The sequence below is a fragment of the Nicotiana sylvestris genome, chromosome 2 (assembly GCF_000393655.2).
Source record: "Nicotiana sylvestris chromosome 2, ASM39365v2, whole genome shotgun sequence".
Taxonomy (NCBI): Eukaryota; Viridiplantae; Streptophyta; class Magnoliopsida; order Solanales; family Solanaceae; genus Nicotiana; species Nicotiana sylvestris.
In genome coordinates, this window is record NC_091058.1 from 184,538,245 (window position 1) to 184,610,333 (window position 72,089).

General features: G+C 40.6%; 4 protein-coding genes across 4 annotated transcripts; 3 read left to right on the forward strand and 1 right to left on the reverse strand.

The window, feature by feature from the left end:
* Window positions 1-1,500: 1,500 nt before the first annotated feature.
* On the reverse strand, window positions 1,501-3,662 carry LOC138886049 (uncharacterized). Its single transcript, XM_070167075.1, has 5 exons — window positions 3,373-3,662; window positions 2,818-3,153; window positions 1,886-2,416; window positions 1,671-1,759; window positions 1,501-1,544 (listed from the first exon to the last, which is right to left on the reverse strand). The coding sequence occupies exons 1-5, from the start codon at window positions 3,660-3,662 to the stop codon at window positions 1,501-1,503; spliced, it is 1,290 nt and encodes a 429-aa protein (XP_070023176.1).
* A 703-nt stretch (window positions 3,663-4,365) lies between these two features.
* On the forward strand, window positions 4,366-5,037 carry LOC138886050 (uncharacterized). The gene has a single exon (XM_070167076.1). It carries the CDS (start codon window positions 4,366-4,368, stop codon window positions 5,035-5,037), a length of 672 nt encoding a protein of 223 aa, XP_070023177.1.
* Window positions 5,038-5,376: 339 nt separating this feature from the next.
* LOC138886051 (uncharacterized) lies at window positions 5,377-6,179 on the forward strand. Its single transcript, XM_070167077.1, has 2 exons — window positions 5,377-5,910; window positions 5,973-6,179. Exons 1-2 carry the CDS (start codon window positions 5,377-5,379, stop codon window positions 6,177-6,179), a joined length of 741 nt encoding a protein of 246 aa, XP_070023178.1.
* Window positions 6,180-45,270: 39,091 nt separating this feature from the next.
* LOC138886052 (uncharacterized) lies at window positions 45,271-46,546 on the forward strand. Its single transcript, XM_070167078.1, has 3 exons — window positions 45,271-45,387; window positions 45,471-45,771; window positions 45,855-46,546. Exons 1-3 carry the CDS (start codon window positions 45,271-45,273, stop codon window positions 46,544-46,546), a joined length of 1,110 nt encoding a protein of 369 aa, XP_070023179.1.
* Window positions 46,547-72,089: the final 25,543 nt, after the last annotated feature.

The following is a 72,089-nucleotide window of genomic DNA, read 5'->3' on the forward strand; positions in this document are numbered from 1 at the left end:
CGTCATGCATGTTTACCTACAACGGTATTGATGAGAGTTAGGCTTGGTCAGAAAACATTTTAGCTACCTTTACCTGATGGTGTCTTACACAGCCAACAGATGGAGGAACCGGTTCTTCATTAGTTTCTTGCGACTCCATATTCACCTTGATTTATCCAGAATATTCTCTACTTGAGGCTTTGACACAGATATCTGGAGTTTGGTCTTCTGTTCTACAATGATTTCCATCGATCAATCCCTTCTTCATATTGACCCTCAGAATATGATCTCACCCTTCATTGTGTTTGAAATTTCTCTCCAGTTGTTGATGAGGTCATTCCGTTTTGCTTCCTTGTCTCCCAGAAGATGAGGCATGAATCATGACATGTGCACTTTGGTTTTCCAATTTGAGATTAAAGTTGATTGAATAGAGAGATATGGAAGTTAATTTTATTTCCCCACACTTTGTGTTCTGCTACTTGTGTAGTGCTATGAGCTGCATCTTTATTATTCCATCAGCTTCAGTGGTAGTAGGTGACGTACCAGGTTCTTTGTGAGACGTGGAGAATGATGTTGTGTTGTCTCATGCCAGTCTCCTTTATCTTTTTCACTTTATCATACTCCCTATTTGACGCCTCAGATATTTCCTAGAGACAGGATTGGTTCATCATATTGATCCTCACCGTTTCTTTCTTGGCAAGGGAGAGTGTCCTGTTGAATACCCCATGAGCATCTCCTACCATTTAGTGCTCTATTTGTTGGAGACCTTGTGGCCTTGTTTTGTGGATTATACCCCATAAGGATTCCTTCGCTCGTCTTTTTGCATTGAGCTTCCCAAGCTGATCCTTCCTGTTTTAAAGAACGAGGCATTTTCTTCCAATTTGGGAGCTCCTGGTGAGTTTTGATTTAGGAGGGACTTGGTCCGACACCTGTTCTCAAGGTAGAGAGCAGTATTTATTCCTTTTGCCCAGAATTTCTTGGCGATTTCATAGGCGATGAGTTCGGTCCATGCAACATCTTCCAGTTCCGTTCTTTCTTTCAACTACGCCATTTTGCTGTGGAATCCTTGGTGTTGAGAAATTGTGCGTGATCCCTTCTCCCCCTCCTCTATCATTTTTGTGAACTCATGTCCAGGTGACACTTGAATTTGGCAGACCACGGACCAGGTCTGGCTGAGTTAATTTATTCGAAGGTGAGAAGTTTGCATATACCAATCCTTCATGCCATGGTTGTGACTTCACTCATCTCATACCACCAGCTTGTGGAGATTAATAATTAGAAGGAGTGACTATTCGTGTTTCCTTTGTTCACTGAGACTACTTGGCAAGTTATCAGATTGGTGACTGCACTTTTTTAGGACATTCACATATTGCTCGTTCCCACTCGAGTGCCAAAGGACCTTTCTGCCTTTTCATTCACTGAGAATGTACCCTTTACTTTCTTCTCAAGGATACATTCCCTTCCTACAGGGCTTTCAGTGAGAAGAGATTCATGATGTTTTCAGCTGCATGCTTTAAGCATCTACTGTCCATGGTCCATCACAGTATGCTTCCTCTCACTGTTCCCTACACATGCACATCAAGGGTTAGATTTAGGAACCCAAACTAGTTTGGGTCCCTTGTTATTATAAAAAGGATGAATAATGGATTTCCTAGTCCATGCAGGCAACATTCGTTTTTTGCGAGTGGTACCTGGTCCTTTATTAGTAGTCACTTTATCAGTAAACATTTTGTTCTTCTGAGCAGACTGAACCCTGGCCTGGCAATTTTCTTTAAAATACCTATTGTTCCCACATTGGTTACATAGCTAGTTATCAGGTACAGTGACATACTTGATGTGCGGGTTGTAGGAAGTTTTCTCCCTTTGGAACCCGATGCCCTTCTTGTTCCCACTAATATTGAGTTACATGGCAGTGACAACATTTGAGGACCAGGTCCACTTCAGGGATTTCTCAAGATCATTTCTTACTTTCTCCAACTCAGTTTGGAGTTGCTGATTCCTCTCGAGTTTACTATAGAGACGTGTTTTTACAATAGTTAACTCCTTTTCAAGCATGATGTTCGACTCATTGGCTACTTCCTTCCCTTTCCCAAGACATACATTCCTATGTTCTCTATTGATTCCATCAATAGTTTCCTCTAGATTAGTGCATATCACTAGTAGGTCATCCCTTTCCTCTTCAGTAGATGCAACTTTTTCTTCTAAAGTGTGTTTCTCATTGCTAAGACCTTCTATTGTTTCTTTTAGATCAACAACTACTACCATCAGATCATCTCTCTTATTTTCCACACTAGTTATTCTTTTATTAAGGGCCTCCTTCTCTTGTTCAAGATTAGCTATGGTCTCATTTAAGTCCACTACACAGACCACTAGATCATCTCTAGATTGTTCGGCCTCTCCTAGTTCTACGGTCAGAATCTCCTTATCATTTACAAGGCTGTAATAGGCATCAATTAGGACATTAGATAAAGACCTTAGCTTCTTAGAAGAATAGAATTTCAGATTTCTCTAAACATCCCTGAAGTTTACCTCATTGTCTTCATCTTCTTCATCATCATCATTTGACTATGCCATCAGCACACACAGTGAATCGTACTTTCTTGCTTCAGTTTCCACTAGCATCATGGAATTGTTTTCTGCATCTGATTCCCTTTCGGATTTACTTGTGGAGTCACCCTAAACAGCAAGAGCCTGCTTAACGATATTGTCTGCAACACTTTTTTGATTGAATCTTTTATCTGGAACCAGGTTTTTTTTCATGCTTTGTCAAGATTTTGCTTGTATTGCTCCTATTTTGCGAGTGGGCAGTCCTTGATGAAATGCCCTGACTTTCTACACCTGTGACAGAGATCATTGTTCTTTGTTTTACTTGAACTTCCCCACTTTGGTATGCCACCATTTCTTCGAACCATCTTTTGAAATCTCTTAGTAAGATAGGCCATGTCACTATCTTTATCACTTGAATCACTGCTTTCAGCCTGAAGCACCAGATTCTTTTCCTTCTTAGACTTTGTTCTTTCACTGTCTTTCTTTCTTTTCATCTCGTATGTTTTCAAATTACCAATCAATTCATCCATGGTCAGAGTCTGTAGATCTTTAACTTTAGTAATGGAATTTACCTTACTTTCCCAAGACCCAGGTAGAACACTGAGAATTTTCTTTACAAGCTTGTTTCTGGGAATGACATCTCCAAGTTAGTAAATCTCATTTATGATGGAGGTGAATCTGGTGTGCATATCTTGTATAGACTCCTCGTCCTTCATCCTGAAGAGCTCATATTCAGTGGTGAGCATGTTGATCTTGGATTGTTTGACCTGAGTAGTTCCTTCATGTGCAATTTGTAAAGCTTCCCATATTTCTTTGGCAGTATAATAAGTTGATACTCTGTTTTACTCATTAGGTCCTATGCCACACATTAAGATTTTCTTTGCACGATAGTTCTTTTCTACAACTTTGCTGTCAGTGTCGCTGTACTCTCTTCTCCCTTTGGGAACCAATGGTCCTGTTTCTTCAGGTTTCTTCATGGGAACATGTGGACCATCACAAATGATGTCCCACAACTCTGAATCTTCTACAATCATGAAATCATGCATCCAGGTCTTCAACCAGCCATAGTACTGACCATTGAATCTTGAAGGTTTATAGGTTGATTTTCCTTCTTCAAAGTTTGGTGGGGTAGCCATTGAGGATCCTTCCTAGGTGTTAGCCTATAGGAGAAACCTGCTCTGATACGAATTGTTAGTTTATGTGAGTCCACCAAACGATAGAGTACCTGGTCCTCTATGAGACAGATACGTAGAATGTAGTAAAGACTGAATATAAAGAAGGAAAGAGATTTTCTATCTGGAAAAATCCCACACAAGGAGATCAAAAAACCACGACCTACTCTTGTAGGCTTTTAACTCTACTAACATGTAATCTACCTATTACAAGCCACTTTGCAAACACCTTATTGCAAAGACTTCAAAACTAACTTGTGATGCAACCACCACAAGACACTCTATAACTCTCCTAGTTATAAAGGATTTAACTTATGACTATCCCTAGTCACAACATAAACTCTAAAGTTTACGAATTTGGTTTGTTCCTATGACAACGCTTCTAAGAAAGCAAACTAGGAATTACAATGACGAACAAATAACAAGATTACAACTTAACTATGGATGTACATAAAACTCGTTTAGAAACCGATCCTTAGTGGAGTTGTCTACTTGTTCTTAACACACCAGTGACTTCAATGTCGGATGAATGCCTTTTTTTTGCCTTGAGATAATATCACTGAATATACAAAATAAAGTGTGTCTTGCACCAGGTTGTTTTATCACAATAGATAGTGATGTCAACTCTTGGTATAAAAATGTTGGCTTATACTAATGTGCCTTAGCTATGGGTCCTAATATTTCTGATGGTGACCTTAGGGGAGCCATACAAATGTTGGCTCAGATAGTGGCTTCCCAATCCTATAGGTCGAAGATTGTACCTACTTCTTCTAGCCAGCAAGGGGATTCTACTAGTTCCAGGGTGAACAGGTTTCTTCAGTTAGATCCTCCAGTGTTCAATGGTACTAACCCAGAAGAGGACCCCCTAGACTTTATTGATGAGATGCACAAGACTCTGCAAGTTATGCGTGTTAATGAGATAGAGGCAGTGGAGTTGGCTTCCTACCACCTGAAAGAGGTGGCATATTCTTGGTTTGAACTATGGGACGAGTCCCGTGAAGAGGGAAGCCCTTCGGCGAGGTGGGGTGAATTTGCCGATGCCTTAATTAATCATTTCTTGCCTGCCGAGACTAAGGCAGCCTTTGTTGATGAGTTTAAGAGCCTAAGGCAAGGTAGCCTAAGCATTTTGGAGTACCATATGAGATTCATGCACCTGTCCAAGTATGCTATTTACATGTTGCCCACTATGGAGGCTAGAGTACACCGGTTTATGCAGGGCCTTAGTCCCTTGATTATTTATGAGGCCACTATAACTACATTGAACTCTGATATGAACTATGGAAAGATGGTGGCATTTGCTCAAGCCACAAAGACCTACAAATTGAGGAACATAACGTAGCGAGAAGGTAGTAATAAGGCCTAGTCCGCATGCAACTTTGGTGGTTCTTCTGGTGGTGGTAGATCAGCATTCGGGGGAGGTTCATTAGGGCCATCTTAGTCCTTTGCTTAGTCTTCAGTTAGTGCACTACCATCAGGGACCAGTCAGGGCAACAAAGGATCCTACCAGCTAGGTCGTCCTAGAGGGAGATTCCAGCATCAGTGGAGGCCCCCATGCCCTACGTGCGAAAAGATGCTCTTAGGAATCTGCTATATGCACTTACCCATATGCTACGGGTACTGACTGAGGGGTCACATTCAATGAGAGTGTCATTCGTCCCTCCAAGGTGCGGGCAAGGGCATGCCACAACCAGCCATTTTTGCAGCTACTACATCTGCAGCACCTCGTCTAGCTCGAGGCACTCCAATAATCGTAGGGTGCGGTGCAGCTAGGAGTAGAGCACAGAGTTCAGGAGGACCTAGCCGTTTCTATGCTATGATGGGTCGCCATAATTCAGAGGCTTCTCCAGATGTTGTCACATGTATATTGACTGTTCATTCTCATGATGTATATGCTCTTATTGATCCCTATTCCATTTTGTCATATGTCACTCCTTATGTTTCTATGGAATTTGGGATAGAACCGAAACAACTTCATGAGCCACTCTCTGTATCTACTCTGGTTAATGAGTCTGTTTTGGCCGCATGGGTTTATAGGGATTTTGTTGTCATGGTGCATGGTCGGGATACCATGGTTGATCTCATTGAATTGGGGATGGTTTATTTCGATGTAATAATGGGGATGGACTTTTATTCATGTTCTTCCAATCTTGATTGTGGAACTAGAACTGTGAGGTTTGAATTTCCAAATGAGCCAGTGATTGAATGGAAGGGGGTAACGTGGTGTCGAAGGGTAGGTTTATTTATTATCTTAAGGCCATTAAAATGATTAACAAGGGGTGTATCTACCACTTGGTTCGAGTTATGGACACTAAAGATGAGGAACCTACACTTGAGTCAGTGCCGGTTGTGAATGAATTTCCGGAGGTCTTTCTGGATGAGCTCCTTGGGATCCCACCAGATAGGGAGATTGATTTTGGGATTGATGTGATATTGGGCACACAACCTATATCTATTCCACCTTACAAAATAGCACCTGCTTAATTGAAGGAGCTAAAAGAACAACTGAAAGATTTGTTTGAGAAGAGTTTCATTCGACTGAGTGTGTCGCCTTGGGGCGCACTAGTTCTCTTTGTAAGAAAGAAAGATGGGTCATTAAGGATGTGTATTGACTATCGAAAACTCAATAAGGTCACAATAAAAAATAAGTACCCACTACCAAGGATAGATGACTTGTTTGATCAATTGCAGGGTGCCCAGTACTTCTACAAAATTGATTTAAGATTCGGATATCCTCAGTTGAAGATCAGGGAGCAGGATATTCCACAAAGAGCTTTTAGAACCTGGTATGGGCACTTTGAATTTTTGATGATGTCTTATTGGTTGACAAATTCCTTTCATGGATCTTATGAATTTAGTCTTCAAGATTTTCCTCGACTCTTTTGTGATAGTGTTCATTGACGATATTCTTGTATATTCACTAAGTCAAGAGGACCATGCCAATCATCTCAGGATAGTTCTACAGACTCTATATAAACACAAGTTTATATAAAGTTTTCGAAATGTGAATTTTTGCTAGAATCTGTCGTATTCTTGGGTCATGTAGTCTCCAGAGAGGGAATTATGGTTGATCCTCAGAAGATTACAGCTGTGAGGAATTGGCCTAGGCCCACAAATCCAACAGAGATTCGTAGTTTCCTAGGCTTAACGGGGTATTACAGAAAGTTTGTGGAAGGGTTCTCTACCCTTGCCTCTCCATTGACTAAATTGATGCAGAAGGTGAGTAAGTTTAAATGGTCTGATGCTAGTGAAAGGAGCTGATTGACTACGGAACTGGTGTTGACCCTACCAGAGGGTACATATGGGTTTTTGGTGTATTGTGATGCTTCAAGGATCGGGTTTGGGTGTGTATTAAAGCAACATGGCAAGGTTATATCTTATTCTAGGCAAGTTAAGAATCATGAAAAGAACTATCCAACATATGACTTAGAACTTGCAGCGATAGTATTTGCATTGAAGATCTGGCATCATTACCTGTATAGGGTCCATGTGGATATATTCATGGACCATAAGATCCTTCAATATATTTTCAAACAGAAGGAGATAAATCTGAGGTAGAGAAGATGGCTTGAGTTACTCAAGGATTACGACATCGATATCCTGTATCACCCGGGAAAGGCCAATGTTGTGGTGGATGCTCTTAGTCGGAGATATATGGGTAGTTTGGCTCACTTAGAGGCATATAAAAGGTTGTTGGCAAAGGATATTCATCAGTTTGCTAGTTTGGGAGTTCATCTTGTGGACTCTAGTGAAGGAGGGGTAATCGTGTAGAATAGGGTTGAATCATCGCTTGTTGTAGAAGTCAAAAAGAAGCAATACAACGATCCGTTGTTGGTGCAATTGAAGAAGGGGATTCATAAACATAAGACTATGTCTTTTTCTCTCTTCTTGGATGATGGTACACTAAAGTACAAAGGGCAGTTATGTGTTCCAAATATGGATGGTCTCCTGGAAAGAATCCTGACCGAGGCTCACACTTCTCGGTATTTCATGCACCTGGGCTGTACAAAAATGTATCATGATCTCAAGAAAGTCTATTGGTGGAATGACATGAAGAGGAATGTGGCAGACTTTGTGGCAAGATGTCCGAATTTTCAGGAAGTAAAGGCTGAACACCAATGACATGGTGGTTGGCATAGAATGTAGAAATTCCAATGTGGAAGTGGGAAATGATTAATATGGACTTTGTGGTAGGACTATCGTGCACTCCGCACAAGTTTCACTCAATTTGGGTGATTGTGGATCGACTCACTAAATTAGCACAATTCTTGCCAGTTAAATCTACCGACACAGCAGAATAGTATGATCAGTTATATATCAAGAAAATAGTCAGGTTGCATGGCACTCCAGTTTCTATCATTTCTGATCGAGGGGCTTAGTTCACAGCTAATTTTTGGAAGAAATTTCAGCAAGGTTTGGGCAATCAGGTAAATCTTAGTACAACCTTCCGCCTCCCACAGACTGATGGGTAGGCAAGGCGGACTATTCAGACGCTTGAGGATATGATGCGCGCTTGTGTTCTTGATTTTAAGGGTAGTTGGGATGGCCATTTGCCACTCATAGAATTTTCTCACAACAACAGTTATTATGCTAGTATTCATATGGCACCATTCGAGGATTTATATAGTAGGAGATGTAGATCTCCCATTAGGTGGTTTAAGATTGGGGAAGCTGAATTGATAGGGCCAGACCTCGTGCATCAGGCTATGGAAAAGATTAAAATCATTAAGGAGTGATTGAAAACTTCTCACAGTCGTTAGAAGTCCTATTCGAGTTTTTGTTGTATGGATTTAGAGTTCAAAGAAGATGATTTGGTATTCCTGAAGGTTTCACCCATGAAGGGTATAATGCGGTTTGGTAGGAAAGGAAAGTTGAGTGCGAGGTATGTCGGACCGTACATAATCATTCACAGGATTGGTCAGGTGGCGTAAAAATTTGAGCTACCACCTGAGATGTTATTAGTGCACCCAGTATTTCATGTGTCTATGTTGAAGAAAGTTGTTGGAGACCCGACACTCATTATTCCGGTTGAAACTATTGAGGTTAATGAGGAATTGACTTATGAAGAAGTTCCAGTTTCTATTATTGATAGGAAAGTCCGAAAGCTAAGAAATAAAGCAATCGCCTCTGTGAAAGTGTTATGGCAAAACCAACAGGTTGAAGAGTCCATATAGGAGGCCGATGAAGAAATGAAGAAGAAGTACCCTCATTTGTTTGAATAGCTATGTAATCATTTCTATGAAATTGTTCCCTACGAATTATGTGTCGCTTGTACTGTTTATGCTAAGGGTGTTCCTTTTCGGTAATGTATTACTTATAAGGCCACAATTGGTGTTGTTTCATATTATGTTGCTTCATTGGATTATGTATATGTTGTTAGGATCAGTGTTTTAAAAGGCTTTTTTGGGACTCGCCCCGGGGCATGGCACTATCAAAAAGCCTTAAGACTCATGTGTGGGGCATAGTTCTTTGAGACTTACGCCCCCAAGCGCCCGATGGTGCGCCCCAAACACGTCTAATGCTTAACGCTCGGGACTCGCCTAATAGTTCCTATGCAAATCATGTGTTGAATTCTCTAATTTGCACTGTTAACTCTCAAAATTCTTTAACAAATGAACGATTAAAGTTCTATTAATCTATAGAAATATGAAATTGTGAAAATTGGTTACTGGGGTTCTCTAACATGTGGATATGCCCAATTACAGAGGAGACTATGCCAAAAATTCGGAAAAATTTGGGAGTTAGTAAAATTTGCGAGATTGAGGTGTGTGAGAAATAAATAAGTTATGATAAGCATTTGGGGCGGACTCTACTTCTCATTTGAGGACAATGATCCTAAGCAGGGGAGAATGTAAGGTCCCAGAAAATTTTGATAACTAATTTAAGGTTTCGTGGTGCCAAGGTAGGATAATGTATGGTATTTTTGGTGTTTTTGGGTAGATCAGCGCATTCGGGAGTTGAATTTTTTTAATCTCGCGTCGCCAGCTTGTAGTGTGCTAGACCGTGCTATATCCCTCACGAAGCTATGTCTGTAGCGTGCTAGACCTCGCTATAGAGCTTGCAAAGCCAGGTCTTTAGCGCGCTCGACCTCGTGACAGAGCTCGCAAAGTATGGTCTGTAGCCTGGTTCAGAATTTTGAGGGTCCATTCTTCTATTGTTATAACCCGACCTATTTTGATTAAAACCCTTTGAGGCTCATTTTTTAAGGAGATATCTGATATTTTTAGAGAGAAGTGATAGTGTTTTAGAGAGAGAAAGAAGCTCAAGTGCTTTGTTCCTCAAGATCTTGTCCAATCTTTAAAATACATTAAGAAAATCTCACAAGATCTTCATATAAGAGGTAAGGTTCCATACCCTAGTGTTCGATTTTGGATTTGGGGTAAAAGATGGGTGATTGAGAGTATGATTCTTGGGTGTGAAAGTACTACGTATACATGCATGTACCAATACAGTTTGTGGGTAAAGATTGGGTTGTGAAGTGAAGGAAATCTTATGGAAGAACCTTGTAACCAATTTGCACAACTAGTGTCTGATAAAATGCTCAAATGAGCTACAACCATGATCATCCTCCTAATTTTGGTTCAATTTATTATATTTCTAAAATAGATTGAAGTTGCTAAGAATTTTGGAACATTTTAGAGTTTAAGGAAGCTCATTTGAGGTATGTTGGCTAAACCTTTCTCTTAGAAATGAATTCAACGGTGTTCATGTAATTTGTGTAAGTCTTGAATTGATCATTATAAAATTGGTATTACGAATATTCTTGTGTTGAAAGATATATGTTCAATATATATTCCAATTGCTTTTATCATGTTATCTTATCATTTGAGGATATGTTCAAATTATGGGATGTGTGCTAAAAATGTTAAGACTTCAAGTCAAGCTCGAATGAAGGTTGTTATGCCAATTTGTGTGAAAAGTCTCTATGTGCCTAAGATTATTTGCTCACACATGTATTTAAAGTCTTGAATTGAAAAGACTTGTTGTTTTAAATGATGATGACAATGTTTGAAAGTGGAAAAAGAATTTGAATTATGAAATTGCCAATGTGCCAAGAATGACTTTATAATTTTGGCCACTACTTCCAATGGAATGAAAAGATATGAAAGAAGTATGAAATGAAATGGTTGAAAGAAAAGGATGATGTCTCAAATAAGACGGCCTAGCCGATCAGGTCGTGATCGGACGCTATGCCGCACACATGGTGGTGATTGTGTTGGAAATTGAAATTTAAATTTAAATTTGTGATTCTGGTTGATGTCTTAAATGAGACGGCCTAGCCGATCGGGTTTTGATCGGACTCCGTGATAAAAATATGGTGGTATTGTAAATGATGATATATCGGTACTAAGGATCTCCAACCTAAAAATATAGAAATTTACTTGAAAACTTATTTGGTTCTTAACTTGATGTTTTGGTATTGTTTGAGACTTCCATTGATTTTATGATTGTGCCTCCTTGTATTATTATTCATTCTATTGAGAGGGTGTTTATGTATACATACTAGTGTTATTTGATGATATTAATATCCTTTTTTCCGGGGGTGATGCATCTTTAATTGATGCAGATGGTTCCACAACTGGCGACATTGATCAGTGATAGCGGTTCACCCTCTTCCCAACAGACTTGATGAGCCCCATTTTATTTTGGGGTCATATATCTTTTGTTCCTTATATATTGTATTTTGAGATATAGTCGGGCCTTGTTGTCAGCACTATCATAAAACTATTTTGTATCTGTTAGAGGCTCCGTAGACATAGTATGGGTTGTATATCCGTGCTGGGAAAGTCAACCAAGTTATGTTGTATTTGAATTGCTTATTCCACTTCAGATTATAAAAGTGTGTGTATTTTGAGACTATAAAACAAAGTAACAAATGGAAATGAATTGGTATTGTATGCATGATCTCTTTATTGTCTAATTAATGGAGATATGGATTTTCTTAAAGTATGAGTGAGCTTGGGTAGAAACTACCTTACAGGCTTGCTTGACCGGGTTCACTCAGTTGAGTGTCGGTCGTGCTCCCTGAGTTTGGGGCGTGACAATTAATGCCTTTAGCTGCTAAAGAAGCAGTGTTGGTATCAGGTACAATATTGGGAGTTTGGACCTTGTTTATGGATGAAGCCTCCAACGTAAAAGGGTTCAATCTCGGGATAGTTTTAATCCCTCCTTTAGGGGAAACCCTAAGGCAAGCCATTAGAACTATACCATTAACTAATAATGAAGTTGAGTACGAGGATTTGGTTGCAAGACTTGAAATAGCTCAAGGACTAGGTTCCGAGGTCATCGAGATAAAATGCGACTCCCAGCTGGTGGTTAACCAAATGTATGGAATTTTCAGCACAAAAGAGGAGTGCATGCAACAATAATTTAACAAGGTTCAAGCATTAGTTACACAATTTAGAGAGTGGTCAATCATCCACATTCTGAGGGAGGAAAATGTGGCGGCAGATGCATTGGCTAATTTGGGTTCATCCACAGAGATGGAGGAACTGATTCTAGTGCGGTCGTCCAATTGCTTCATTCGGTGTTGGATGTGTACGACTACTGTGAAGTTAATTCAACTAACTTATTCTGGAACTGGAGGAACAAGTTAATTGAATATCAAAGACATGGTAAATTTCCCGAAGGCCCAAATATATCTCGGGCGCTATGGACCAACGCATCTCATTATGTCTTGATGATGGACAGTTATACAGTAGCTTATTCCAAGAACCATTGGCTCTGTGTCTAGGGTCCTCGGGGGCTGACTACGTAATGAGGGAAGTCCATGAAGGAGTCTATGGAAACTACTCTGGTCCAGATGCGTTGGTTATCAAGTTAGTCAGGTCTGGCTACTATTGGCCCCGAATGAAACATGATGCAAAGACATTCATACAAAGATGCGGTAAATGTCAATGCCATGCACAGTAAGTGCATCAACCAGCAGAACTTTTGCATTCCGTGGTGTCACCGTGGCCATTCATGAAACGGGGGATGGACATAATCGTTCCCTTACCATAAGGACCCGGTAATGTAAGATTTATTTTGGTTTTAATTGATTATTTTACAAAAAAGGGTTGAAGAAGGTGCCTACCAAAAGATCACAGGATGAGAAGCGGTTGATTTCATATGGGACCACATCGTTTGCCGATTTGGGATACCAAAAGAGATTGCTTTGATAATGGGCAACAATTAAGAGGTTCCAAAATCACAATGTTTTTGCAAGGACTGAAGATCAAATGAATTATATCTTCACCATACCACCCGATTGCTAATGGACAGGTAGAGTCAACCAATAAGGTAATTGATCAAAACCTTAAAGAGAAGTTAGAAGATGCTAAGATCAAGTGGCAAGATGAGCAAGGTGTTTTGTGGGCATATCAGACCACAACGAAGTCATGCACGAGAGAAACCCCCTTTTCTCTCATGTACAGTTCTGAGGCTTTGATACGGGTAGAATTGGAGGAACCGACCTTAAGGTTTTCCTGAGCAAACAAACAAACAAACAATGAAGCGATGTTGGTCAAGCTACATTTGCTTGAAGATTACCGAGACTTGGCATATGTGAGGATGAAGGAACAAAAGCAGAAGATGGAAAGGTATTACAATCGTAGGGCTAATCTTCAATTTTTCAAAGTTGGGGATTTGGTTCTGAGGAAGGTCACTCAAAGTACTCAGGAAGTCAATGCCGAGAAGCTGGGATCGACATGGGAAGGACCTTACTGGGTTTTAGCTATAACCGGTAAAGGTTCATACAAATTGGAATATCAAGATGGAGTTAAATTGCCAAGCAATTGGAACGTGACTCACTTCAAAAGGTATTACTGCTGAAGATCCTTGCCATTGCTGGAAGTATGTGCTTCACTCTTTATTCCTTCAACCAGTTTTGGTCCCAATTGGATTTTTCTAGCAAGGTTTTTAACGAGGTACCAATGTAAAGCATACTACGAAGGAAGGATCATGGGCGAGCTGGTGAATCAACACTCAAAAGCTCTATGTGCATCAAATCGTATGGCAATCAACATGTGGATGGTTAAATAATATTTGGCCCGATAGCATAACTCACCTCCCCTATTATCTCCAATGGCCATTGGAAATAGATTATTTACCCATCCACAAGTTGTTTCCATTAATGAGACAACAATAACAAGCTTACTATGAAATAAGTGTTATCGGCATGCAAGACTTCCAATGTACGAATTCTCAGGCATAGCATCCGAACACTGGGTGGGGGGGATAATACATGACAAGACACTAAAAGTGTTTCGAAAATCGGGGACTGTTAGAACTGTGATAAATATCTTATCAAGATCGGGAACTGCAGTATCAGCCCCGTAGAAATAAATTGTACAAGTTAGCCACATGTATTGCAGCTTTATTTACTTAAACAAATCAAATGTTTATATAATTATACTTTTAAAGATAATGAGAATAAATCAAAGTCCTTTTTATTTTATTCTTTACCAAATGGTAAGTTAATTTATTTTATCGTTTGAAAATTAACAACAACTTCAAATGCTTGCGCCAGAATGAACATGAAATGTTCTCATCAAGAACACTGTAAACATAAGGGCCCTTTCTTATGAAACCCTCATGGTAAAGGGTAAATTCTGAAAGTGTTTATGCCTGGAATCAAAAGCTATCGGATGAGAAAATAATCCCAAAGCTTTTTCTATTAAAAGAAACGGAATATTATTTGCACTAAGCAAAAGTTTCTTTTATTAACCAAAATGCCAAACATAGAAAATAGTTTATGCATAATTAAAAAAAGTAAAGAAAATACATCAGTTCTTGCTATCAAAACCCTAAGGGAGAGACGAGTCTTCTTTTTTTATAGCAGGAGAATTTTGTTCAGTTGCCGGTTCAAGGCTTTCATCTTTTTTGTTTTCCCCTTTGGTTCCTGAATACCCTAAGTTAGTGTTCAAAGAATCAGATGCTATGGTCCGAACAAGAATTTTCTCACGAGCGGTTGTCTCCAATTCCCGGGCCTTAGCAATGCAGTCATCAATGTTGATAATACCTTCCTTGGCCTCCTCCAGAGTCTTCCTCTTTGTATGATACATAGCATAGGTTTTCTCGAAGACGAGGGAGTCTTCTTGGTGTTGGAATTTTGCTCAGAGCTTATCAATCTTGCATTGGAGCTTTTCATTTTCAGCGTTCATTGTGCTAATTTTGAATCAAGCTCAACGTTGATGGTTGAGTGAAGTCGATTCTGATCCATAACCCTTTAGAGCGTAAGCTAGCCTCTGGGTTATTAACTTGTTCCATGAATAAGGACTCAGCTCGGCAACAGTAGTCATAGTATTATGAAGCTTAACCTATTTAGCCTTTGCTTCCTGAGGTTTTCATGTAGCTGGGCGGCTTCTTGGCTTTGAGCTATCCTACCTTGTTTTTATTGTTGCAACCGGGCTTTGATGTCATTTATTTGAGTGATTTTTTTCTCCAGCACTGGGAGGCGCTCGACAAGCTGATTCATTTCAGCCAAAAGTTGATCTCGTTCTGAAGCAAGCTCTTTCTTGTCCAGAATCAACCTTTGTAGGCCCTCGGAGGTTGACCTGTAAAAGGTTAGAACCAAAGTTGTTACTGCAAAGTATAAATTGAAAAAGATAGAAGGAAGATAGATTGGTACCTATGCTGAGCAATACATGCCTTTATATTAGGCACTCCCAAGAAAAGGAGTCCATTTTTTTCTAATCTTTCTCTGAGGCTAGCGACTTTAGGTAATTGGCAGATCCACTGGCTTGTAAAGTATATGGAACCCCTTTTAAACCAAGAGAACGACACTTTGTTTTCCATGAGGGTCTTGATTGGGTGCTGAGTAAGTGCTTCCCGAATTTCCGTGGTTGGGCGACTGTGGAGAAGGGGAATTACCCACTTGTTTAGTAAAGGCCAGTTGAGGAGACACAGTTGGCGTAGATGGAAAAGAAGTTATTATTGGCTCATAAGTTGGTGTTGGAGGAAGTTCAGGGGCCGAGCTCCTTTGACTGGAGGCATCGACAGGGATCAGAAAGTGAGAATCAACATTTTCAACCAAATTCATTTCCTCTAGAGTCCCTCAACCTCTTCTAGTGGTGGAGTTTGAAGCTCTCCCAATTGAGAGTCCAATTGAGCTGATGAAGATCTTTTCCTTCTTTGAAGGGGGCCTCTCCATCATCATCCCCTTATTCATCATCAATGACTACTATGGTCAGCCCGATTGATGTTTCTTTCACTCTCTTCTCCTGAGTCCCAGCCAATGAGGTACGCTTCCTCTTTAGTTTTTTATTTTTGGACTGGGGACTCTAGGAGGAGGTACCCTCACTGGGGTGCAAGTATTCCGCGAGCCCTACTCTAATTAAGGGCATTTTGCAGTATCCGTCTGGCCTCATCTAGGTCATCAGAGCCACGATGTTGGGGCACATGACGGAACCCTTCGGATATCCTATGTGGAGCAAAAAGGTGGTTAACAGATTAGTCCTAAGTTTTTCTGTATGGTTAAGATTGAAAGAAAAAGGATTTTTGCTTGCCGTGATTCTTGGCTTTCCATCCATATCTGGGAGCCATTTCTTTGTACCATCAGGATTCCGAAGTAGCAATATCTAGGATTTTTTGAACCCAGTGGGCCAGACCTTGAACCCGTGGTGGTTCCCAATGAGTTACTAGAATAAAGGAGATAAGAAGTCAGCAAAGAAAAAAAATTTATTTTTTAAGTGGAAGGAAAACAAATACCCGATGACTTATGGAAAAGATTCCATGATTCAGGAAAAGCTGGCTGCAGTTGGTATGATATCCTTAGTAGCAATGATAATAAATCATTCCATCCATCCACGATTCTTGTTGTCATCAATGCTAATAAGGAGGGAATTATGACCGTGCTTGCTAAGGTTTAGCACACCCCCACAGAAAATATTTGGGGAGTTGAGGTTCATCATATACATGAGATTAAGGGTTTCCCCAGTCTTAGAGCGTAATTGGCAGAGGTAGGCCACTGTACGCCATATGGGCCAGGCTTTGAAATTCTCGAGCAGTATTCCAAGGTAAGTCGGAGAAGCAGAGGAAGTTGTAAAAAAAATAGTAGTGGAGAAGTTACAGATGGCAAACTCATTGTCATGATTACTGTCGCACCCCCTTTTTTTCCTCCGCAGAGAAAAGTTTGGGTTTCGACATTCATGGGGGTAATAACTCATTTCCTTTTGACAATTTGGGTACATGAAGAATCGCACCGAACGGATTAAGGTGCGTTAGGGCACCCAGAGTAATTAACTCATGTAACTAGTTTGCATTACCAGAGAATAGGGTAAGAGCTCGAAATAACCTTGAGGGGAAGGTGTTAGGCACCCCTCACGGTCCGCAATAGTGGGTTCCGGCCAAACTTATACTTATGAACTAGTCTATTAACAAATAAATAACTTTAAACACATAATTACAAATAACGGCAGGTTTTGGACATTAGATGACTCAAACAATAAGACAAAGGAAAGGCTTGAACAAATTGTTCTCATATAGAAAAGTAAAGTGTAAGCAAAGGGGATTTGGGAATGAGGGGTCCTAGGTTGGTTAGCTTACAGGATCACCCCATGCAATGTCCGGTAAATACTCCTCAATGAGGGGCTACACGTGACATTAGCGCGTAGTCATCATATCCCTTTCTACCCAAGTCCCTCCCCTTAGTCATAGCCTAAAGCGTTCTAGCAACCTTGACAATGCCATATGCGTGCACTACCCGTCCCTTCTTCGTGGCCCTGGAGGTATTTTAGGACCTCTATTCTTTGGACAGTTTTAGACTTTCCTAAGGTTTTAAAGGATAAAAATCTAGGTATCAATCAAGAATAGTTAGTACTGCATTTAATGAAACAAGTTATAGGCTCACAGTTACCTCCTTAAACATAACAAATAAGTGCACGTCTTCAAGCATCATTCAAATACTTAAGAGAAAATCATAGAACATGATATCTAGGTGAGCAGGGGTTATATAGTGTTGAATTAGGACAATATGTGAAAGATCATATTCAACTTGCCTATTGATTTGAACCTGTTACATCTGAACAACTTTAAGTAGCAAAAATACAGTTTCAGAGTTGTAGAATTTAAAACCGCCTTATAGGCTTGCCTAAACGCAGAACAATAATGTTCTAAGAGCATGATAACTACGTTGATGTAGTATAATAGTGAACAGTTTTTAAAACAAACTCTTGAGTTCCTATAGGCATGTTGTTTACTGATAGTTAGTTAAGGCAGTGCTTGAAAAATTCATTTAAGGAAACAAACAATTGATTTGGCCTATTTCAAAGCCAACTAACATGAATTAGACCGACTTGTTTAAACTAGTTGATTTTAAGTTTTATAAGCGGAATTTCTGATTTTAAATCCTATATGCATGATATCTAATTGTTAAAAGCCAATGTCAGTGAGATAGATGTAAATACATGCAGTAGCAGAAATTGAACTCAATCACTTTACTCTATAGGCATGGTATCTACTTATGAAGTTGATTTTTAAAACTATAGACATGGCTTCTGTTATTGAATCCCTTTAAATCCTATAGGCATGGTTTCTAGTATGGTAAAGCAAACATAACAAGTATATTAATATGATCCTATAGGCATGGTATCTATTCGAGTTACCCCACAGATATAGCTACCCACCCTTTTTCACTAATCACCCCAAAGTGGTTTACAAATAATTATTACAGACTAGTTTAATAAATTACATAAACAATAAAGAAAAGAACAAGTTAACTATAGGGAGCCTGAAGAAAGCCCAAATGACTTCCCAAGCCTCCAATAGCCTCAAATGCCAAATACCATAGAAAATATCATTATCTAGGTGCGTCAGAGTTCCCTAAGGATCTCAAGGATCCCGGACAGTGCTCACACCTAGACTTTATAACCAGAACTGGGTAAGTACAGTATGGAAAAGCTAGCTCCAGCGCATCAGAGTTTAGAGGGATCTCATAGGGATCCCAAGGTAGTCACACACTAGAGGGGTAGAACTTAAGGACCTAAGAGTAGAGTGGGCGTGCTTGACATGATTTTGAAAAGTTTTAATAGGAAAGCAGTATTTGAAAAGACTCACTTAAAGTAGTTTTGTAAATAGGAGAATTGTTCAGTAAAACAGTTTTTGACAAGAGTTATGTAATCAAACAACATAACAAACCTTCATACAAGGGTAATTGGGGGGTTGGGAACACACAATACAAGCAAACAGAAGTCTTTGCAATAAAGGGTGTAGCCAGTAGTGCAAACAGTAAGACATGGATTCAGGGGTGCTAATTAGAACATAGTTATAGAATCAGGGGTGCTTTAGGGAGTTAATGGGATTAGGGATAGCTAATTATACAACAGAGTAAGAATTTCAGAACCAACATAGAATCAAACAACTTAGAGTAACAAAATTACTTTGCAAAGAAAGGCTCATACTAGAGACTCAATAGCAAGTGAACCAACATTCAAAAATAGGGTAGAGTCCAATTTAGATATACTACAAGTTCATAGGACATGCTGATCCTAGAAGTCTTAAGACATAACTAGTTGAAGTAATAGGTCAATTACATGTTGAACAGCAAAACAGTAGGTAGAAACAGTTAGGAATATTATAAACTGAAGCAATAGGAAACACATTGGTTTGAAAGCTTGAATTTAAAATCGGAACATACCAGTAAAGAGAGTAAACGAAAGGCAAAGAACAGGAGATTGTAATAATTAGCCTTGGCTTGCAGCCGACTAATTCAGTAACTATAGTAAGTAACAAAGAAAGCAGGAGAGCTTTTGAGTGTATGAGAGATGTGAACTAATGTCTGCTCTTTCAAAACTATACAAGAGAGCAATATATAGTAGTTTGAAAGCTAGGTAAATAAGGTAAGAATCAAATTGTTCAGTGATTGGAGAATCTCGGAATCAATTAAAGTAAAATCAGTCCAAGTCTTCCCTTAATTAAGGGAATTAGTTCAAACGGTAAAGAGCAGGTGACAAGTAAGGAAAGAAATCATACATAGATGGAGTATAACAAATAAGGAAAGACTTCAAACAGTGCAAGTATAGAACAAGTAATTAGGTCTAGGTTCAGAAAATTCTAGTTAAGGAAATGATCAGTAAGAATCAAGTAACAATGCAGACAAGGTAAGGGAAAATTAACTAAGGCAAGCAAATCAATCAAATTGAATAGAAAGGTAAGAATCGAATATTTAAGGGAAAGTGTTCAAATCAACCCAAGAAATAAGGAATTCAGAATATTACATAGCTCAATCAAAGAGAAAGTCATGAAAAGAGTCAGCATGTTTAGCAAATAAATAATGTAAAACATGGATAGTGAAGAATCGACACATAAAAGTTAAACAATACTGATTCGATGAGAAAGATGCAAGTCTTGATGTGAACAGTCAAGATGAACACAAGCACATAGAATTAGTGAAAGTTTAGACTAAGAAACTCAGTAGAAGCGTATCAAGGTAAGACATTCACGAGAAAGCACAAAAACTCAAAACAAGAATCGGTCAGTCATGCTAATACTCACAAACCAAACGAAGAACCTTGAAAAATTAGGGCTTTCAGCATATGCGAGTTAAGGCTGTAGTAGACTCATAGAATCAGTCAAAATATGTGAGAAATAGAAGTTTAAACATAAAGAATCATTTAAACAAAGTTTTTTTAAAAGAAATACTGAAACCCCTAAAGGTGAAGAAACATTAAAAATCATATGATTTTCATAAAGAATATCAAGGATAATGTAAAGCACTCAAGAAACAAACCCAAATCGTCCTAGATCTGTATAGAAAAGAAATTAGGTGTTTCAAAATAGACCAATACATAGATGAAAAAACCTGTCTAGAAACCCATAGATCATAGCAAATATAGAATGATTTCGCTTGAAATCACACTGGAATAGCCGGGAACACGCAGGAGATGAACCCTAGATGCAAGTTGGCATGGCCCTGGCCCCTTGAGAGTGTTAGAGAAGGCAAGAATGACATAAGAAAATCCATTGGAGGCTTGAGAGATAATGAGAGGTCACCGGAGATGGCCAGAGATGGGAGGTCGGCATTTGAAGATTAGGGTTTACGTTGAGAGTGTTTTGAGAGCAGAAAGGATTTTAGGGCGGCAAGGGAGGTGGTGAAATGAATTAGGTTTGGGGGGGTATAGTCTAGTTTAATTAGGAAAGGGTAAATCCGGGCCGTTGATCTCGGAGATCAACAACCAAAATTAAGGGGGGTCTGGGTCAGGTAAATGTATTTAGGGCCTGGGTCGGGTAATTTAATTAGAAATTGGAATGGGTATTGGGATTGGGTTGGGTTGAATTTAGGCTGAAATTGAAATAAATTTGGCTAAGTTTTAAATAGCCACTTTCATTACTATACAATTTATAAAAATAATAAAATGATTTCTAAAAAATATTTCATGTACTAAAAATTATTAAAATAGTTGTTTAGCAATTTAAAAATATAAAAGACTCTTTTATGCTTTAATAACATAATTATGTCTTAATAGGGCTAGTATTGCAATTATATGCAAATTGACTTTAAAAATGCAAATGCAATTATAAAAATACACTAAAAATATTTTAATAGTATTTTGGCGTAAATATGAAATTTAGATGGCTAAATAACCACAAAATAATTTGAAGGATAATTATTGGAGATTTTATGAGTAAAAAGGGAGGAAATAAATTAATTTGAAGCCTTTAAAAATTATAAAAAAGCTTATGCATGCTTATATATATTCATATATGCTATTTTGAAATAATATTTATGTATTAAAAATATATAGGAAAAAATTGGGTATCAATAACTGCCCCTCTTTACCCGGGAAGGATGAAAGTGTTTTCGGGTAAAGAAATGATGGCCAAATTTGATCGGGCGGGATATTTTTGAAAGATAGAGGCTGGACTTTGGTCTTCGAGTTGCCTACATATCCCTGGTTTTATAGGAATCAGGCCATGTGTAGTTCTGGATTCATCGGCGGAATATGTCGATGAAGTCATTGCAAGAACGGACACAAGGTGTCGAAGCGGCTATGGTGAGCGGTTAAGGTTTGAGATAGTTGAAGGGACTGGAGCGAGATCACTCCTTCTAGGATAGCGGTTGCTTGCTGGTTACTGCAGATAAAAGATGCTACAAACATGTATTTGCGAAAATTTAAACATGATGCAGATTTCCTTTGGACCATGAAGGTTGTCTTTGGACAGTTAAAGATGGCATCCTTGGACCATGACGTCCTGGGCCATGAATTATTTAGTGATGGATTCATGGGCCATGAAATGATGTTCTCGGGCCATGACAAATGGTGCCTCCGAACCATGACACCTTTGAATAATGATACGCAAATTTGAGGGATCCTCAGGCCATGGCATGATGTCTTCCTACTATGAGAATGACGCCTTTTAGACTATGGTTCCTTTAGATAGATTGGCGATATTTCAGCCCATGATATGCAATATTCATGATGTTAACAAGACAAGGCTTAGTCTTTTGAAATGGAGGGCAGAGATTAGCCCGATTGAAAAGAAAATAAATAGTACTAGAAATAGAGCAATATTCGTGTAAAGAGGGATAGTGCTTACTCCCATGCAGATGGGGAGGCAAGGATTAGCCTCATGCAGATATGGAGGCAAGGATTATCCCCATGCAGGTGTAGAGACAGGGATTAGCCTCATGTAGATACGGAGGTAGGGATTAGCCTCATGCAGATATGGAGGCAGGGATTAGCCTTATGCAGATAGGGAGGCAAGGATTATCCCCATGCAAGTACGGAGGCAGGGATTAGCCTCATGCAAATATGAAGGCAAGGATTAGCCTTATGCAAACAGGGAGGCAGGGATTAGCCTCATGCAAATATGGAGGAAAGGATTAGCCTCATGCAGGTGTGGAGGCAAGGATTAGACTCATGGAATTATGGAGGCAAGGATTAGCCTCATGCAAATATGAAGGCAGGGATTAGCCCCATGCAAGTATGGAGGCAGGGATTAGCATCATGCAAATGTGGAGGCAGGGACTAGCCTCATGCAAATATGGAGGCAAGGATTAGCCTCATGGAAATAGGGAGGCAAATATTAGCCTCATGCAAATATGGAGGTAGGGATTAGCCTTATGCAGATATGGAGGCAGGGATTAGCTTCATGCAAATATGGAGGCAAGGATTAGCCTCATGCAAATAGGGAGGCAGGGATTAGCCTCATGCAAATATGGAGGCAAGGATTAGCCTCATGCAGGTGTGGAGGCAAGGATTAGCCTCATGCAAATATGGAGGCAAGGATTAGCCTCATGCAAATATGGAGGCAGGGATTAGCCTCATGCAAATAAGGAGGTAAGGATTAGCCTCATGCAGATATGGAGGCAAGGATTAGCCTCAAGCAAAATAGGAAGGCAGGGATTAGCCTCATGCAAGTTTGGAGGCAAGGATTAGCCTCATTCAAGATAGGGAGGCAGGTATTAGCCTCATGCCAGTATGGAGGCAAGGATTAGCCTCATGCAAGATAGGGAGGCAGGGATTAGCCTCATGCAAGTATGAAGGCAAGGATTAGCCTCATGCAGAGAGCAGGTAGCAAATAAGAGTAGTACATGTCTTAGCTGGAGGTATATTTGGTGTCTGATGTCCTGATTGATAGCGAATTTGTTATGTGTATGTCTTTGTGGATGTTATTGCTACGTAAGATATGCCTGCATTCAAAGAAAAATTGTAAGTTCTGTGAGGGGGACGTTGGTTCGTGCTTCTATCGGCTGTCTTTGCTTTGCTCCGTTTTGAAAGCCCTTTGAGTTCCCCTGGGTGATACCTGACTGTTATGGGAATAGAGTTTCTTGAAAAATATGCAATTATTGATAAAAATAGAGTTATTTCAGAAATATATTGATACCTTTAGATGAACTAGTGACTGTAACACGTTTCAAAGGCATTGAAGCTCTCTTATGTCAAAATTTTGAGGGCCCTCCTCAAAATTCTATCCCAGTTTAGTAGATGATCCTTCAGTTGTTTGCGGATAATGGATCCTGCTGAAAATTTTGAGAATCCTTCTCAAAATTCTGCCCCAGTTTCTTAACTGATTACTGACCATTTGACACATGTAGGCATTGGCTGGACTTGCCCAGTTTCTGACCTTGGGGGAAATAAAAAATTTATTATGATATGACCGAACCCATAAGGTTGCCTACGTATACCCTCTTAAATGGGAATCAGGTCAAGCGTAGTCCAATTACATCAGATGAAAAAATGTAAATAATCTAAGTATAGTATCTCTTAACTGCGTCTGAATTGATTAGTTTTGGCCAGATTTCTCCATCCATTTCTGCAAGTATGAGTGCTCCTCTTGTCAGCACCCTGCGAACCATGTACGGACCTTGCCAGCTGGGAGAGAATTTCCTTTTGGCTTAATCTTGGTGTGGGAAGATCTTCTTTAGCACCAACTGATCTGGTGCAAATTGCCTTAGTTTGACCCTTTTGTTGAAAGCTCTGGACATAGGATTAGTAGCCAACTTGTGAGCCACCATGGGCGTGCTCAAACCGGTCATGTCATCATATGACCATGCAAAAATGTCCTCATATTCCTTCAGTAAATGGATGTACTCTTCCTTCTCTGTTAGTGACAAATGAATGCTGATGCGAGTCTCCTTGACGGTCTCGGCGTCTCCCAAATTTACTGCTTCGGTTTCGTGCAGATTGGACTTAGGCTTATTCTCAAAATTTTCAACCTCCCAGACAATTTCCTTGGGTATCTTATCTTCTTCGTCTGAATCACTATCCTCATGTTGTGTTGCCTCATTACATGTCACAGTCACGGGTTCATCAGGAAAAGTATTAATAATGCTGTAGAAAGAAAAGTGTAAAATAGTAATGAATAATAAAGGGCAAATGCATTTGATTAAAACCAAAAGATCATTTAGACAAGTATGGCTCGGTGAATCGAGCATTTATTTTGAAACAAGTAAATCTTAAAACAAAATTGCTGGAAATCTTAAATGCCTATAATGGCTATAAAATAAAATCTGCCAAGCTACCTAGGGACTCGGCGGGCTCGGGATGGTATGGCAGTTGAGTTCCTAAGAATGGCTCTCTTCTTTATGGTCTGAATGGTGAGGCCTTCTTCTTCCTCCGCCTCAATTATTGCACTACAGTCCATGTCCTCATCATCCAAGAACAAATTCTTCAACCCAGCGAGTGCTTCCTCTTCTGTAATCCCCCATATCGTATCAGCTTGGTGAAAATCTTGTTCTAGACGTGGCACTGGTTTCTCGAGAGGGTAGTACGGTCCATGCCAAGGAGGCGACCAATTTCTATACTCTTGCCATATGTACTGGTATCCGAGCCCAAAGGCGGTACCATGATTTTTTGCTATATTGGTTTAGTGATACCTTGGAGGTTCTTTCCCAACCCTTTGCTGGGTTCATATCCAGACCAGGCCAATATGCTTTCTATTTTACTGCTCCACCATTTATCCTTCTCGACGGCATTGACCCGTTCAATGTGATGATAAGTTTCCCCTCCTAGCCTTCTTCTATGTCGAATAGCCGGGATGGTTTGACTAGTGTAAATGGGGTTACTCCCATCTCCGTGAATGATCACCTCCTGACGATTCCATTCAAATTTCATGACTTGATGTAGTGTGGAAGGCACAGCTCCAGCGGCATTGATCCATGGTCGGCCCAACAGAAGATTATATGAGGATGGTATGTCAAGCACCTGAAACTCGACATCGAACCAAGTTGGCCCCATCTACAAGTAAAGGTTGATTTCCCCGATCGTGGCCCTTTGGGACCCATCAAAAGCTTTCACGTTCACACTTCCTACCCGTATTTCATTAAAACCTTTGTCCAACCTTTTCAGAGTGTCCAACGGACAAATATTGAGGCTTGAATCTCCATCTACCAAGACCCTGGCAATGAATTTGTCTTCAAATTGCACTGTAATATGTAATGCTCGGTTGTGGTTCAACCTCTCAGGCGGTAGCTCATCTTCGTGGAAGATAATCTTATGACTTTCCAATACTTGCCCCACCATATTGGCTATTTCTCTGCCACTAATGTTATTGGGTACATAAGCCTCGCTTAGTACTTTGATTAAAGCGTTCTTATGTGCCTATGAGTTTTGCAACAATGATAGGATAGATATCTGAGCTGGGGTTTTGTTCAGATGGCCAACGACGGAATACGCTTTTGCTTGTACTTTCCTCCACAGGTCATCCGGCCCTGTCTCAATGATAGGCTGCCTGGTAGTAGCATCTTTACTTGAACCTCCCAAATGTTCGGGTGTATAGACTCTTCCAGTCCTGGTCATTCTTTGTGCAGCATCAGATTCTTCTACCTTGGCCTTCCCTTTTCGCCGAGCCTCGGCAACATAATCCCAGGTTATTGCTTTTGAGTTGAATGGAGGTGTGGTTGATACTATCACAGTGAAAGGTGTGACCACTTCTACTTCAAATGGAGCGGTGGTGGCTGCAGGCGGAGCCACCTCCACCTCGAATGGAACTGATACAGTTACCTCAACCTCGATTGGTGACTGAGTCTGTACCACAATAGGAGTAAGTGTTACTACAACTTTAAAGTCATCACCTTCTCGAATAAGACCAATCGACTCCTCAGGGTCCCATTCTTCGTTCGTCTTTATCACATGTACATCATCACCTATATGATCAGGGAGGGGTTGTTGCGGACATTAGGTGCAACTTCCTTCGCCTGTATGACCTTGTTGTCAATCAGCATCTGGATCTTATCCTTCAATGTTCGGCACTCAGGAGTGGTATGCCCCTTCATACCGGAATGGTACGCACAAGTTTTGTTCGGATTGACCCATTGGGATGGGTTTTATAATGCCACAGAGGGAACAAGAGTGACGTAACCCGCGACTTTCAACCTTTCATACAACTGGTCGATAGGCTCAGCAATGGCGGTGTATTGTCTGGGTGGCTTGTGATCAAAATTGGGTCTTGGTCTCGAAAAGTTTTGGCGAGTTAGAAGTGATTGTAAATGGGATGGTTGGAGTTATAGGTATGGTGGACAGTGGCTGATTGAGAATATCTGGGAGATGAGGGTTGATATGTGGGTGGCGGTGCTTGGTACATGGGTAGAGGTGTTTGATATGTGGGTGGAGTTGTTTGATATGTGGGTGGAGGTGTTTGATATGTAAGTGGAGGTGTTAGATATGTAAGTGGAGATTTCGGGCCTTGGGCCACCATTACTGCAGCACCATCTCTCTTCTTTGGTATGCCGCCTGATTGTAATGCCTTATTTGTGCCCTGTAATGCCTCAAAGTTTGTCACCATCTCGCTCTTGATTCCTTCTTCGATTCTTTCTTCGAGTTTGATGATATCTGAGAATTTATGATTTTCGATAACCATCAACCTTTCATAATATTGTGGATCCTGTGCTCTGACGAAAAACTTGTTCATCTGTTCCTCGTCCAAAGATGGCATGACGTTGGCCGTTTTCGACCTCCAATGAGTAGCATACTCACGGAAGGTTTCTGTGGGTTTCTTTTTAAGATTCTGAATGTAGAAAATATCTGGTGCATTCTCTGTGTTGAACCTATTTCGGTCCATGAAATCTGACGCCATACTTACCCAATTGAACCATTTCTTGGGATCTTGGCTAATGTACCAGGACAAAGCATCCACAGTAAGACTCCTCATAATGAGTTTCATTTGGATCTTTTCGTCTTTCCTGACCCCAACAAGTTTGTCGCAATAGGTCCTCAGATGGACTCTGGGATCAGCTGTGCCATCGAACATCTCAAACTTGGGAGGTTTGTATCTTTCTGGCAGTTCTACATCCGGTTGTATGCATAGGTATTCATAATTCAACCCTTATATTTCTTTGCCGCCTTCGACACCTTGAACTTAGCTTGTCAACTTCTTAAGTTCTTTAGACATGTTTTTAATTAGCAGGTCCTTTTTGGAGGATTCCAGTGCATAGGATATGGGTTGGATGGAGTGAGGCACAATTTCTACGTATATAGGGTTGCTTTGATGGGTGCAAGGAACTTGGGCATAGTGATGGTCGTTGGTGGATAGGGAATGGGTTGTGGTGTGTTTTGGGGAGTGTGGTAAATGGTTATTGGTGGGTACTTAGTTGGGTGATGGTGATGTTGTGGCAGAGTCAGTATTGGCAATGGATTGAGATTTTGGGGTGGAGTTGCGTATTGATTTGGTGCAGGAGGATTTTGTGGATGTTGGTTTTGTGTGTTTTTGGGAGGTATTGGATTCTTTGTGTTCTGTTGGTTGATGTCAGGGACATTCAAGGTGAGTGACAAGTTTGCCAAGTTGTGAACCTGCTCAAGTTCTCCTTGCAATTCCAATATCTTTTGTTCCAATCTCAGGACTAGATCATTTGGGGCCAGAGTACTACGACCATCTGAGGTTTCCGCGTTCTCAACATTCTCTTTTCGGATACCACTTATGTCGTCCATTTTTGCTTTTTCTCTACCTTTTGTATTGCTTGGAGGAGGAGGGGGGGACCTCTAGATCTGGTGTGGTATGCTGACGAGGCCAGTATGAGTGAACCAACCTAAGGGGATGGGAATAATAAAAAATAAGCAAAAAAAGGTAACAATTTAGTGAGGATTTTGAAATGTTTGCAGTATTTAAACATATATTGCGGAAATATAAATTCGTGTCCTAATTTGGGAGTCTCGTTGTACCCGAGGTAGGCCTAGCGACAAATAAATTTGGAGAACTTTAAATGCCAATAAATTCTTCATTTCATAATGTAAAAATAGACGAATCCCAAACGATACTAACATAATAGAAAAATTAAGTCACTACTGGCACTTGGCCTTATTACATTTCAAGAAAATAAATAAATCTAGCCTATTTGGTCCCAGAAGGACCTTCCTCAGGTTGAATGCTCTTATCGATCAAATCCTCCAGCCCGTGTAGGTTCATCAGTGAGAATTCCTTTGCCAAATGTTCTCCTTCGTTCCCCTCAGTGTTCTAGCAGTCAGTGACTCTCTTCCTCACTTTTCCTTCCAATTCTATCAGACTGTATTCCAGAAATTCCAGCTTTTCGCTAGACTTGACGGCCCTCTCTTTCCATTCATTGATTTGGTCACTTTATGGAAGATTCTCCACCAGTCTAGTAAGAGTGAGGGTGTGCTAACCATACCAAAGTTGGGGACCTCGTACCTCATTTTCTGCAAAACAAAAGGGTTATACCTTTCTCCCCCACCAGACTCGACTATTTACACATTCATGATTAGCATATTGGTATTTAGTTATCCAAATTAATGCACAGAAAGTGGTTGTGTCAGTTGGGATTATCGAAACCCCGGTGGAATTTGGATAAGGTTTATCTTAAAGGATCATTATGTCGACAACATAATTGATCCGACTAGGTTTGACCATGATGCATGCAGAATTTCGATCAGAGTAAGGTTACTATGGGGTTTTAGACTGGTACCCTCAAGCGGACAACTTGAGGAGGAAAGTCACGGAACCATCGACTGCACCGTTGATCGACTGGTTTTACCGCAAATAAGCCTTTGCGAATTTAAGGGTAATAAATAGGAAGAGCGCAACCACTCATTAAGCGTTGCTATAGGATTTGATACGCATGAGTGGAATATGATGTGGAACATAATTTATGCAGCAATTAATAGCATGTAGTTAGGTATTTTCACATAGGAAAAATAAATACAGTATTAATTGAAATACAGTTACAGAAAAGGTAAACAAAGAGACGAGTCAGTGTCGGGAATAAAAGAATCATAAATGCTTTAAAGAAAATAGACAGTTATATTCAAATAAGGGGGGAAAGAGTACGGGATAGAGCATGCTTGGACTAATTCACAAAATAAGTTCATTATGGTAAGAGACTAAAGGTATTCCCAGTAGAGTCGTCATGCTGTCGCACCCCTTTTTTTTCCTCCGCGGAGAAAAGTCCGGGTTTCGACATTCATGGGGATAATAACTCATTTCCTTTTGAGAGTTTGTGTATTTGAAGAGTTGCCACCTAACGGATTAAGGTGCGTTAGGGCACCCAGAGTAATTAACTCATGTAACTAGTTTGCATTACCATAGATTAGGGTAAGGGCTCGAAATAACCTTGAGGGGGAGGTGTTGGCACCCCTCGCGTTCCACAATGGTGGGTCCCGGCCGAATTATACTTATGAACTAGTCCATTAACAAATAAATAACTTTAAACACATAATTACAAATAAGGGCAGGTTTTGGACATTACATGACTCAAAAAATAAAACAAAGGAAAGACTTGAACAAACTGTGCTCATATAGAAAAGTAAAGTTTAAGCAAAGGGGATTTGGGAAGGAGGGGTCCTAGGTTGGTTAGCCTACAGGATCACCCCATGCAATATCTGGTAAACACTCCTCAATGAGAGGCTACACGTGACATTAGCGCGTAGTCATCATATCCCTTTCTACCCAAGTCCCTCCCCTTGGTCATAGCCTAAAGCGTTCTAGCAACCTTGACAATGCCCTATGCGTGCACTACCCGTCCCTTCTTCGTGGCCCTGGAGGTATTTTAGGCTCTATTCTTTGGACAGTTCTAGACTTTCCTAAGGATTTAAAGGATAAAAATCTAGGTGTCAATCAAAAACAATTAGGACTGTATTTAATGAAACAAGTTATAGGGTCATAGTTACCTCCTCAAACATAACAAATAAGTGCACGTCTTTAAACATCATTCAAATACTTAAGAGAAAATCCTAGAACATGATATCTAGGTGAGCAGGGGTTATATAGTGTTGAAATAAGACAGTATGTGAAAGATCCTATTCAACTTGCCTACTGATCTGAACCTGTTACATCTAAACATCTTTAAGTAGCAAAAATACAGTTTCAGAGTTGCAGAATTTAAAATCGCCTATATGCTTTCCTAAACGCGGAACAGTGATGTTCTAAGAGCATGATAACTATGTTGATGTAGTAAAACAGTGAATAGTTTTTTAAACGGACTCTTGAGTTCCTATAGGCATGTTGTCTAGTGATAGTAAGTTAAGGCAGTACTTGAAAAATTCCTTTAAGGATACAAAAATTGATTAGGCCAATTTCAAAGCCAACTAACATGAATTAAACACAAGTTATCTTTCACATTTTTTCTTGCTCGAGATCTTTAATTTAGATCAAAATGTCTAGCTTGGTAAACAGAGTCGAGAACGACAACCTCGAAAACCATGGGGAAATTGGCGTGGCTATTCTGGCTGTTGGAACGCAACCACAATATCCTGATAACGCGCCAAGACCGATTCTGGCGGACGCAGATTCACAGGATGCACAACAGGTCAACGAAACCTCACACACCGACAGAAGGAAAGAACATGACGACCAACTGGAAGCCCAAAAAACCCCGACTCGGGAAGCACAAGAAGTTAGTCTTCATGAATTTTTGAAATATTGCAGGCACAGCAGTTGGATATCGCTCAGTTACAAAGCCATCCGAAGACTCCAGCATAGTAGCGCCGGAAACTACTCCCCTAGCCGAACGAGTACCAGAGAGGTCAAGCAACGACGGATTGGTAGCCGATCCTGCCATCGCGAAAATGCTGGAGCATCTCACCAAAAGGATCGAGTCAGGTGAGAAAATGATAGCAACTAATGATAAGAAGGTCAAAACTTATAACTTCAGAGTTGACCAAATCTCGAGCGCACCCCCGGTCCTAAAAGGCGTAGATTCGAGGAAGATCATGCAACGGCCGTTCCTAGAGGGAGCGACTCTGAAACCCATTCCAAAGAAGTTCTGAATGCCAGAACTCCAAAAATACAATGGGACCTCGGATCCCAACGAACACATCACTGCCTATACGTGCGCAGTGAAAGTTAACAACATAAAAAATGATGAGATCGAGTCAGCCCTACTGAAGAAATTTGGAGAAATGCTCCCGAAGGGGGACATGATGTGGTACCACAACCTAGCTCCCAACTCCATAGATTCATTTGCCATGCTAGCAGACTCCTTCGTAAGGTCGCACATCAGTGCCATCAAGGTAGAAACAAGGCAGTCCGACGTATTCAAGATTAAGCAGAGGGAGAACAAAATGCTGTGAGAATTAGTGTCTAGTTTTCAGACAAAACGAATGGAGCTACCCTCGGTCTCTGATGACTGGGCAGTGCAGGCCTTCACTCAAGGCCTGAATGAACGAAGCTCGGTGGCATCAAGGCAGCTAAAAGAAAATCTGATCGAGTATCCCGCCATAACCTGGTCGGACGTCCATAACCGATACCAGTCAAAGATCAGGGTCGAGGATGACTATCTGGGAGCCCCTTCGGGCTCAGTATACCCGAGCAGGCTCTTGGCGTAGGAGCCAAGATCAAATAAAGAGAGGTACCAGCCATACCCCGATAATAAGAGAAACGCTCCAAAGCGCAATCCACCCCGTTACGACCGATTGGTAAACCAAAGACAGAACCCTCGGGGACCTCTCAACAGAGGTGGATTCGACGGGTACGCGGGGCCAATAGAAGCACCCCACCTATCAGAGTACAACTTCAACTTCGATGTGTCGGACATCGTGTTCACCATTAGCAAAATCAGGGATGCCAGATGGCCCAGACTAGTACACTCGGATCCTTCCCAAAAGAACTATAATTTGATTTGTGAGTTTCACAACTCGCACGGGCACCAAACCGAGGATTGTAGGCAACTCCGAGAGGAAGTGGCCCGACTACTCGATAACAGGCACCTTCGTGAATTTCTCAGCAATCGGTCTAAAAACCAATCCCGAGAAAGAGAAACAACCAAAAGGAACAAAGTAGATGAGCCCCAACGTGTCATCCACACGATTTTTTGATGGTCACCCCAGACGCATCCAAATAGAGGACCACCTAGAAACCGCCAAACAAGCGCTAGAACTCGAAAGCGTCGTCGCGACCAAGGTATAATCACCTCTCCCTCTTTCTATCTTCTACTTCACGATAACTCTTGCGCTGGACAGCGACCAAGGCAATCGGGATGCCACTCCATCTTGAAGACCCTAAGGTTTCAAAGCATCTGTTGCACTCTTTTCCTTTGATCGGTTTTTATCTCGAAACGGGTTTTTACCAGTAGAATTTTTTAATGAGGCAACACCCACGCACTTTCCAAAAAGGATTCAATGAGCCTACGGGACATTCGAGGCTCCAATAGGAAATGATGTACCAGACCTAATGGTCCAAGGAGACGCACCCTTGCGGGCCGAGCTTACAACAACGAAACAAAATGTATTTATGCCAAGCAATAAAGAACATCTTTCAGCATCTCGTACTCCAGAAAAGGAAATCTCAGCATGCTCATGGCAGGGGTCCCTCCACCAAATGCGTCCCGAAATACTCGGAGACTTAGCGTCAACAATTTGTCACCCGCACGACCCCAGGGTCGGAACTTCAAGCTTATAAGGCCCCAACAAGGTAACTTCGAGCTCACGAATAACGGCCTTCGAGCCTAAGAAAACTCGATGACTCAGAGACTATCGCCAATCGCCGTACACTGGAAAACCCGAGGCCGTAAGACCCCGAGTAGGCAGACTCGGGATAACAAGATCTATTTCACGTAGCAACAAAAACTGTAAGACCTCAATAGGCATGACAAACTGTAAGACCTCAACAGGCATGACAAACTGTAAGACCTTAACAGGTAAGACCTCAACATGCATGAAAATTTGTAAGACCTTACTACAGGTGTAAAACTCAATCCCAAAGTTTAGGCTATACGTCGCATTTGTAAGAATCCCGAAAGGGCATACCCTTGGTGTGGACACCTAAACTATCACTCGGGATTAAAAAAATGACTCCGGCCAAACACATATGACTACGGTCAAAACAGCTGTTGTAGCCAAATTGACACGACTCGGGGATTCCCGACCATCGCTAACAAAAACGCAGGCCATTACTTTGAACCTACTTCGAAAAGAACCCGTTAAAATAGGCTTCCATCAACAAGCAAACAAGCTTCGACCATGTCAGCTCCAAATCACAGGGCTTCGAGCTACTTAGCCTATGAGCTAAAAACCTTCCGAGGTGCTCGAACATCACCGCTAATGACTTGAAATCGAGGTTCTTCCCGAACTGACAATGGGTCAGGCAAAATTATTTCAAAAAGACCTTAACAAGAGGAAAACAAAGCCTACAATATGCCCACGGGAAAAAGCATAAGAGCCATTGTCACCAGCCAAATGAGCCTCCAGGCCACACACTAAAAGGTTGCAACGACCAACAACATAAGAGCCACGATCGCCAGCTTGAAAATTGAAAACTTGAGCATTAAAATGAGCTCATGCCGTAACCCGATTCGAAGACCGGATCCAAAATAGTTAACTATACATGCCTACGAGTCACATACATAAAAGGTCGCTCCGACCCAAGGCGTAAGAGCCATTATCGCCAGCCCATGCAAACATAAAACTCGAGGGTAAATTGAGCTCGAGTTGGATCCCAAATCGAAGACTGAACCCGAAGATTGTTAAAGTATGCAGGCTTAAGGGAAAAAACTAAAAGCCACTATCGACGACCTAGTAAACATCGGGGCCATATTGTAGGTTCGGAGGTTTTTGTCAATCCAAAGGTCGAATCGACCCGATTGAAATCCCGACGAACAAGAGTATAGAAGATACAAATTGCGGGGTTCCCCCCTCTTATTTTTACATATCGGTGGTGAAGCACAATCTCAACCTACGACATATTATGAAAGCTATATACGCAAAGAAGAAGGCAGGAAATAGACGTTCCCCCTTTCGACAACTATGGCCCGGTAGACTCCTCCTCACCGTCCTCGACATCAGATAGAAAGAACTTGGAATTATACTCCTTTCCTTTGGCTTGCTCGATCTCCCCCAAGAGATCGAAGCCCCTGGCATGAATCTACTCAAGGATTTCCCTCTGGGATCTGCACCTCACATATTCCTTGTTATTGCTTGCACGATCGAGGGACCTTTTCAGCTCAACTTTAACAACGGCAGCTTTTTTTGAATAGGCCGCCACTTTCTGTCTCATCCTGGTATTGCTCATCATAACCTCAGCCCGGACATTCACCATCTCGATTTTTGCCTTCGAAAGCTCGGATGAAAGCCTTGCGATCATCTTCGCCCGAGCAGAATCATTCGCATGGACGGTCTGGATTTGCACCTCAAGAGCATAAGTCGCGGCCTGAGCCCTCTCTTTGGCTGCAAAATGGGCACTCACATGCGCCTGCAACTTAGTGAATTCGCATTTGACTCAGCCAGCCTCGCCCCAGAGTTGTCCCAGCTCATCCGCCTTGTCTTTCAACTGAAATAGCAAAACATCAAGACGCTACGATAGAACACGAGTGCAAGCCAGCATGAAATGCAGGGTACCTGTTTCTCCAGGAGGACCTCCCAGGCTCGGCTCCGGTCCACTTCATGCCGTAAGGAGACGAGCTCACTTTCCTTTGCCGCACAAAGAAGCTTGAGGGATTTCTCCCTATCCAGAGCCTCCCGCAATGGGGCCTCGCAACAAAGCAGCTCGGCTTTAAGCCTGTCAAAAGCATATGAAAGAAAGCTAGATAAAGAAAAAGAAGAAGAGCGCAGGGCCGAAACATTATTACAGCAGTCGAAACTCACCATAAGGCCAAAACGTTGAGCCTCGCCAAAGGCCAAAGCAATGTCCGATGGCGTGCCACTCCCAGAAAGTTGTCGATCGACCGAATCACTTCTCCTTAACCGCTGCGAAGAAGTCACCTCAATAGAAGCCTTTCCGCGCCCCAGAACATCTTTCCTTTTATTCGCACTCCTTGATCCTGAGACCAGCAACCTCTCCTTCTCCCTCGGGGGACACGGCCTCGACTCGAAAGGACTCCCGGCACATGCGACAGATAAATAAAATAAGCCAGCAAGAAAGACACCATTCCTTAGGAGGCAGAGCGTCGGTCACCTACCATGGTGCTTTGCCTCCCATCTCCCTTTTGACAGATCTCGCCACCGGCGCCTATCATAAATCGAGCAAGCTGCCAGCTTATGAGACCACTTGGCTAAATGAGGGACCTCTCCGGGAAACCAATGAGCTGCTACAAATAAAGAACAGAAAGATATCGTTACGGATCCAACCTCAGGTTGAAACGAATACAGTTCATATGAAGCACTTACGTGTGATGTTCCATTTCTCAAGAAACAACAAAAATTCTCCAGGGATAACATCGGTCGTTCGTATCCGAACGAACCGATTCATCTATCCACAGTCCTTATCCTCCTCGCTGCTAATTATAGGAGCTCGGGTGGATCGACGCTGAAGACAAATCAGGCCCCGGTAGCGCAATGGCCCATACAATATCATGAGGTGGCTGAGGGTAAATTCTATTACATCTTTATCGGCAAAATATCTTATCGCCTGCACTATTTGCCAAAGAGAAGGATGAACGTATGTAAACGTTACTTGATATCTTCGATAGAAATCAAGCACGACCCGGTTCGGGAACCCGGAGCAAAAAATGAGTGTATACGCTCAAACATCCCTCAACATATGTCATGGCACTCTCCTCGGGGGATGGTACTTGTAGAATCACGCCTTCCCCCCATCCGCAATCTATTCTGATCATCTCGAGGTTTTTCTCCCTCGCTAATGAAATGATCCTCGACACTTTCTCTCGATGGCCCGGAACATTGTGAGGTTTCCCCAGCGTGATAGCCCTCCTCGATACAGGGAAACCCGAGCCGCACTCTCCGGACATCGAAGGTGAATCACTGGCACCGACCGAATGTCGAACACAGGAGAGACTCCTCTCCACCCGATGATCAGATGTCAAAGTAGTGGCCATGGCTACGATAGATTAGGGGGGAAAAGGCGAGGATCCGAGCAAAAATTTTTGAAACAGGGAAGCGAAGGGACTAGCACAAAGCGCTAGGCTTTGCAGAAGAGATAGCCTTATCAAGAAAAGCAAATTAGCCACTTAAGAGACAAATGAACAAATATATAGGGGCAAAGCAACAACTCCCTACTTACCCAAGAAGGCCAATTAATTCTGGCCGCATTAACATCACCCTCTCCTAGGGGAGTGTACTGGCGGAATCACTCCAGTTTCGACATGACTTAAAAAATAGCGGGACCTCGGGGAGACCCCCGACGTCACAAACATCGGTTCGAGAGAAGCTGTCGATTTAACCTTGGGACATGGCCAGTTTTAGGGCCCCGGTTGATCCGAGAGTAGGCCCCGAAGGGCCAAAAGCAAAAATGCAAAAGCAAAGGGGCAAGGAGAAGGGCTGACAGAATGATAAACTTCTTTTCTACATTGTCAAAAAGAAAAACATCTTTACACTGTCCATTCCCCGGGAGGCCGCATACATAGGGAAAAGGAAGGTATACAAAAATGACTTGGAGACTACTCCTCGTCACTATTATCTTTGCCCTTATCGGGGCAATCAAAAGCTCCAGTTTTTTATCCACTGCACAGGCCTCCTTAAGATTAGCTGATAGGTCGATACCTCTGGCCCCGAGTTCCTCCAGGGTCTCTCTCCTCGCCTCCGACTTAGCATGCACAATAGCTCGGGTTAGTTTCTGCCCAGCTGCTACGAATATGTCACGAGCTATTATATGTATTGTGCCCGTGTCCTTTTGATAAGTAAAAGCATTTTGTTCGACCTCGGACTTAGCCGCGGCCAAAGCAGCAATCTCCCTACGAGCATCCTTGAGAAGATCCTGGGATGTCGCTAACTCCCCGGCTGTTATTTCATTTCGCTCCCTCAGCTCGAAGATCTCCGTATTCAATGATAAATCTGCGAGCCACTCTGCTCAACCTACGTAAGAGGGGTAAGACAATGAATATGTGAACACGGGATAAAAAGTCGGGCATGAGCAAGACAAAGTACCTGAACAGTAAGATTGGTCTTCTCTCGGACCATTTCCAAAGCGGACCGAACTTCTCCCAGTTCTTTATCTCCTCGGGAAAAGCGAGCCTCTAAATCCTGCAGCTTCAAAGTAATTTTTTATGGTCCTTTTCTTGATAAGAAAACTCCCCGCAGAACCGAAGGATGGCATGATCGTACATGTCCTTAAACTGCGGCATAGCGGAAAAGTTAGAAAGATGAAGGATGATGCTTGAGGATGAAAGAAATGCATGAGAAATGGCTATCACCTGCTGCATGAACTTCTCCGCCACTTTGACGGCACTAGGAATATCGAGATCAGCTCTATCAACAACACCATCAAAGATGTCGGCAATAAAGTCTCCCCCTTTGAGAGGAGTCCCCACTATGGCGCCGATCATCCCGTGGGCATCCCGCAGTTCCCCTGACGAGACCGGAAAGCTCGAAATAAAGTCGCTCAGGTCTCCAATTTCTCCAAGTGGCAACCCACGTTTCTAGAAGGCTCCGAACCCCGACCCCTCAGGATTAACGGCAGCGGTCCCCCTGGCGAAAGATGCATCAAATACAGCTGCACGATTCGAAGCTACATCAACATCCTCTTCAAGGACCCCCGGCCCACGAGCCCGACCGGAGCCAGTCGTTCTGGACTCAACAGCCTCTGACCGAGGCACCTGCAAGTCTCTCGCACTCAACCTCATTCTCTTTCTTAGCGGGCTTCCATCATCGTCCTCTCCTTCGGTATCAGGATTCGACTCTGAGGTTGAAATAGCAGTCCCAGCAGCGGCTCGATGCTCGAGTGACCGGGTCTTCTTTGCCGCAGGACGGAAAATAGCTGCCCTACTTTTCCTCTTCTTGCTCATGTCGTGCTCCAAGGCCCCTACTTCGCCTCCAGGGGGCAGCCTCATCTGCATATTCTCGCCAAAACCTGCACCAGGCGCAGTAACCGCAATATGCTTTCTCTAAGGGCTCAGAAAGAAACACAAAATACGAAGCATAGGCAGTAAAGGAACCTCACCATGATTCTTGACCACCCAACATTTCTTAGCTGGCCGGTCCAAGACCAAACGTGATATGGGAACTCCTCGTTCAACCGCCTGATCCATCCCGACAAATCTAGGACCACCTCCGTGTGCCAAGCGGCGGCTACAGGGAGCACAAAGAGATTATTATTTCGAAAGGAAGAATAGTTGAAAAGCAGCTGAGGGGAAACTTGCTTACGTCGGGTATTCCACCTCTCCGGAAATGGCATCCTCTAGGTCGGGATGATATCTGAGGTCCTTACTCGGATAAACCTAGTCATCCATCCTCGGTCCTTTCCCTCATTGACGCTCGTGAAAAAGATTTTTTGGACTGATGGCGGAGCCTGATTAAACCTCGATACAATCGAGGGCTGTACATCCTGATCAGATTATTGAGGGTAAAAATCTCACCCTCAACCCTTTGGGTGAAATAACGAAGCATCAACACTATCCTTGAAAAAGAAGGGTAGATCTGACCAAGCGTCACTTGATTATCGGTCACAGAAATCAAGGATAACCTGGTCTATCTCAAGGGGAGGGGCATCGATAGATTTATCAAGTCCCAGGGTGAATGGGTATGTGTACACGTAAAGGAAGCTAGCCTTAAAGTCAGTTATATTATCGTCGGGACCGGGAATCTCCACCTCCACGGCCTCGCTCCATCGACAGTCCTTCCTCACCTTGCTAATATCGGTCATGACGCTAACATATCGGGACACATGCTCGCATCGGCCCGGTGTAGATGAAGTGGCATCGACATTAAAATCCTCTGACACATCGAGATCAAGTGGGGTACATTGTTCCAATGAAGGAACCGCTCTGGTTTCTTCCTTATGTGATCGGGATGATGATGCAGCGTCGTTCCGTCGGGGAACCATCCTAGAGGTCCTAGCCATGTCAATGGTAAAAATCCTTCCATGAAAAGATGAAGCGGTGTCAAATACAAAATTCTGACTCGTGAACTTGGAAGTAGGGTGAAAGTGGAAAGTGTCGAGTAACCGATGCATTTATAGGAACTGTTGGGGAAGTACAAGGGACGAGCCAATGGCAGTTCATGGGTTTCTCGATTACCGCATCTGACGGCGGCCTTGCATAGTTCTCTTGAACATGGCATTTAATGCTCTGAAACGGTTGACGTCACGACAATGATGACCTCAAGACGACGGTTCAAAATCATTTCCTATTACTTCATTCTATGAAACGCGGAGACTATCTGTATACGGTGAAATTGAATGAGTCTATTTCTAGCCACTAAGGTGCATTCGGGGGGTCATATCAGTATCTCGAGGATACAGGACTATTATCGAGCTCCCTACCCCGAGGTTCTCTCGTGACCCAACAAAGGTTCCGGGGGTGGGGAATTCCCGAGGCAAGCAGCCAGTATCAGCATGGTCTAGCATTGTGCCTAGCCATCCCATCGCCGCATCTTTACATTTAATGCACTTTGTACTATATTGTATTCCCTCTCCTATATAAAGGGAATCCATGCCACTTTGTAAAGGGCTAATGTTGCTCCAGCTATTTCTCCACAAGATCAATAATATCTCTCTCTCTCTTTCTTCTCTCTAACTTTCTCGTCCTTACTAGCTGGAGGCTACTCTTAGCGTTATTAGTTACATACTTTTTCTTCATTCATCGCTTGGTATTGGCCATAAAGAGCCTCGTTTGATCTTATCTCAACTATTATACCATCCCCAACTACCCTCGATAGCTCGAGATCGAGCCGGATATCGGCCCCGGGGATCCTTTATCGACCAGTCCGAAGCTCGGGTGGCAAGCCCTTGGGTTTGATTACTGCCCCGTTTTATCTTGTATCTCTTCATTAAACTTCATACTCTTAGCATCAACTGCTCTAACAACTAGCATAAAAATATATCACGTATTTTTTGAATCCCATTTACAAATTTAATTGTTATTACTATTTTCACGGTAAACACCATAGATTGTAGCAAATATAGAACAATTTCGCTTGAAATCACACTGGAATAGCCGGGAACAGGAAAGAGATAAACCTTAGATGCAAGTTGGCATGGCCCTGTTCCCTTGAGGGTCTTAGAGAATTCAAGAATGACATGAGAAAAGCCATTAGAGGCCTGAGAGATGATGAGAGGTCACCAGAGATGGCCAGAGATAGGAGGTTGTCGTTTGAAGATTTGTGTTTAGGTTGAGAGTGTTTTGAGAGCAGAGAGGATTTTAGGGCGGAGGGAGGTGGTGAAATGAATTAGGTTTGGGGGGGGGGGTATAGTCTAGTTAAATTAGGAAAGGGTGAATTCGGGCCGTTGATCTCGGAGATCAACGCCCATGATTAAGGGGGCCTGGGTCGGGTAAATTTATTTGGGGCCTGGGTCGGGTAATTTAATTAGAAATTGGGCTCGGTATTAGGATTGGATGTGGTTGAATTTAGGCTAAAATTGAAATAAATTTGGCTAAGTCTTAAATAGCCACTTTCAGTACTATACAATTTATAAAAATAATAAAATTATTTCTAAAAAATATTTCGTGCACTAAAAATGATTAAAACTAGTTTTTTAACAATTTAAAAATATAAAAGACTCTTTTATGCATTAATAACGTAATTGTGCCTTAATAGGGCTAGTATTGTAATTATATTCAAATTGAATTTAAAAAATGCAAATGCAATTATAAAAATACACTAAAAATATTTTAACAATATTTTGGCATAAATATGAAATTTATATGGCTAAATCACCACAAAATAATTTGAATAATAATTATTGGAGATTTTATGAGTAAAAAGGAAGGAAATAAATTAATTTGAAGCCTTTAAAAATATAGAAAATTATATAAATGCTTATGCATGCTTATATATTCATATATGCTATTTTAAAAGTATATTTATATATTAAAAATATATAGAAAAAATTTGGGTATCAACAATTACCTTAAAAACTAGCAAAAATGTTTGTTGAATCATGTAACAACACGTGTTTGGGTTATTAATGCGAGGAGTCCTACGTCCTTTCAAGTGTCAGAGGCTATTAAGGAACTTTCTCGGCAAGAAAGGAACTTTTATTTACTTTTCGGTAACACGAAGTTACATCACTAGAAAGTAGGGGGATTATCTGTATGGGGTAAAATTGGTTAGTGACACCTGGTCGAATGACAAAATGACACGTGAGACTAAAGACATGTGGAATGTGGGTCAGCAAATAGCTAGCTCCAGAAGTAGGTATGTAATTGGTGTTGAATGAACCCCAAAGATAAAGTAGCCGATAACAAAGATAAAGCATTGCAATCGGATAAAATTCAATGGGCGGATGTTACAGAGAATATCAGCATTTTAGCCAACCATTATGCATTGATCAATGTCGGTTTTATTCTCATTCAAGAGGACCTTGATTTGGGGATCTTGTCTCCCTGAATAGGGCTATAAATACGAGGATTAACATCCATTGTTGCATAGATACTCTATGCACAAAAAGCTATAACCTACTTTCATATTGCACTCAATTTTAGTTCTATAACATTGCTCTCACTCTTGCCATCGCAAAGGCTAAATTCTTATTCATGCTTGTAATCTTCTTTGATTTATTGGATAACCTTACTTTTGCTCATATTTATTTACTATTTTTGGGTCAAATTCATTCGCTTGTCTATAAATCACGCTATATATTTAACTGTATCGATTTACAGATAAATAAATTTACATTGAGTAGACTCTTAACAACCTATATGTTCTGAGTAAAAATTTTTACTCTGTCAACAATTTGTACATCTTACTATCAACATTGTTCTTTCGGTGATATTATGTCAGCTTAATAGAATCTTATGTATTATTGTTGTTTGATTTGGTCATTCATTAGTGGATTATTTTGTTTCTTTTTTCCTTTGTTATCATCTCCTTTTGTTTTGCAGTTTTTCATCTTTCACATTTTATTCTACACACTATTTAATTTATTATGTCCTTGGTGAATGTTTACCCGTAAAACGGTATAGTTGAATTTATACGTGATTTATAGAAAAGTGAATTAACTTGATCTAGAAATAATAGATGATTTAGATAAAATTTTAATACTTAACCTTGAAATTGAGATAAAATGACAGAAATAATAGTTCCGGTAACAGGGCTTCCGGGCACAACAACAATGAAATCAAGAAGCAAGAAGATAAAATTATATTAAACTTTCAATAGAATGTAGCGTATGTTTTCCAGAAAATTCCTCCCCCATGCAATGATAATATAGCTCACTATTTATAGTTGCACCTAGGGAATAAGGTCCTAGGATCTAGGCCCTCTTTAATGTCAATTATGAGGGCCATTAAAGAATGTGTAATAGCAGGCATGAATGTCATATTCTTTTGTAACGGGCAGTGTACTAAATGCTCTACAATATTCTTCATTAGATGCTACCGGGTGGCATGCATTTATTTCATCTTATAAATATCATTCTTTCTAGTACCAAACTAAATCTTTGCCTTCGATTTTAGCCAACCTCTATCTTCGACTCCATGTGTCACTGATGTGCCGTAGAATTTTGGCACAATTGATACCAATTGCTTAGATTTTAACTGGTCTTTTAATGCATTTTTAGTTAATTCTGATCAAGTTTGGTTGTTTTGTAGTGCATGAGCTTGAAGACCCGAAAACATGGAAAAGAAGTCAAAAAGTCACAAAACGATGGATATACTGCAAGTATGCAGCCGCATAATTCATATGCAGGCCGCATAACTGACATGGTGATCGCAAAAAGAGACATCCTTTTGGCCAAATGAAGAAGAAAATATGCGGTCCATTATGCGGTCATATAACACCTATGCGAGCCGCATAATGGTCGGATAACTCCATTAGGAGAAAGTTCTCAACAAGTATGTGATGGAATATACGGTCGCATAACACACATGCAAACCGCATAACTGTTTTGCGACTGAAGCAATAACTGGAACTCAGCAAGTCTGCGATGGAATGATGAATATGCGGACCGCATAACTAGTTTATGACCATTATGCGATTGCATAAGCTATCTGAATGGGCATTTTTGTTCGATTTTGACTACGACTTTCAGTCCACTATAAAGAGAATAATTAGGGCTTTTGTGGGGCATTCAAGTCTGAAACAAGGTTCTACTTAGAGAGTATTGAATACTTCATTTATTTGGAAGGTTGTGAAGAAGGAATCTTGCACTTTTGTAAGCTTTATGGCTTTATTAAATACTTTGTTCTTGTATTTTAGTATGAGTAGCTAGTTTTAAATACTAAGGTTGTGGACCCTAGATGAGTATAATGTTAATAGGTATTTAATATTGAATATACATATATAATGGTTTGTCGATATTTATTCAATTCTTGTTCTTTATTTGTGGTTGGTGGTTGCAAACAATAATCTATTCCATTTTACTCTTTCTTTACTTGGAAAAGTGAGTTAGGGTTTGGCAGAATTGAATATCATGAACTTAAGACTTTAAATCTTGTTTAATAGAATCGCTTAGGAATAAGTGGGTTATACTTGGCATAAATTGGTTGTTCTTAAATTGCAACTCTTTTATATTTGGAAAATCATAAAGGGAATATACTACTCAACTATTGGAATATATTGGGTAGTCATTTAGAAATCATTTGCATATCAAAGGACATTCCATTAGAAATATATCATATTAACACCGACAATATTACATTCCATTGAAGGGGCGGCAACCTTGGTTTCCTTAATCAAATCATTTACATTCTCAAAATTACAATTAGTTATCTTTTTAATTCACAATCATATCATTCTCTTGTTACGCTAACGGAATAGAATTACGACTTAAGTTCCACACTACTAAAGTAAGCTTATCGCACCATATTCCCTATGGGATTCGACCCCAACCTTGTTGGGTTATTATATTTGACACCGACCGCCTTACACTACTTAATTAAAGTGTAATTTGAGTGTATCAAATTTTTGCGCCGTTGCCGGGGAATACAGTTTTGAAATTACTAATTAGTGTGTGTTTTACTTTACGTCTTCTTCTATTCCATCACACTTTGCTTGTTTTGCTTGGTGTTGATAGGAAAACATGGCTGAATATGAGGAAGAAATGGAAGAAAATCCTTTTGCGGACATAGATGAGTACATTGAGGATACAAATGCTATTGTACCTCTAATAGTTGGCGCTGCTAATTTCAAGGTGGAACACGGTTTAATCCTAATGCTCAAAGTGGAGAGGTTTTTCAGGAATTCCACTGATGATGATCCTACACAACATCTTAGAAACTTCTTGGGTGTGTGTACGATGCACAAGAAGAACAACGTCTCAGATGATTCCCTAAGGTTGAGGGTGTTCAAGTACTCACTGGCTGGGGAAGCAAGGAAATGGCTTTAAAATATGCCACCAAATTCCATTCATTCTTTGCCTGAACTTGAATGAGCGTTCTTAGCTAAATGTTTCTTGCAAAGTAAGAAATCTGAGCTCCGGGATAAAATTTTCTTTTTCAAGCAACTATTGGGAGATCATCTACATGAGGCATGGGAGCGATTCAAGTTATATTTGGTGAGGTCACATAATCATGGTTTTTCGGAGTCTATCTTGTTGGAGAAATTCTACATGGGCTTAGATGCTATGAACCAATCTATAGCCAAGAATGCAGCTGACGGATCTTTTATGGATAAGACTTTTGCATGGATCACACAAATCCTTAACAAAATGGCAAAACATAACTAAGTGTGGCACTCAGAGGACACAACAGGTGGAATTGCATATAGTACTCCCTCCTTGACCAGCATGATTAAGAAGAACCAAGAAAGAGATCAAGTAATTGCATGGCTTGTCACCAATGTCAATGTGTTGACAAAAATGTTCACTAAAAGCCAAATGAAGAAGGTAAATGTGGTGGAACATCTGCAACCCTCATCAAATGAAGATTATCAGGAAGCAAACTATGTCAACAACTCTCAAGGAGGCTATTAAAGGCAACAATACCAAGGTGAAGGACAAAAAAATCAATGGAGGCCTAACCCGCAAGGGCAAGGCAACCAACAACGGCGAAATGACCAAGGTAGCTCAAATAAAGGGAGTTGGAATAACAACAACAACAACAACTTCTCAAATCGGAGTTCAAACCCTTATGTCCCATCAAAGGGGCAATATTCAAATCAAGGTCCAAGTGATTCCAAGTTGGAAAGCATGCTTGAACGGGTATTGCAAAATCAAGAAAGGTCCGACACTTCTATAAGGAATATGACCGAGCTTGTTGGTTCTCATACTACATCCATTCAAAATTTGGAGATGCAAATGAGAGATCTCTCTAGGGAACAAAATCCAAAGCAAAAGGGGACACTTCCAAGTGACACAATTATGAACCCAAAGAGTAGTGGGAGTGATCCAACTTCTCATATCATGGCAATTACTACTCGGAGTGGGAAGGTACTACAAGGAGAGAGTGAACAAATGGTTTAAGTGGAAGAGTCCGAATAAGAGTTTGAGGCACAAGTTGAAAAGCCAATTGTTGTTGAAGCTAAAAAGGTTCCGAAAGAATTGAAAGTTCAAGAACTGAACCGGAAGAGGTAAAGGAAAAGGTAAAAGAGACACAAAAAACTCTACCACCTATTCCTAGACCTCCTCCTCCTTTCCCTCAAAGACTTGCTAGGAAGGTTGATGATAGCAAACTCAAAAAGTTCTATGACATTCTCAAGCAATTATCGATTAATATCCCATTTGTGGAAGCATTTCAAGAGATGTCGGGTTTCGCTAAGTATTTGAAAGACTTGATCACCAAGAAGAAAACCACCAAGAATAAAGGGGTGAATGTGACTCATCGGGTTAGTTCCATCATTGCAACAACCACCATTCAAAAGAAAGAAGACCCGAGAGCTTTCACCATTACATGTACTATTGGGGTGCGTGATTTTGCAAAAGCTCTTTGTGATAATGGGGCTAGGATCAACTTAATTCCTATTTCTATTTACAAGCAAGCGGGGCTAGGTATGCCGAGGCCTACAAGTATGAGGTTGCAAATGGCCGATCGTTGCATAAAGAGACCGGTGGGAATTGTTGATGATGTGCTTGTGAAAGTGGGAGAGTTCCATTTGCCCGCCGATTTCATAATCCTTGATTGTGCAGTTGAGAAAGAGATCCCTATAATCTTGAGGAGATCATTTCTTGCAACAGGAAGAGCATTGATGGATTTGGAACGGAATGAGATCAAGTTCCGGTGAATGATGTAGAGGTCACATTCCAAGCAAGCAAGGGTATGAAACTGCCACATGAATATGAAAGTATCTTAGTGATTGATGTTGTTTATGAGGTGGAAGATGCAGTTGAAAGGAAGATGGAAGAACAATGCCTCGGTGAGGCATTGGCCACTATTGTGGTAAATTTCGATGGTGAAGATATGGAGGGGTACATGGAATCAGTAAATGCATTGGAAGGACTTGGGTCCTACACTTATGTTCCAAAGAAAATATCTCTCGACTTAGAGAATAGAGCCACTCCTCCCGCAAAGCCTTCAATTATTAAGTCGCCGCAACTAGAGCTCAAACCACTTCTACCGCACTTGAGGTATAAATTTCTTGGCTCCAATGACACTCTACCGATAATCGGTTCTTCTTTGTTGAATGATGTGTAGGTAGAACAATTGTTGAATGTCTTGAAGGATCATAGGCAAGCTATTGGGTGGACAATTGCGGACATCCGAGGGATTCCTGCAGGAATTTTCGAACACAAGATCCAATTGGATAACGAGAGTAAACCATGTGTAGAGCATCAACAAAGGTTGAACCCTTCCATGCAGGAGGTGGTAAAAAAGGAAATCATTAAGTGGTTGGATACCGAGGTAGTCTACCCCATCGCCGATAGTTCTTGAGTGAGTCTAGTGCAATGTGTGCCGAAAAATGGAGGCATGACCATGATTGAAATTGATAACAATGAGCTCATCCCAAGAAGAACTATGGCCGAATGGAGGGTTTGTATGGATTACCGGAAGCTAAACAGTGCTACGTGCAAGGACCATTTCCATATGCCTTTTATTGATCAAATGCTTGATCGGCTAGCGGGAAGGTCATTCTACTGCTTCTTGGAAGGATATTCCAGCTACAACCAAATCAATATTGGAAGATCAGGAAAAGACAACATTCACTTATCCATATGGGATGTTTGCATTTAGCCGGATGCCATTTGGCTATGCAACACTCCGGCTACATTCCAAAGGTGTATGATGTCAATCATCTCCAACATGGTGGAGGATTTCTTAGAGGTATTGATGGACGATTTCTCTATCGTGGGTGATTATTTTGAGCATTGTCTATACAACCTTAGACACATGCTTAAGAGATGTGAAGAAACAAACCTTGTGCTAAATTGGGAGAAATGCCACTTCATGGTGGATGAGAAAATTGTTTTGGGCCACAAAATTTCCAAACAAGGCATAAAGGTTGACCGGGCAAATATCGAGATCATTTTGAAGCTTCCTCCACCTACTTCAATTAAAGGTGTCTGAAGTTTTTTGGGGCATGCCGGTTTCTATAGGCGTTTCATCATGGACTTTTCCAAAATTGCTAATCCCATGTGCAAACTCCTTGAGAAAGATGCCAAGTTTGTATTTGATGAGAAGTGCCTAAAAGCCTTTGAGGAATTGAAAGAAAAGCTCACCACGGCACCTATTATTGTCATTCCCGATTGGTATCTCCCATTCGAACTCATGTGTGACGCTAGTGGTGTAGCTATTGGGGCGGTGCTTGGCCAACGTCATAACAAGATTCTTCACCCTGTCTATTATGCAAGCAAGACACTCAATGTCGCTCAAATGAATTATATTGTGACTGAGCAAGAACTTCTTGCCATTGTCTATGCTTTTGAAAAATTTTGGGCTTATTTGTTCGGGTCCAAAGTGATATTATACACCGACCATGCATCTCTTTATTATATTATGGAAAAGAAGGATGCCAAACCAAGATTGAATCAGTGGGTTCTTTTGTTGCAAGAGTTTGACTTTGAAGTCAAGGATCGAAAGGGATGGAAAATCAAGTTGTGGATCACCTATCTAGGCTTGAAGAGGCAGGGAGTCCAAAGGAAGATCTTGAAATCAATGATGCTTTCCCAGATGAACACATATTGGCATTGTCTAACATATTTGCTCCTTGGTATGCCGTCATCGCTAACTTCTTGGTTAGTGACCTTGTTGATATGCTCAAATTACACTTAATTTAAATAGTGTAAGGCGGTCGGTATCAAATATAATAACCCAACAAGGTTGGGGTCGAATCCCACAGGGAATAAGCGTGAAAAAGTTACTCGAGTAGTGTGTTTCTTCACTTAAGTCGTAATTCTATTCGGTTAATTGTAACAAGAGTATGATATAATTGTAATTTGAATAAATAACTAATTGTAACGTTGAGAATGTAAATAATTTGATTAAGGAAACCAAGGTTGTGTCCCCTTCAATGAAATGTAACGCTATCGGTGTTAATATGATATATTTCCAATGGAAGGCTCTTTGGATATGCAAATAATGTCTAAATGACTACCCAATATTTTTCAATAGTTGGGTAGTATTTCATCTTTATGATTTTTCCAAATATAAAAGAGTTGCAATTAAGAACAATCAATATATGCCAAATAAAACTCACTTATTCCTAAGCAATTCTATTAAATAATGTTTAAAGCCTTGAGTCTTTGATATTTTCTTCTACCAAATTCTCACTCACTTTTCCAAGTAAAGAAAGAATTTAATGGCACTTGTTAATGTTTGTAACCACCAATAATAAATGAAGAATGAGAAATAAATACATATCAAGCAACCATTATACATATATTCAATGTTAAACACCCATTAACATAACTCCCATTTAGGGTCCACAACCTTAGTATTTAAAGTTAGCTACACATGTTAAAATACAAAGAGATGAGAATATTAAATGCCATAAAGCTTACAAAGTGCAAGATTCTTCACCCAAAAGCTTCCAAAAGAGAGGAATATTAAAGACTTGTAATGTAGCTCAAAAACAAGACAAGATGCCCCAAAACCCCAATAAATCTATTTATAGTGGGTCAAAACTCGGGACAAAAATCGGACAAAAATACCCTTCCCGGTCAATTATGCGACCGCATATATGTCGAATAACAGACATGCGGTCCGCATTCTCTTCATGGACATCGCATCTTCGAACCCTAGTTTCCAGGCATCCGCTGCATTCAAGTTCTGCGGTCCGCATTGTAAATATACGATCACATTTGTCATCGCATTTTCCACCTTTAGCAGCTTTCACAATGAGTTTGCGGTCCATTATGCGCCTGCAAACCTGTTATATGATCGCATAATGGACCACATTTCTTGCACTGGATTTTGGCCAACAAATTGTTGGGGTTTGCGATACCTTTGAGCATTATGCGGTCCGCATGTTGGATTTGCGATCGCATATTGCTCTTTTCTTTTCCTTTTGTGGCTTTTTAATTTCATTTACATGCTCTTAGGTCCTTAAACCTCATACACTGCAAAAATATTAAAATTACATAAGTATAAAAGATAATTGCATTTAAAACAAGCTAAAATCTAAGCAATTTGTATTAAATGTGCCAAAATTCTCTGGCACATCAACACCCCCAACTAAAACTCTTGCTTGTCCTCAAGCAACTAGAATGACACTATCCTATTCAAGATTCCATCTAAACGATATGAAACAATAGTGACCGTGGACGGTGTTAGTTTTCAGTACTACAAGAATGCACTTTTGATTATTTACCCTTCCTGAACTATCATTATTTACAAAGAAACTAATCAACTTGTGAAACTTTGAGCCTCGACCAATTTGACAAAATGTTACCCTCAGCTGAGTGCACTTGCATTTGACTAAAAAAAACTCAACTTCTGTCCAACCACACAATTCATGTGCCCTCACTAGAAAGAAAGTCCCAAACTCACAATATTTACAATGACAACAAAAGGGATGAATTCACAAATACACTCACTCTCAAAAAGAGTTTCAAGTGTTACAACATACCATACCATAGGCTTGCCCTTATTTTAATTCATCGCTTTATTCTAAGAACGTTCGGTTGGAGATCCCAGAAGGACTTTTTAAGCTTGTAATGTAGGTTTGGGGAAGGGTCGGATAAGCATTTGGGTACAAGTGAGTACACCCTCCTTGAACACTACTCACATTTTTCTTTCTTGTTTCTCTTTGCTTCTTTTCGAACCACATAGCCCTCCTTAGCTACTAATTTCCCACATTGAACCGCCTTCTAATTTTATTTAAGACTCCATATATATATATATATATATACATACATACATCTTTTTTTTCTTCTTTTTTCTCTTTACTTTTCTTTTGGAGCTTGAATAGTTTCCTATCTCGAGGTATACTTTCCCACACTCATAGTACAACCTTGCAAATTTTCGGCTTGACACCACACCCCCAACTTAAGCTTTTAGCCTCATTCTCAATGTTCAAGGAGGGACAGGTTCAAAAGATGGAATTATTTTACAAAAGGGGAAAGGTTTGTAGCGAGGTGGCCAAAGAAAAGGTTAAAGGCTCAAATGGGGTAACTAGTGATAATATCTATACAATGGGTAGCTTGAAAGGTTAACTGGTTTTCCAAAATCACAAAGAATGCCTAAGGTCATTTCTCCAACCAAATGTAATTATCATTAGCATCGGAAGACCAACCGGGCAAGTTCTAGATGGTAGAAGTAAACACCAGAATTATTTATACGAAGACTCACACATATGGCACATGAATTGTTTGGCTCAACATAGTTTTAGCCCTCGAGTCAACACTTGGCAACTCTAAGCTTCCATCATATTTACATGTATAACTCTAGGTAAGCATAGAGTCAAAGAGCGAGCCTCAAGTTCACACAGTTGATATCATGTTTTTTTTATATTAATGGAAGGGTATAGGTTATTTACAGGCATGCATGCTTGAAACTAGACAATTACACCAAACCAGTCAAAATGTTTCAATCTACTGCCCTAGTTCTACTATTACACCCTTGGAAAAGAACCTGGCGAAGAAAAACCAAGGGGGATTCATTGCTAATTACTAAAGATGAACATACAACTATCTACTTCTTTTTGTTTTTTTATATATGCAACAATAACCTATGTACAAAAACAACACAAGTATATACAAAAGTTACAGAAGCTTAATTCCACACAACACAAGTATGAACAGATTCACAACACAAACAGATATTTGCATATATAACAAAAAGACATGTACAACAGTTTAATTACAAAAAAGTGTGTACAAGGCTATCACACCCCCAACGGAATAGCATGCATTGTCCCCAATGCATAAGAATACAAAATATAGTTTAGGGGCTCCCTGTGGCGCACTAAGTGCTATGGGAGTCGGAAGCCAGCTGAATGATGGTGGGGTCACCCTCTATTATTGAAGCTGGGACCGATGAGATCTCGGCCTGAGGAGTGACCTCCACTAATGGAGGAGGGATCTCTAGTTGGCCCGACACTGGAGCTGGGGCCTGTGAGTTCCTAGCCTCGCCCGCTTATGGCTGAGTGGTCGATGGATATGTTGTGGCGACCATATCTGCTAGAGAATGTGCTATTACCTTCTGAATTGCTGCTTGTTCTTCATCCTCAACGGTAGAAACAACAATCTGCTTACCCTTCTCCTGAGGGCCCTCATCCTCCTAGGACCATGACTCCTCATTAGTTTCTCCCTCGTCTGCCTACCTACCTTCGGACTCTACCGAGAGTCCGGAATCCTCCTCATAAGCAATGTCAATATGTGCAGGGGAGATGGAGGTTGGGAAGCCCCGGAAGTCTGAGGTGCAGGGTCTATCATCAGTGTAGAGAAGTCAAGATCCAATCCAGTCACTGTTGTGTCTTCTCCTTGCTCACCTTCCTTGGGCATAAATGAGGATAGATCTAACTCCAGAGTTTGCATTTTGTAGAGCTCAATCTTCATTGTGGCAACCTCATAACAGAGCTTTGGCATGTCACCAACCTCAACCCGCTCTATCTTCTCCACCCGCACCTCAAGCTGCTTTAGGCGATCCCCATAAGATGTCTGTTGTTGTTGGAGGGCCGTCACTGAGGACTGAATAAGAGTCAATGCCTGCTTGATGATGGTAGGAAGGTTCTTTGAAGCTGGTCTACCTTAGAATTTTCATGTTGAGCTAAGAGATCAAGCCTCGAAACAACTGGTAGTGTAGCAGAAGGCTAAGCAATGGTGGCCTGAGAGGTGGGCTGTGTTGATACCCAATTTTTCCCTATATATTTTAAATATGCAAAATACCTTCAAAATAACATATATATACATATATAAGCATGTCCAAGGTTTTTATTATTTTTTCATAATTTCAAGGTTTTAAATTGATTTATTTTCTCCCCTTTTATCCATAAAATTCCCAATAATTATTTCCAAAATTATTGTTTTGATAATTCATCTATTGGATTTCTATATTTATGCCAAAATATTACTGAGGTAATTTTTATATATTTTTATAATTACATTTAGTATTTTTAAAGCTAAATTGCACATAATTGCAATATTAGCCCTTTTAAGATTTAATTATGTTCTATATGCATAAAATTTGACCCTGTATTTTTAAATTGTTAACTATGTATTTTAAATCATTTTGACACCTTAATTTATTTTTCAGAAATTACCTATTATTTTTTATAAATTAAATGGTGGAAAATTGGCTATTTAAATAATAGCCAAATTTGGATTTCAATTATAGGCAAAATTAGACTCCTTTCCAGCCCAATTCCACACCCGAATCACCCGACCCATACCCTATTAACCCTCACCCAAACCTGGAACCCGCCTACCCTTCTTAATCTCGACCATTGATCTCCCAGATCAACGGTCCAAACGCACCCTTTCCAATTTAAGTTCACCTGACCCCTAACCCTAGTCTCAAAATTCAGAGACAGTCGCCCTCAAAGTCTTTCATCTCCAAATTCTCTCTCAACTCACCCTAACCCTAATCGCCATCACCGGCGCGAACCTCCTTCCTATGGTGTTTTCATGCTTTCTCCGACCACCTCTGGTCTCCTATACTCCATGGCTCTTCGAATTCATGAGTCCTTGAGAAGATCTCAAGGAAAGACAACCTGCTCCGGTTTAAAACTCGTTTACTGGCCTGTCTCCGGCCATTATCGTTTGCAAGAAAGGATTTCCTCTTGTTCTTTCGTTTGAATCTATGAGTTTTTAATCGATTCTCTTCATCTCTATTATTTTCTGAAAACCCGAGTTCACTACAGTTCGATTCTTCTCAAATCTTTATAGATCTAGGTGATTCGAGTATTATTAGGCGTTTTCCTTTAAAAATCTCCTATTTTAACTAACTATTTCAATTTTAGTCATTCTTTTCTAAAACTAGGGTTTCTTGGAGTTCTTTTACACATGTTCTAACTGATTTCGTTATCATTAAACCTTTTCCCTTGTTTGTTTTGACCGATTTTGTGCTCTTACTGCTTTTAACTTAACTCTTCCAAAAGCCCTATTTTTTTTAAAGATTTTCTTTACTTTGTTTCTATGAATGTTAGGATGATTTTCCTTACTTTGCCTCTATGAGGGTTAGCATGCTTTCTTTACTTACGTTTCTGTGTGTTAGCCTGCTTACTTGAAGTCCTGTGATTACCCTGCTTCGAATATGTTTTCCTGAATCCCTAGCCTACTTATGTCGCTTATGTGTGACTATGCTCACTTTGTTTGTTCATCTTTTGCTTCTTTCTATGACTATGCTTCAAATATATTTTCCTGCTACGTCTGTGGACCTCCTCTATTTATATGTTGAAAGTGCAGAGTCATGACTCCCTTTTGATCGATTCTTGTTTCCTTAATTGATGGTGATTGAAAAGTTTCTTTCAAAACCCTAAAAGTTTTGCTCCGTCTGTTAAGCTGACTGATTGCCTTACCACATTTGCTATGATACTTATTTCTACTGAGTTGTGTCCTTAATCAAGGCTTTATAAATTTGGTCCTAATAGACTACTCTATGCTACGGAATATCGACTCCTACCTTTCCACTTAATTTGATTAGTTGCTAGCCTTAATTAATTTTTCCTTGCCTTGTCTGCATTGCTACTTAATTCTTACTGATTGTTTCCTTAGTTTAAAAACTTTATGAACCTAGCCTTAATTACCTGTTCTATACTGGTACTATTTTGAAATCTTTCCTTATTTGTTATACTCTAACCGTGTATGATTTCTTTCCATACTAGCCACCTGCCTTTTACTGTTTACACTGACTCCTTTAATTAAAGGGAGATTCGAACCAATTTTTTATACTAAGTTCTATAATTACTGAAGAATTGATTCTTGCCTTATTTTTAACCAGTTTTCAAACTACTATATAAATTTCTCTCTTTTACAATCTTAACACACGAACACAGTTCAGAATACACACATACGTTCAAACTCTCTCTTCTTTCTTTGCTACTGTGCTAACTGTTGGCCTAGCCAGCTGAAAGCCAAGGCTAGATAGTGGAGTTGCACCTATTTTTACATTCTTCATTCTTCTTCTTTAACTGGTATATCTCTAGTTTAAATTTGAAACTCAACTTTATGTGTTCCATGCCTATACATCCATGCTTGTTCATGTACTTGTTATTCAATTTGTTTCTATGTTTGCTGTTATTAAGCATGTCTAAATTCTGCCTTATGTGTAATCATCATATCAGACTTTACTTAGTTCTTTGATACTTGTCCAGCATGTTCAACTAGTTCCCTTACCCCTCCCTTAACTGGTATGACCATGTAGTTACTTAGTCTTCTAGTGCATTCTATTGGCTCTAATGGTATGTCAAATTTTGTACAACAAAACTCTTGTCTTTAACATGATCCTATAGCATTCTTCCCTATGTTTTAAATGTCTGTTACCATGACTGATTTGTTCAGTATACTCATAGCTATTCTGTATATTTGTTGTGTCAAATGTTTCCCTATTTATGTGGTTTCAAACCTATACGTTCCCAATCCCTTCACCCACGTTTGTAAGTCTGCTTGTCAAGTAAATCTGGGTATTCTATGGTTAATTGGGTTGCTTGCTGAGTATGATTTTCTCAAAGAATGATTTCAAAACCGATAAATCCTAGTATCTTTAAAAATTATTTCTGAACCTTTTCACTTCTAAACTGCTTTTCTAACTCTTTCATCACTATGTCAAGCACTCTAACCTTTCTCTTAGACCACTAAGTTCTGAAGCCTTGCTTGGATACCATGTTTTAGGAACTCGCTCAGTCACGCCTAGTTAAACAAATAATGTATGACAAAGGACATAAAATAGTCTCATGTTTGATTATCCTGTTTGAGTAAAACTGGTCACAATCCCTGTATGTTTTTTTGCAACATTTAGAACAACATGTTTTAGGTAAAAACAACTTCCAAACTGTTTCAATAATTCTGGTAACTACTGCATATTATTTTATGTCTAAGCAAGCCTTAGGTAATAAACTTAAATAAAAACCAGAACTGTCTTTGTTTAACTGCCAACATGTTAAAATTAGTAGGCAAGCCTTATTAGGACTTCCTATTTGAGTTATGTTATAAATATGACTCTGCTGTTATCACTTGGATACCATGCTTAGGATCTGAATTCAGTCCTTAATTGTGTATGAGTCATGTTGTTTATGTGTACTGTGTGTGGAGGTATATCTGAGCCTTTCATTTTTCTTCCATGCTCCCCTTAATTGAAGTCCTACTTGTTTATTATATGTCGCCTTAGTATTTTGCCTTTAAACTTGAGGGTCTGCCTAGAACCCCCTTCTTATTGGATCGGAGTCCTAAATTCCTCCATGACTGATAGGAAGGGACGGGTAACAGCATGCAATAGGGGTCGAGACCAACCCTTGCTTTAATTACCTTCATGGGGCAGGAAAGGGTAGATATGGATATGATGACCGGTGCGTTAATACCACATGTAGCCCCTCTTTGAGCAGTGTCATACCGGGTATTGCATTGATGTAATCCATATTATAAACAAACCTAAAACACCCCCTTTATAAATGAACCTTATAGGTGCCCTAACTCACCTTAAATCGTTAGGTGGCGACTATTCAAAAATGCAAACCCCCTTTCCCAAAAGGAAAGAGTTGTCCTAACCAAAATGTCACAAACCCGATTTCGCGAGAAAAAGGGGGCGCGACAACATGGCGACTCTGCTGGGGATATTTAGGCTTTTGCCATTTCATACCGTTTTTGTGAATTTGTACCCCTCCCTATGTGCAGTTATTTGTTTAATTCCTTTAAGCATTTAATTTCTTCTTCAAAAGAAACACTGACATATCTTTTTTATTTCCTTCCTTTATAGCTGCTAATTATTCGCTTTCTTAACATGCAAATACATGTCAACACGCTTTTAATTATTACATAATCATGCTCAACATCATACTCCACTCGTGCCAAACAAATACTATAGCAACGCTTGATGAGTGGTTGCGCCTTCCTATATCATTAGCCCCTAAATTTGGAAAGGCTTATTTGCGGTAAAACTAGTCAATCAGTGGTGCAGTCGATAGTTCCGTGCCTTCCCCCTTGATTTGTCCGCTCAAGGGTACCAAGCTAAAACCCCATAGAAACCTTACTCTCTTTAAATTGTGCATGCATCATGGTCAAACCTAGTCGGGTCAGTTATGTTGTCCACATAATGATCCTTTAAGATAGTCTTGTCTAAAAGTCCGTTGGGTTTCCCTAAACCCTAACGGACATCATCACGTTCTGTGCATTTATTTGGAGAACTAAATGTCGATGTGCTGATCATAAATGTATAAATAGTCGAGTCTAGTGGGGGTAGGGTCTAACCCTTTTGTTTTGAAGAAAATGAGGCACAATGTTCCCAGTTTCAGTATGGTTGGCACGCCCCCACTCTTGATAGACTGGTGGAGGAGTCTTCCATCAAATGATCAAATCAATGAGTGAAAAGAGAGGGCCGCCAAAGCTAGCGAAAAGTTGGAATATCTGGAATACAGTCTGTTGGAATTGGAAGGAAAAGTGAGGAAGAGAGTCACCGACTGCCAAAACACTGATGGAAACGAAAGAGAACAACTGGCAAAGGCATTTTTACTGGTGAACCTACACGAACTGGAGGATTTGATCAACGATAGCATTAAACCTGATGAATGTCCTTCTGAGGCCAAATAGATTAGGTTTACTCGCTTTCCAAATGTACTAAGGCCAAGTGCCAGTAGTGACTTATTATTATCTTAGTATCGTTTTGAGATTCGTCTATTTTTATATTATGGAATGAAGAATTTATTGGAATTTGAAGTTCTCCAATCCATTTGTTGCTAGGCCTACCTCGGGCATAAAGAGGTTCCCAAATTAGGGCACATTTTACATTCCCGCACTGTGTGTTTAAAATATTGCAATACTTTTTATAATCCTCACTAACTTGATTACCTTTTATTTTATTTTTGTTTTTATTATTCCCCTCCCTAAAGGTTAGTTCGTGCACTCTGGCATCATTATCTTATTTCACAAGATCCAGGGGCCCTCCACCCACTCCTCCTATTAGTCCCATTAAAAGCAAGAACAAAGGCAAGAATAAAATGGAATATTTAAACAACATCAGGAAGGAGAACATAGCTGAACGGGTAGAGGCCACTAGTGGCCAGGGTATTCGGGTTCCTAACGATAATGTGTCACAACTTGAACAGAAACTATTGAAGTTCCAGGAAGCTCTCGATCAGGTTCAAAATCTGGCAAACCTGTCATTTTCCCTTAACAACCTAGATATCAACTTCCCAAACGCTCTAAACCCTACATCTCCTCAAAATATCCCAAAACAGTAGAATCATCACGTGCCTCATCATCATGCTGCTCCTCGAAAGAACCAATGTAACACCTGCCATACCCCAAACAACACCTCACTACTCATCCCGGAACCTCAGAACTCCGCAAATGACCATTTCCACACCCATACACCAGGCCACCATAACACTCTTATCTACGTGGATACCATGCCACACTCCACCCAACCTATCTCATGCACACCTGAGTTTGATGAAAAGGATCTGCTTAGCAGGAACTTGGCCGAGGAACTTAAGAAACTAACCAGCTGGATTCAGGTCGTTAAGGGAAGCAAAGGAATCGAGGGGCTGAACTTTGAGGACCTTTGCATACTGCCTGATGTCGAACTGCCTGAGGGGTACAAACCTCCTAAGTTCGAAATGTTTGATGGTACGGGTGATCCAAGGGTCCATTTGAGGACATATTGCGACAAACTGGTTGGAGTAGGGAAGGATGAAAGGATTCGCATGAAGCTGTTCATGAGGAGTTTTTAGGGAGATGCACTGTCTTGGTACATCAGCTAAGATCCCAAGAAGTGGTCAAGCTGGGTAGGCATGACATCTGACTTTATGGACAAATTCAGGTTTAATACAGAGAATGCACTAGATGTGTTTTATATCCAGAATTTGAAGAAGAAGCCCACGGAGACGTTTCGCGAGTATGCTACTCGTTGGAGGTCCGAAGCTGCTAAGATCAGACACGCCTTAGAAGATAAGCAAATGAATAAGTTCTTTGTTCGGGCTCAAGACCCGCAGTACTATGAATGGCTGATGATGATTGAGAACCACTAGTTCTCTGACATTATCAAATTAGCTGAAAAAATTGAAAAAGGTATTAAAAGTGGTATGGTTACAAATTTCGAAACCTTGCAAGCCATGAATAAAGATGTACAGTCCAGTGGTGTGTCCAAGAAAAGGGACATAGGGGCCGTGATGATTGTACAAAGGACTAAGTCTCCCCTTAAATACCAAGCTTACCCAACACCTCCACTCACATACCAGCCAACCCCAAATTACCAAGCATCCTCATACCAAGCTCCGCCACCAACTTATCAGTCATCTCCACCTCCTACATATCAACCTACTTCACCCAGATACTCCCAACCCACTCATGTCTACCAAACCTATAATACTCAAACATCCCATTATCAATCATACCCTGCACACCAAAATTTCCCTAGAGCCCGACCTAATTTTGATCGCAGACCTCCAAAACAATATACAGCCATTGCTGAACACATCGACCAACTGTATGAGAGGCTCAAAGTTGATGGTTATGTCACCCATATCCCTGATGCAACCCTTGAGAATCCTTCCCAGTGGGTTAACCGAAACAAATCCTGTGCATACCACTCCGGCATGAAAGGGCACACCATCGATGAATGTCGCTTTTTGAAAGACAAGATACAGTCTTTGATTGATAACAAGATCATTGTGGCAAAGTAGCCTGCTCCAAACATCCGCAACAACCCTATGCCAGACCATAAGGGTGGAGGTATCCACATGATTGAAGTAGAAGATGACTGGGATCCCAAGGGATCAATCAGGTTGATCGCATAAGGTGATGACCCAAAGAACCCAACAATTATTCTCAATCCAATAATAGCCCATATCCAACCATCTAACGACGTTGAGGTGAATATGTCTATACCTCTTGAGTTTGAAGAAATGCCATTCGCAAAGACACCAGCACCAATTGAGGTTGAATTCGTGTCTACGGCAAATACGCCCGCACCATTCGAGGTTGTAGTCTTGCCACCCAAGGCACATGTTCCATTCGAAGTAAGGAGAGTCGCACCGATCCCAGTAGCGATGTCAACCATGCCACCCTTCTATACAAATGTTGTACCCTGGGACTATACAGCTGAGGCGAGAAGGAAGGGCAAGGTCAGGATTGAAGAAACTATTGCAGCACAGGGTATGACAAGAACTGGTAGAGTCTATACCCTTGAACATCTAGCTGAATCAAGCAAGCAGGCCTCCAATTGCCACCTCTCATTGAGATAGGTCCGGACGACCTCTGGAGGAAAATACAGGCCAAGGAATATTCGGTCATCGACCAGTTAAACAAGATGCCGGCACAAATATCCATTCTCTCCTTGCTGCAAAATTCTGAGACACACAAGAATGCTTTGTTAAAGGTGCTAAATAAAGTGCACGTACCAAGTAACATCACTAGAGGGAAAGTGGCTAATATGGTAGGACAAGTGCTGGAAATCCATAAGATCACCTTTTATGAAGACGAGCTACCACCTGAAGGGCTGGGGCACAACAAAGCACTGCACATCACCGTGCAATGCGAAGATTATTTCATCACCAAAATCCTGATCGATTGAGGTTCCAGTCTTAACAATTGTTCGCTGATAACACTCAAGAAGTTGGGAAAAGGGTTGCATGAGATAAAAGATTGAGCAATCAATGTGAAAGCCTTCGATGGATCTCAGAGGTCCACCATTGGTGATATTAGTCTATGCTTGTAGATGGGACCAACCTAGTTCGGGGTCGATTTCCAGGTGATAGATATAACAGCATCTTACAACTTGCTGCTGGGATGGCCATGGATTCATGTTGTGTGGCCGTAGCATCAACGCTGCATCAAGCAATAAAGTTCGAATGATATTATCAGGAAGTGATCATTCACGGCGATGGTAGCAACCCTATATACAGTTGTTAGACCATTCCGGTGATCGAGGGAAGAAGGAAGCTGGGTGTAGAAACTTACCACCACATTGAGCGGGTCAATGCTATCGACAAAGACAAATGGTGGGATAGCAAAATTGAGAGTATACTGAGTTGGAGTGGGTACGAACCTGGCAAAGGGCTCGGCAAAGACCTCCAAGGAATCTCTAAACCCATAAAACTCAAGAAATATGACACTACCTTCGATTTGGGATATGAATACACCTGGGAAGAATTCAATAATTGGTTGCCACCATGACGCGATCCTTACTACCCACTAGAGCAGCCAATACCGCATCTGGAGCAGACCTTCCAACATGCCAACATTATTTAAGGGTCGGATGAAGAAGAGGCACTTGCAGCAATAAAGAACTTGTTTCTAGAGGACAATGATATGGATTGTTGCATTATTCTCGGGGAGAAGGAGGAGGAGGAAGGCCCTTCCATACAAGTTGTGAGCAGAGGGGCACATCTCAAGAATTGGACCATCAGAACAACTAAAGCCCGACGAGCCTCGGGGTAGCAAGGCTAAAACAAGCATTATTCACTATTTTTACTAAATGATTTTCTTTTCACATTTTTCAATTCCCGCAATAAGATGTTCGATATTCAAAACAATTATTCAACTTATCAAGCATTTTGATTTTTCCTATGAATTAATATTTATTGCTATTGTTTTCTCTCCTTGCTTTACCAATACTGCATTACTATTACTTTTCTTGATGAACCAATGACTGTGGCATGCAATGAGATAACGCAATAAACAGACATAGATTTAGAGGAAGATGACATACCTGACGAGATTGTCAAAGAAGTTGAAAACATTAAGAACAGAATCCAACCTGGACGAGACCAAAATTGTCAACCTGGGAGATGCAAAAAATGTCAAGGAAATGCAAATCAGCATTCACCTATCGCCATTGGAGAAGAAAGAATACACAGAATTTCTAAAGGAGTATGAAGACATATTCGCTTGGTCATATAATAACATGACTGGTCTGAGTACGTCTATTGTGGCTCACAAACTGCCAACCGATCCAATGTGTCCACCGGTGAAGCAAAAGCTCAGAAAGTTTAAGCCTGATATGAGTTTGAAAATCAAGGAAGAAGTCACCAAGAAGATCAACGCTAAGGTTCTCAGGGTAGTAAAATACCTGACATGGTTAGCCAATATTGTGCCAGTGCCAAAGAAGGATGGGAAGGTCAGAGTCTGTGTCGACTACCGGGATCTCAACCAGACCAGTCCGAAAGACGACTTCCCTTTGCCAAATATACACATCCTGATTGACAATTGCTCCAAGCATGAGCTATAGTCATTCGTAGATTGCCTACCTGTTTATCATTAGATCTGGATGGATGAGGAAGATGCTGAGAAAATGGCTTTCATTACGCCGTGGGGAGTGCACTGTTACAAGATGATGTCATTCGACCTGAAGAATGCAGGGGCCACTTACATGAGGGCCATGACTACCATTTTCAATGATATGATACACAAGGAGATAGAGGTATATGTGGATGATGTTATTATCAAATTCAAGAAGGTCGTTGACCACATAGAAGATCTGAGGAAGTTCTTCAATAGACTATGGAGATATAACCTGAAACTAAACCCCGCAAAGTGTGCATTTGGGGTTCCTGCTGGGAAATTGCTTGGGTTTATTGTGAGCCGCCGAGGAATAGAATTGGATCCATCGAAAGTCAAAGCCATTCAAGAACTACCACCGCCAAAGAACAAGGTTGTGATGTGTTTCTTGGGAAGGCTTAAAATTGAACTACGCCTGACCTAATTCCCGTTTAAGAGGGGAAACATAGGCAGCCCTATGGGTTCGGTCACAATTCAATAAAATTTAATTTCCCCTGCAATTGGAAACTGGGGCAGAATTTTGAGGAGGACCCTCAAAATTTGTAAGTAATTTCAGCCGATAATCGCTCGAGCAACAGTCAGAAACGCCAACCCATCAAACTGGGGAATTTTGAGGAGGACCCTCAAAATTCTGTAACAAGAGATGTTGCAATGTCCAGAAATACGTCACAGTCGTCGGTTCACATAAAAGCTATTTTCAACTATACATTTATGTCATACTTTTACAAAATCATGCATGTTTATTATTGAAACTGCTTTGTTTAGCAACGCTACCCCAATAATATAGGCGGTATCACCAAATCAAAGTCGAACAAGTCAAGCAAAGCCATCGGGGATATGAACTGACCTCCCCCTTACAAAAATCATGATTTTTCTTTGGATGCAGGCACTAGGATTGTGAAATCACTAGACATATTGTACGCCCATGGGACAAACATTGTTCAAAATACGATTCTCAGAACCGTTGAACTTACCAACATTTGCTATCAGTACACACCAGTGATGTTCCGTATGTCACAATGTTCCCAATAATCACAACGCAGCAATCTGCTATCAACTAAGAAAACTCTACTGTCATTTTTATCTTATTTCTTGAATAAGGGTACCATTTTGCCTTCCGAGACTAAACATTGTCTCTATTTGCATTCACATTGCATAAGGCTACTATTATGCCTTCCAATATGCATAAGGCTACCACTCTACGTTCCGAGACTAAATGTTGTCTCCACTTGCATCTTCATTGCATAAGGCTACTATTGTGCCTTCCAATCTGCATAAGGGTACCATTCTGCCTTCCGAGTTTAAGCTCTACCTCCATCTGCATCTGTATTGCATACGGCTACTATTCTGCCTTCCAATCTGCATAAGGCTACCATTCTGCCTTCTGAGGTTAAGCTCTACCTCCATCTGCATCTACATTGCATAAGTCTACTATACTGCCTTCCAATCTGCATAAGGCTACCATTCTGCCTTCCGAGGCTAAGCTCTGCCTCCAATTTTCTTCAAAACTAAGCGCTACCCAAGCACTATTTATCTCGCTTCTCTTACGACCTAAGCTCTGCCTTTCAATTCGCAAGACTGAGCTCTGTCTTGTCTGCATCATACTACTACATCTTTCATGGGCTGAAATATCGCCAACTTATCCAAAGGCATCATCGTTTGGAGGCATCATCTTCCTAGCCCGAGTACACTGTGTCATGGCCGCCTGAGCATCTCTTTCAATATTTTGCATATCATTATTCAAAGGTGTCATGGTTTGGAGGCACCATCCTCATAGCGTGAGAACATCATTTCATGGCCTGCGAATCCTGCATCAAACAACCCATGGCCCAAGACATCATGGTCTGAGGACGCCATTCCTAACCGTCTGAAGACAACATTCATGGTCCAACAGGAACTTGCATTATGTTTAAATTTACGCACAATATATGCCTGTATTGCTTATTTGAAGGTAATCCGGCAAGCAACGACTATCCTAGCAGGAGCAGTCCCACTCCAGTTCTCCTAACCATTCCCGTAAACCGTCCACTCACCCAGCCTTAGATGTTGCGTCCGTTCTTAAAATCGTTTCATCGCTATACTCTGCCGATGGATCCTGAACTACATACAGCTTGATTCCTGTAAAACCAGGGATATGTAGGCAACTCAAAAGCCAGGGTGCGGTCTAAATCTTCACAAACTGTTTCGCTCGATCAAAATTGGCCATCATTTCTTTACTCGAAAACTCTTTCATACTTCCCGGGTAAAGAGGGGCAGTTGTTGATACCCAATTTTTTCCTATATATTTTAAATATGTAAAATACCTTCAGAATAGCATATATAGGCATATATAGGCATGTCCAAGGTTTTTATTTTTTTTCATAATTTTAAGGTTTTAAATTGATTTATTTTCTCTCATTTTATCCATAAAATCCCCAATAATTATTTCCAAAATTATTGTTTTGATAATTAATCTATTGTATTTCTATATTTGTGCCAAAATATAACTGAGGTAATTTTTATATATTTTTATAATTACATTTAGTATTTTTAAAGCTAAATTGCACATAATTGCAATATTAGCCCTTTTAAGATTTAATTATGTTCTATATGCATAAAATTGGACCTTGTATTTTTAATTTGTTAATTATGTATTTTAAATCATTTTGGCACCTTAATTTAATTTACAGAAATTACCTATTATTTTTATAAATTAAATGTGGGAAAATTGGCTATTTAAATAACAACCAAATTTGGCTTTCAATTATAGCCAAAATTGGACCCCTTTCCAGCCCAATTTCACACCTGAATCATCCGACCCATACCCTATTAACCCTTACCCAATCCCAGAACCCACATACCCTTCTTAATCTCGACCGTTGATCTCCCAGATCAACGGTCTAAACGCATGCTTTCCAATTTAAGTTCACCTGACCCCTAACCCTAGTCTCATAATTCAGAGATAGCCGCCCTCAAACTCTCTCATCTCCAAATTCTCTCTCAACTCACCCTAACCCTAATCGCCGTGACCGGCGAGAACCTCCTTCCTATGGTGTTTTCATGCCTTCTCTGACCATCTCTGGCCTCCTATACTCCATGGCTCTTCGATTCATGAGTCCTTAAGCAGATCTCACGGAAATCCAACCTACTCTGGTTTGAAACTTGTTTATAAGCCTGTCTCCGGCCATTTTCATTTGTAATAAAGGATTTCCTCTCTCTGTTTTCGTTTGAATCCATGAGTTTTTAACTGATTCTATTCTTCTTTATTATTTTCTGAAAAACCTAGTTTGCTACTTTTCGATTCTTCTCAGATTTTTATAGATCTAAGGTGATTCGAGTATTATTAAGCATTTTCCTTTAAAAATCTCCTGTTTTAACTAACTATTTCAATTTTATTGATTCTTTTCTAAAACTAGGGTTTCTCAGAATTCTTTTACACATGTTCTAACTGATTTCGTTATGATTAAACCTTTTCCCTTGTTTGTTTTGACTGATTTTGTGCTTTTACTGCTTTTAACTTGACATTAAAAGCCCTATTTTTTTATAGATTTTCTTTCCTTAGTTTCTATGAATGTTAGCATGATTTTCTTGTCACGACCATTGTACCCGAACCCGGCCGTGATGGTGCCTCTCGTGAAGACAAAGCCAGCCAATTAAATCCAGTTCACTTTTTAAGCAGTTAAACAGTAATAAACAGTCTAAGCATGAGTTAATAAACCAAAGTCTAAGCAAAAGATAGTAAATGTGCGGAATACAGCCCAAACACAGCCCGATACTGGGGTGTCATAAGTCACGAGCATCTAACAACATAGATTACCCCAAAGTAACTATAGAGTTTAGTACATAACTAAGGATATAAAGGAAAAGAGATAGGGAGGAGCTCCGGGCTGCAAATGCCAACAGCTACCTAAAGACTCCTCGGGTCCGCCTGAAGCTGGAAATGATCAGCACTCGGGAGTGGGACCAGCTATGCTTGAATATGCACATAGGGTGCAGTGAGTAAAGTGAGTACTCCAACTCAGTGAGTAACAAATATAAATAAAGATTGAAAGAAAGAAAACATGTAAGGCACAGGGCATTCTATAATGAAGTCGTAAAACCATTTAAAAACAGTAAAGCAGTTAAAAGATAAGTAAAATCCTTTTTCAACAAGTAAGCAGATAGTTGACAGGAAATTAAGCAAAAATAAACACGTAAAGGTTCGCCCCTTGGGCACTGTATCAAAAAAACCACCCCTCGGGCTCAATCTCACATCACAATGGGTACCCGCGCTCACTGGGGGTGTGCAGACTCCTGGAGGGGCCCCTTACGGCCCAAAAACAATATCAATCCACCTCGTGGCATCATCACTTGTAAGGCCCCGAAAATTTTTCCAAGAAATTTAAGATTTCGTGGTGCCAAGGTAGGCTAATTATTTTATTTTGTGTGTAAATGAGGATTCATGATATAATGGATATCAATTGGATATTTTAATAAGTGTATAATTCATATTATAAGTGAATTGGTGTCTAAGGAAAGGCCTGAGTCTAAGCCAAGTTGCAAAATTTCATAATAGACTAAAGTTGTAAATGAGTGCGTACAAGACCTTACTTTGGACAATCATATATCCAGTTATATAAGAGGTTGTGTGATGAACAACCTATCAAATTAAAGCCCTTTGTGTCTAGTTTCTAACTCATCAAACCGTTTGTCATTTGGAGATGTATACAGAAAGTTACGACCATTTTACTGGGCATGTGTCATTAGCGCGGCCATTAGCGCGGCCGCGCATATTTCGAAGTATTCTGCCTCGTTACCGCGGCCTTAGCACGGGCGCGCTAGTGGCAGACCTCTAAATACACCTAAGGACGGGAAATTAGAGGATTTAAGTCATTTTTCAAGACTAGGGCATCCTCTCCATCCCTAATTCGACCAAGGCATCCAATTGCACACCTAAGGTGAGTTTTTAAGTGTGTTTTCATGGTGATTTCACTTCTAAATCACTAGTTACAACATGATTTTGATTGGATTTCATAGGATTTCTTCAAAATCTCAAGAACACCCCATTGTTGTCTTTCAAGATTTGGTATACAAGAGGTAAACTTTTACCCTTGGACTTGCATATATGGAGTTATTATGGAATTATGAGTATGAATCAAGTATTAGAACTTATGGTATGGTGATTGGAAGCCATAAATTCCCAATTTAAATACATGATCATGGTAGGGATTTAAAGGTAATTATTTGATGGAATTTTGTTGGTTGGGTGTGAATGGTTGATCACACATGTGATGTTAGGAGTATAAATTGTTAAAGAATAATGGTGGGATGAATTGTTGGTTAATGGTGATAGTTGGATGAACCAATACTATAGTTATGAGGTGTAAAGATCTATGCCTACAAGGTGTTTGATAATATGCCTAAATGGCTTAAGTTATGGAATTTATTACTAGTATTGGCCCTATTGAATGTTGTATTGTAGATTGAAGTTGCTTAAGTGTATTGGATCATTGTAGTATCTTTAAGGGGCAAATTTCAGGTATGTATGGCTAAAACCCTGTCTTTTAGAAATTGAGTTTCATCGATGTTTGTGTGAATATGGTAAGATTAAAGTTGAATTGTTGCATCGATTGTTATTTTACATGAATTGGTGTCGTAACCTTATATTGGTGAAAGATGCAATCCAATATGATGAATGTGTTATTCTTGATAACTTAAAAAGGGTGCAAGGAATATGAATCATGTATTGAAATGCTAAGACCTTAAATTGAGATTGGAGCTGCATATATTATGCCAAACTATGTGAAATCCTCTATGTATAGAGATGTTGAAGTAATCAAATGAATTTGGGGAAATAGAGTGTGACCAATGTGCCGAGAACTTGAACTATAATTGTACCTGGTGATGCCTATGACATGAGAAAATATGAAACAGATTATGAAATGAGCCTCGACTTTGCTTCCCATAAATGACTTCAATAAAGAAGTGCCCAAACGCTTTGTACACAATTTATGCCATAAGTGGCTGTCCGAGATAATGTTTTGCCTTATGAGTACATCCAGTGTGATCCGAGTTGTTATATACTTCGATGTTGAAATTGTATATTGTCATGATTGGAAAACTGTAATTCAGGAACAATTGGTGTAATTGCTTGTTTATGCCTTTGATGTGTGTTTTTATTGTGGTTTGGTGTGTCCCCTCCTTTTTGGGAGAATTCGTTCTGTTTAAAGTTCCATTGTTAATAAACTTGAGGTGTATGATTTCTAAAATATTGTATATGCCCAAGATTCATGATTCCTCTCATGTGTACTTGACATCTTGAATTGAATGGCTTGTTGTTGAAATTGATATTAATGTGAAATATGTGAAAATGATGTGAAATGTGGGAAAGAAGAGATTGAGTTATGAAATGCGGCCTAATGCCAAGAATGATGTGAAGAGTTGTGGCCCCAAGTGCCAATGAAATGACATATGTGAAATGAAATAATTAATGAGAAGGGAACAATGCCTTGGTAAGGTGGCCTAGCCGATCGGGCCGAGATCGGATTCCGCTCAAGATAGCGGTGGTATTGTGAATGAATTCTGGAGAAAGGGGAAATGAGATTGTGATTGAAGTATATGTCTCAAATGAGGCGACTTAGACGATCGGGTCGAGATCGGACTCCGCTCAAGATAGCGGTGGTATTGTGAACAATGTTGAACAGTATGAAATGCCCCAAACTAAAAGTTATGGGAAAATGATGTGAAAATGGCATGATTCTTTTATTTGATAATGTTGTGATCATTTAAATTGTTTGAGTTGCACTTATGATTTTCTTATTATTGTATGAAAGTTCTTTCTAACTAGATGGTGTTTAGTTATACATACTAGTACTATTCGACGGCACTAACGTCCCTTTTGCTGGGGGCGCTATATCTTTAAATGGATGTAGGTGGTTCCATAGCAGGCAGTGTTGGTCGCAGCTAGTGACGCATCTTCCTTTCAGCTGATTTGGTGAGCCCCACTTCATTTCGGGGTCTTGTACCATTTTTTTATCATGTACTTTGTATTTAGAGGTATAGCTGGAGCCTTGTTGCCGGCATTTCCATATTATTCTTCAGTTATATTTAGAGGCTCCGTAGACAGGTTGTAGGTGGTGGTTGGTATTGGGAACTAAAGTAGAAATATTGATGTGTGGCAAAGATTTATAAAACTTGTAATATTTTGATAATTATGAATGAAGTTGCTAATGGAATTGAAATGGAAGTCGTAAATGATATATGTACAAAGTATGATTAACGGAGTCCATCTCCTCCTTATTCATGGATTGGTTTGGGTAGAATGAAACCTAATAGGCTTGCTCAGTCGGGTTTACTCGGTTGAGCGCCGGTCGCGCTCATCATTTTTTGGGGCGTGACATCACTAGGCCCTCGGCCTCATATCAATCAAGCCACCTCATCGCGTACATATCCCAGGCCCTCGGCCTCATAATCAGTATCAAATATTTCCTCACAACATACGCCCTCGGCCTTACTCAGTCAAAAATCCTCACAAGTCACTCAGGCAATAGTAAAACATGATTCTCAGCCCAAAATATCATTTAAAAGATCATGTAAGTGTTAAAACAGAGTAAACATGGCTGAGTACGAAAAACAATGAAGTCAAAACAGAGAGGTAATACCAGTAAAAATCCCCGAAGGGTTCAAATAGTTGGCATGAAGCCCAAATATGGCATTCAGCCCAAATAATGATTATAGCAAATAGATTTAAGTTAAATACGCGGCAAAATAGTCATCCGGGACGGACTAAGTCACAATCCCCAATAGTGCACGACCCCACGCTCATCATCAAGCTTGTGCCTCACCTCAATATAGCACTACGATGTGCAAGTCCGGGGTTTCATACCCTCAGAACATCATTTACAATCATTACTCACCTTGAACCGGTCAAATCTCTAGCTCGCGATGCCTTTGCCCCTCGATTCGGCCTCCACTCGCGTCGAATCTATCCAAAATCAGAACGAGGACATCAAAATATGTTAAGGGAATGAGGCCCAAGCGAAAATAATCAATTTACAACATAAATCCCGAAATTACCAAAACCCAACCACCGGGCCCACGTCTCGGAATTCGATAATTTTTACATAAATAGATTCCTTATCTCCCCATGAGTTCATACATATTAAAAGTTCTGAAATCCAACCTCTAATGGTCCTTCAAATCCTCAATCAAAGGTCTAAATTCCCAAGCCCTTAATTTCCATGATTATTTAGGTGGAATTCACATTAGAATCGAGTTTTAAGTCCAAGAATCTTACCCCCAAGTGATTCCCCTTGAATCCCTCTTCAATCCCCTTCAAAAAGCTCCAAAAACGACCAATAATGGAAGAAATAAACCCCACCTTCGCGGACAAGAAGACCTTTTAAACCTTCTGCCCAAGCCTAATTTCCTTCTTCGAGAATGCGGTCAAAGCCTCGCGTTCGCGAAGCACAAAAATCCTGTTGACCAAAACTCTTCTTCGCGAATGCGACCCCACCATCGCGAACGCGATGCCTCAGCCTCACTAACCTACGCGAACACGACCAAGCCTCTCGTGAACGCGATGCTTACAATTCTGGCCCTTCGCGAATGCGAAGTCCAAACCTGATGCCTCCTTACTCACCCTTAAAGAAAGCGAGGGTCCACTCGCGAACGCGAAGACCAAAATGCCTGCAACTGTTGGAACTCAAAATCTGCAACTTTCTTAGCTTAAAAATGATCCGTTCAACCCCTCGAAACTCACCCGAGGCCCCCGGGACCTCAATCAAAGGTACCAACATATCCCAAAACTTTATTCAAACTTGTACCAATCTTCAAAACACATCAAACAACATCAAATCAACCAAAACACATCGGATTCAAGCCTTAGTTTCCAAAATCCTCCAAATTTCGCTTTTGATAAAAAACCCAACCAAACCACGTCCGAATGACCTGAAATTTTGCACACACATCCCAAATGACCCATCGGAACTACTGCAACTCTTGAAATTCCATTCCAACCCTTATATCAAAATCTCGCCTATCAACCGAAAATTGCCAAAATATCAACTTCGCCAATTCAAGCCTAAATCTACTCCGAACCTACAAAACTCATTCTGATCATGCTCCTAAGTCTCAAATCACCTCCCAAAGCTAATTGAACCATCAGAACTCACATCCAAGACTGCTAACACATAAGTCAACGTCCGGTTGACTTTTCCAACTTAAGCTTTCTCAAAAGAGACTAAGTGTCTCAAACCTTACCAAAATCATTCCGGATTCGATCCGACCAACCCGATACCACAAAACACTGATAAACAAAGCATAAAGAAGTAGAAAGGGGGAAACAAAGCGATAACTCATGAGACGACTGGTCGGGTCGTCACACCCTCCCCAACTTAAACAAACGTTCGTCCTCGAACGAGTCAAGCAACATACCTCAAGCCTTAAACAGGTGAGGATATCTGCTCCGCATCTCCCACTTGGTCTCCCAGGTAGCATCCTCCACTGGCCGACCTCTCCACTGCACTTTCACTGAAGCTATTTCCTTTGACCTCAACTTTCGAACATGACAATCCAAAATAGCTACTGGCTCCACATCATAAGTCAAATCATCATACAACTGAACCGTGTTGAAATCCAAAACATGAGACGGATCCCCAATATTCTTCCGGAGCATAGAAACATGAAATACAATATGCACACTCGACACCTCCCCAATCCTCCGAAGCGCCTCAAAAGGCCCAATGAACGGAGGACTCAATTTCCCTTTCTTCCCAAATCTCATAACACCCTTCACGGTGAAACCTTCAATAGAACCTTCTCGCTAACCATGTAGGACACATCCCGAACCTTTCTATCAGCATAGCTCTTTTGCCTTGGCTGCGTTGTACGAAGCCTCTCCTGAATCACCTTCACCTTTTCTAAAGCATCATGCACCAAGTCTGTCCCCAATAGCCTAGCCTCACCGGGCTCGAACCAACCAACTAGAGATCTACACCGCCT

Coding starts and splice junctions, on each gene's coding strand:
- LOC138886049 (XM_070167075.1), bottom strand. CDS start 3,662: ATGGCTACCCCACCAAACTTTGAAGAAGGAAAATCAACCTATAAACCT. Junction 1,760..1,885: donor TCAAATGTTGTCACTGCCAT/GTAACTCAATAT, acceptor TGGGAACAATAG/GTATTTTAAAGAAAATTGCC. Junction 1,545..1,670: donor GACTACTAATAAAGGACCAG/GTACCACTCGCA, acceptor GTGCATGTGTAG/GGAACAGTGAGAGGAAGCAT.
- LOC138886050 (XM_070167076.1), top strand. CDS start 4,366: ATGGGTCCTAATATTTCTGATGGTGACCTTAGGGGAGCCATACAAATG.
- LOC138886051 (XM_070167077.1), top strand. CDS start 5,377: ATGCCACAACCAGCCATTTTTGCAGCTACTACATCTGCAGCACCTCGT. Junction 5,911..5,972: donor CAGTGATTGAATGGAAGGGG/GTAACGTGGTGT, acceptor ATGATTAACAAG/GGGTGTATCTACCACTTGGT.
- LOC138886052 (XM_070167078.1), top strand. CDS start 45,271: ATGTCAACAACTCTCAAGGAGGCTATTAAAGGCAACAATACCAAGGTG. Junction 45,388..45,470: donor ACAACGGCGAAATGACCAAG/GTAGCTCAAATA, acceptor GTCCCATCAAAG/GGGCAATATTCAAATCAAGG. Junction 45,772..45,854: donor GAAGGTACTACAAGGAGAGA/GTGAACAAATGG, acceptor GAAGCTAAAAAG/GTTCCGAAAGAATTGAAAGT.